The sequence below is a fragment of the Prionailurus viverrinus genome, chromosome B4, assembly GCF_022837055.1.
Source record: "Prionailurus viverrinus isolate Anna chromosome B4, UM_Priviv_1.0, whole genome shotgun sequence".
NCBI lineage: Eukaryota > Metazoa > Chordata > Mammalia > Carnivora > Felidae > Prionailurus > Prionailurus viverrinus.
Genome location: NC_062567.1, coordinates 128,798,771 through 128,861,221, shown reverse-complemented (window position 1 = coordinate 128,861,221; position 62,451 = coordinate 128,798,771). Strand labels below are relative to the sequence as shown.

Genomic DNA, 62,451 nt, shown 5'->3' with positions numbered 1-62,451 from the left:
TGCACGGGCCTGTCAGAATCTCCGGGGCCCTCAGACACCATCTCCAGTGACCCCACCGTCCCGTGCTCCTGGGCTTACCATGCACGCCCCTCCCTCGCGGGACGAGAGGTGGGCTTGCGCTGCGCCATTGGACACAATCACCCTCCTCGAAAGGGGCCACCCTTGACTTTCCCTGTGCTATGAGGACACGCAGCTTGCCCTTCAGAACACCGCCTAGGACTTCCTCCCTGTAGGTCTCTAGGCTGAAGCTTTGATGGCCTACCCTCATCAAATAAAAAAGTTTCAGCTTGTACCCACGACATACGGATACTTGCTTGGATATTAAGTGTGCAGCGTTCCCTCTTTATGATAAGTAAGCACATACGCGTACGTTTCACTTAGCAAGGCCTGATTTCTATTTCCTTATCACAGAAGAGGCAGGCAGCCTCGCAGAAGCCCAACCTGAGCAGGTCAGCTCAGCTGCTGGGACATTCTCCCTGCTACACCGGTCCTGGCTCTGTCCCCTGGGGCCCCCCAATCCGTCAGCTCTTTCTTGGCTGTGACAGCCCTCTGGCTGGGTCACCGCAGGGTTCCCGTAGGCGTACACACAACCCCGCCTCGGCGGCCCCGCTCCAGTCCCCACTCTGCCTCCTCCCTGCACCGCGGGCTTGGCGATCACCTCCTGAACCATCTCCTTGATGAGTTTGTTGGCTGCTCGGAGATCCTCGGGGTGGGAGCTCTTCAGCAAGCGGGCCAGCATCTGCAGGGACACGGGGGGCATGACAGTGACCCCAGTGCCGGGCCCGGGGTCATGTGCCGGTTCCCCACTTCCTGGCCGAGGGACACAAGGCACTTATTAAGCTCTCCATGAAACAGTGAGCCTCCACCGACACCTGATGGGGTGGCCGTCAGGACACCCGAGGCATTGCACGCGAGTGCTCCCCAAAGAAGTTCTTGATGGATGGCACCAGATGTGGGAGCACCATCGTGAGGGAATCTTTCCCAAAGGATGTGCCAGCAACTCAACAGCACAAGCCCTCTGGGGGTTGGGACTAGGTGGATAGGAGCTTTTACTTTTTATCTTACCTCCTCTGGGCTGTTTAATTTCTTGCCCGTGAGCACATGATTTCTTTAACACGAAGTTAATAAAATTATCATTGAAAAGGTCAAAGACAAAAATACACAAACTCCTGCCCAGCCTATAAAATGCCCTCAGACCAATCCCAGGGACACCAGACACGCTCTTGTGTTTATTAAATGCAGGGGCACTGGACGGGAGGTGCTCAGCACACAGAAGTGCTGGATAAACCGTGCCTGTCACCCGCTGCATGACTGTGCTCAGCACGAGCCTCTGCTTCAGGGCAGGGCCTGGAATTTGTGGCCGGGCCTGGAATTCATGGCCAAGTGGGCCTGAAGGTCCTCATCTCCCCCTCCCTGGAAGCTCACCTTAGACTTCTCCTCATCTTCAAAGATCACATTCTTGGGTCGTGGAGGAGGAAGGGGAAAGGCAGCATCATCTGGAAGCTTGGGGTCTGACTTCACGATCCCTGGAGTAGACGGTGGTGGGAAGGCCGTCAACCGTGCCCAGGGCCAGAGTGTGGAATGGAACTGGGCGGGGGGTGGGGCAGGGTAGAATGGAGGGTGGAGGACAGTCTCTCCTGCATGCTGGCTCTGGACTCCAGTGGGCCACGATCGGCTCCTGAACTACAATGTCAAACTGCGTGGTGGCATTTAGGCACCCACGTTTTGAGGCCACTCCATGGGGGCCACTCTCTGAGGGGAAGTTTGACCCACACTCACCTTCTCTCCACCCAACCTAGCTTCAGACAGAGCCATAAAAAGGCCCCATAGCTCTATGTTCTTGAGAAGTTAAAGGGCAGAGCCATGACCTTGCCGCCAGAAGCTGCCGGAGCCCCAGCTCGGGGAAGAGGGAAGGGGGCGCTGGTCACGGCCCCCCCTCTGGTGCCTCACCCTGCTTCTTCAGCATCTGGTAGGCCTCTGCAATCTTCACCTCCTCGGGCAGGCCGACTGTCCAGCTGTAAAGGAGCTCCAAGATCTTGTTCTTCACCTTCTCTGATGTCCGAGAGCCCAGGTACTTCAGAGACCGAGGGGAGGGCAGGCCTTTGCCGTCGTCCGGCCCCAATCCCTGTCGCCCCAACCCCAGCCGCAACCTGGCTGCCTCCCCAGGACTCCCTTGGGAGCCTCGGCCTGCGGGGCCCTTCCGTCCCACCCAACCAGCCTGGCGGACTGAGCTCACCTCCTAGCTCTGCCGCGCACTAGCCGGGCCAGCCCTGAGTGTCTGTTTCCCCACCTGTCAGGTGGGGATGTCGGCGGTGGCATCACGGTAAGGATGCAGGGCTGACACAGGTAAGGCGCAGAGCCCAGCGCCTGCCTCCGGCCAGTCCGCTATGGCTTAACTCTGTGACCTCAGGAAGGAGCCACCTGGCTTGGGGCTGGCCAGGGAAGGGGCAGGTGTGGAACCGAGCTCAGCCCTGGGCCCCACGCACAGTCTCTCTCAGCAGCAAACTAGGCTGAGGGAACTGGATCTCACACTAGTCGCCTCCTGGGAAGAGAATGGGGGGCCAGCTGGGACACTCAGCTGCTCTGGTCAGGAGAGGGGTGTGACAAGGAAGAGCATAGGGGGTGGGATCTCACCCAAGGGGCATCAAATATGCACATGCCCTAAGGGAGCACCCCAAACGGGCCAAGGCCATCAGCAGGCTCCGCCACTCAGATTTGGGTCCTCAGCATCCAAGGCCTCAAGGAGGCCACTCTTGAGGGGTGGGGACAGGGAGACCCTCCAGTGGAGACCCAGGTGGGGAGAGGTCACGGGCAGAGTGGCCGTGCTGGGGAAGCTGGCCCAGCAGCTGCGCGTTATGTCCTACGGTCATTACTCACTAAGCCTGAGCGGCCCCAAGAGTGGCTCCAGAGCCACCAGCCACCGGGTGGCCTGGTAGCCCTCCTTCTAGACACCCCGCTATCCCGGACTCAGCTGTGAAGGACCATGAGGAAGGGTCTGTGTTTATGCCAGGCAGAGTTCCAACTGAGCAGAAGTGGGAACCCCAGTGGGAGCCCCCAGGATGAGGGCAGTCAGTTGCCTCCCACAGGGGGTCCTCCTTCCTCAACGCGCCCCCATTGATGGCGCAGGCCTGAGCTCAGGCTGGGAGCACCCACCTTGGGAGACACGACCTTGATGAGCTCGTTGAGGAAGCGGAACTTGCCCACCTCATCGTGGAACCTCTTGCCACAGCTCTTCATGCACGTTTCTAGTACCTGGGTGGGGGGGGAACCCCAGGGAGGGTCAGAGGAGGCAGCCTCCCCCGCCCCCAAACCATGACCAGGGCATGGAAGCCCAGGGATGGGCATTCGGAGGGAGAGAATGACTCCTGAGGACACGAGGCGGGGCGGGTGCCCTCGAGGGCCGGTGACAGCAGCATCGAGGGGGCCCCTCCACAGCCTGGCCACATCTGAGCACCACTTGTGAATGATTTTCCTATTATTTTTCTTTGGTAGTTAAAAAAATTTTTTGTTTTTTAACATTAATTCATTTTTGAAAGACAGAGGGAGACAGAGCGCAAATGGGGGAGGGCTAGAGAGAGAGGGAGACACAGAACCCGAAGAAGGCTCCAGTCTCTGAGCTGTCAGTACAGAGCCCGACGCGGGGCTAGAACTCACGGACCGTGAGATCATGACCTGAGCCAAGTCAGCCGCCTGAATGACTGAGCCACCCAGGCGCCCCTTTGGTAGTTTTTTAAACTTCAACGGGCACCATTTACCTTGCCTTACAGTACATATTCGTGGAATCGTAGGACTAGCCCATAGTCGAGAAAACAAAAAACAAAAACAACAACCCTATCTTGTTAAAACAAATACATAACCACTAAGAGAAAAACGTTTACCCTCTGAGGTTGGCCTTGCTTTATGGTGAGCTGCTATGTGGCCCGTGCCTGGGGGCCACAGACAGCGCACCCTCCCCGCCCCCCGCCCCCCCCCCCCCCACTCTTCTGCTGACCTAGCTTCAAAAACTCTGGCCTGAGTCCAGCGTCAGCCCTTGAACCGCCTTTGGGGAGGACGGCACTGTCCTGGGGCTGGAGACCAGTGATGGGCTGAGTTAACTCTACAAGGCACCTGGGGAGCTTTACAGGCATGCAGATTCCTGGGTGCAGATGCCAAAGGAACTCAGATTCAGCAGGCCTGGTGGGGGGGCCCTCATTCAGTAGGTTAACTGGCCTCCCAGAGATCTGACGCAGAGCTGGAGCAGGGAACCCGTGGGCCAGATGATCCTAAGGGGCTTCTTCCCCACGCAAGGCCTAACTGTGCAGGGCTGGGGTGGGAGGCTGTGAGCCCCTAGGGGCCAGCCCAGACCCCCAATCTAGGCCATTCTGGCACCCTTCCCTTGGGCTCTAAAGAAGAGCCTGATGTGGCGGCACCTGGCTGGCTCAGTCAAGAGTGTCCAATTCTTGATTTCAGCTCAGGTCATGATCCCAGGGTTGTGGGATGGAGCCCTGCATCGGGCTCCACGCGGAGCCTGCTTAAGTGCTTAAGATTCTCTCCCTCTCTCCGCACTCTCCCCCGCCTCCCCTGCTCAAGCACTGAAGAAAACAAAACAAAACAAACAAACCAAAAACCTCAGTCTTGGCCTCCCTGGGGGGCCACCCACATGGTCTGGGGACAGCCGGCACACCCTTTCTCCCCTTCTCACCGTCAGCGCCTGGATCGCTTCCCACTCCTGCGGTGACTGGATCTTGTGAGCCAACAGCCGGGTGGCAAGCGGGGGCCTGGGCAAGAGGAACAGCACAAAGCCCAAAAGGCTAGAGCCCGAGGCAACCCTGGGGAGGGCAGCCACACCCCCCGGCTGGGAGCACAGCCCTTGGTGGCCTGGTGGGGTAGATGCAAAGGCCCTGCCCCTTCTCCGACTGGAGAGGCCCGGAGGCCGTAGCAGGACAGGGCAGGGGCAGACAGGGAGTAGGGGCCAGGGACCCTCGAAAGGTATGAGCTCGGTTCCTCTCCTGGCGTTACCGAGAACTGTGAGCTGGAGAGGGGACCACGGCCTTCTCGAGGGTCCCATGTGCCATGAAGGAAGGGCGGACACGGCTCCCTGGGAATTCGAGGGGGCACAGGACGTTCTGCTGGGAGAAATCAGAGCACCTTCGCGGTGAAGGTGGTGACATCGTCTGCTGGATCGTAAGAGGCCTGTCACCGGTGACGGCGACAACTAACACGGAGTGCTTATGATGTACGAGGTGCCTCACGTGCATCTTCGTGCCCGACCTTCATTCCGGCCCTCCAAAGCAGGCCGGACCATCGCCCCCACGTGACAGGAGAAGGGACGGAGGCTTGCCCAGCTGACCCAGCCAACGGAGGGGCGGGACTCGCACCCGGGCGGCTGCACTCTGGATCACACGTGCCGCACCGTACGCGTGGCCTCCCGGAGCGGAGCGCCCGCACTGGTGGCGGTGCGGTGGAGGGAAAGCCGCGCTCCTCAAACTTCACCAGCTGGGGAGCCTGCCAGCAAATCTACCCCAAGCCCTCTGCCGGTCTAGTCCCCCCGTCTGCGCACAGCCCCCAAAGGGGCGTTTTTGACAAGTAATTCTAACGCAGGCGGTTCTCGTTCTTCCTGGAGCAAAGGGCCTACTGGCTTCCTCCCAGCTGGGGAGCACGTCCCAACAAAGCTTTGGCCGGGGCTCAGGGAGGTGTGGGCTTAAGGCCAGGACTACCGTTTCCTTTGTGGGGAACGCGAGTCCCCTGGGCCTCAGGTTCTTCACCTGTAAAACGGGTTCGGTTAGCGGGTGGCCCACCGGCGGCACAGAAGGACCACTACCATCGTTCATTTGTGAGCACATTAGGAATGGAAGCGGAGTCTCGACCCACTGAGGTCTCTGCCCCGGGGGCCAGGGTCTGGCGTGGGCGCGGCAGGTGCGGGGCAGATTCTGTCGCGTAGGTGAGCAAAAGAGGAGGCCACCTACCCCTCAAAGTCCTCGTTGAGCTGTTCGCAGAAGCCGTTGATGCTGGCCCAATTCAGCTCCTTGTTCAGGGGGTTTGTGGCTCTGTCTGTAGGAGAGAGGACCGTCGTGGCCTGGGGGAGGCGTCCCTGCCTCTCCCACTTCCTCCTCTGGCAAGACAGTTGGTCAATAGGGAATAGAGGGGATGACCGAACAGGCAAAAAGAGTCCCCTTGACCTCCTGCTCCAATAGCTTCAAGACCTGAGGGATGGTGTTTCAGCGGCGTCAACGGACAGATGAGCTCCCGTCCACGGGCTTCTCCTTGCAGCCTCTCCCTGAATAGCCCCACTTTTAGAGATGGTGCTCAGGGGCTGTTCCCCTACTCCCTAGTGCCCCCGCCTCTGCAGCTGCACGTCTGTCTGCCTACCTGACCGCACCTCCTCTAGTTCTGCTCCTGAAAAGTATTCCCACAATTCTCAGGGAATTTACACTCAGATCCAGAGGTTAAGGGGGGGGGGGGGGAGCCACAGTTTCGCTCTCAAGGAGCCATGTGGCTGGGAAGTGAGCCAAGGGAAGCTAGGTTCGCAATACAGCGTGACAGAGGGAGGCAAAGGAGCCACGAGCAGGGGACTCGGGTTGGGCTCGGGGCCAGGGAGGCTGCCCGGAAGAGGCAACGCTCAAGCGGGAGCTAACCAGGCTGGGGGGGATGGCATGCCTCGGAATAGCACGGGGCCGTGTGTGAGGAGGAGAGACGCGGATCACTGAGCACAGGGCAGAGCGTGAAGGACCTTGGAAGGACTGCGGCTCAGGTATCACCTCCTCCACGAAGTCTTCCCTAACCCTGGCTCCTGCCCAGGGCGGCCCTGCTGGATCCGCTCTCTCTTCTTCGTCCCCAGCTCTGACCTTCATCGTGGGCCAAGCCTGCTGTCGCACCGCATCCCAGCCTCTTGTGCACACGCCCATTTCCCCTTGGCAAACAAATGAAGGAAGGAGGGCTCAGTGGCCCGCACAGGTTGTGGGGGAGTCTGAGTCCAGGGGTGGGTAGTGGCCGGGAAAGGGCAAACAGCTCGACAGGAGGGGGCGACACACAAGCCCAGTCGCCTCCCTGACACCCAATGCCGGTTAAAAACAATCAGTTAAGTTAAGTAGGTCACGTAACTTCCTGAACCTCTGTCTCCCCCTCTGTAAATCTGGAGCGAAAGGTGGACCGATTTAGATGACAAAATACTTTACGCAAGGTGAGAGCTGGATGTCCACCACCTACCTCCCCGGAGCTGGTCTCTAAGCTTCACCCTCTCTGGCCTGTTCTGCCTCAAGCTGATACTGAGCAGGGGGTGTGGTGGAAACACAGCCTAGGAGGTGGGACAGAGAAGGATCTGTGGCCAGAAGGAGGCTGGGACCCAACATGTGGTGCCTGCCCACTTGGGTCCTATGCTGTGGTGGGAGGTCGAGTTCTGGGATCCCGGCGCCTGGCAGTATTTATTCACTTCGTATTTATTCATAAATATTTTGAGTGCTGGGGCCACAGGAGTGAACAAGGCAAGATCCCTGCCCTCCTGGAGCTGGCAGCCCAGCAAGAGAAACACCAACTACTCAGATAAACAAACACATAACGCTGTATACTCTTGTGAAGTATAAAGAAACTCAAAGCAAGGAGAAGGTATAGAAAGTGTTTTGGGGGGGGGGGGCGCTTCTCTCTCTGGGAGAGCTCTCAGAGGAGGTACAGCTGAGCAGAGATGTGAATGAAGCATTTTCTCTCTGGATAGAAACCTCTGTTCCAGGAGCCTTGCAAAGCCCTCTAGTCCCTCAGAGAAAGAAAGCCCCTGTTGACCACCCAGGAATAGCCATCACCCCCCCACCAAGGGAAAGTGTGGCTGTCTACTCTGTCTCCCGCCCCCCCCCCCCCCCCCCTCCCCCCCCCCGCAACATGGCAGAGGCTGGGAATACCAGTCTGGAGTTAGAAAAATAGAATGGGGTTAGAGCTGGCCCTCTCAATGACATCTGCCTGGGGGACCCTAAAACAGAAGTCTTTTAAAAATGTCAGACACATGAGTCTGAGTGAGGACAGAGAAGCTAGTTCTAGAAACTGTCCTGAGTCAGAAGCCAGTGAGGAAAAAGCGGTAGCATCATGAGACATCAGCTTTCTCCCTTGCATCTGGCTCCGAGTAAGAGCCGCTGGGTCCAAGGAGAGCTGACCAACCTCGCTGGCCTGAGCCCCAAATCCCCAGCAGGCAGTAAGGAGAACACCCAGGGAGGGCAAGGGGGAAGTGTTTCACATAGAGCATGACTGTCCCCTGTCACTACACAGCGGTGACAATATCGTCGTTTACCTACAAGAAGCTGCTCTTTACCTCCAACCACTGCGAGGGAAGAGCTTACGATTTTGCTAGTGCAGAAAGGGGAAGAAAAAGAGAAAACAATCTTGCCTCAGTCTATTAGAGTCCAGCCCTACGGCCAAACCCAGGGGTCCTGGCTCCTGTTTCTCAGATCGGACTCTTTCTGGACTCTCGGAAAATCCCGTTCTTTGCTAAACATGAGACAGTTCTGCATCACCCTCAAGTCCTGAGATATGTCGGATCTGTCCGCCAGGGCCCTGCCCGTCCTTCCAAGTTGCTGCTGACACCTGGGCAGTTCTGGAACAGTCTCCATGGCCTCTGAGTGCCTCCTCTCCATGCCCTCCCCCTCCACTGGCCAGACGGGACTCTGAAAGACGCCTGGAAATGTTGTTGTTCTGGGGCCAACCTCAGAGTTCAGTTCTGCTCGAGACTGGCTCAAAAAGGGCTGGCCATGACCCCAAACCACCCTGTGCAGCTCCCTGGTGTGCTGGGGGCCAAGGGGCTGAGCTGAAGGCAGACCGAGGTCTCCCTGAGGCCCTGGCAGAGACGCAGCCCAAGGAGAGGAAAGACTTGGGAGGGAGCGGTCACTAGCCTAGGGAGAGAGAGTCCAGTAGGAAAGCTGTGAGAGCCGAGGAGCTCCATCAGCAGGGTGGGATAGGGAGGTCAGGTGGTTATGGAGATTCAGAAGCCTGAGTAATAGCAGCCCGCGCCTGAGAAGCCACAGAGAAAGGGGTTCAGGGGCCTCTGGAGGAAGGTCAGCAAGAGCTGGGAAGAGTCTTGGTGGAGGTACAGAATCTGAGGGGCTGGGCCGAGGCTAGTGATACAGAGCTTGATACTACTTCTGGAGTCTCAAACGGGACCCTGTCAGCCTATAGGGTTTGAAGGTTTCTCGTTGTACGGCCAGAGCTTGGAGGATCAGATGGGCCAGTGAGTCCTCCCCTCCTGGGCGAGGAAACGAGCAAATCTGAGAGGAGCTGCAGACTCAAGGAACGGCTAGGAGGGAATCACGCCCTGCAGAGCCAGAGTGGACGATCTAGGGCCCGCGGAGAGTAGGAGCCCTCCGCCCGGGTCTGAGTTGCAGCCTTGGGGGCCGCTGGCTTGCTCCCTCCTGGGCCCAAGAGAATGGGCTCGGAGGGCCCACTCTTCAGGGGAGAAGTGTGGGCCTCGGGGCTCTGGGGACTACAGTCTCCGTCCTGGGGGTTCTACGGACAGAGCCGGGCGCAGCTCACTGCTCCCCGAGGGTCCCGGCCCGAGGATCGGATAGGTGGGCGGCGCCCGCTCCCAGCGACGGTCCCCGCAGCTGCCGGGGGTCTTCCTTCGCCCCAGGGTCGGAGGGACCGGCTCGGGGCGCCGCCTCTCCTGGGCCGGAGGCGGAGCGTGGGGAGGGGGCGCCGCGTACCCCGCCCCCGCCGGGAAGGGGCCCGCCTCGTGCCCCCGGTTCCGGTTCCGGTCCGGCCCGCGCCCCTCCGGACACTCACTGATTCGCGCCTCCAGAGTCTCCGGCTCCATCGCGGGCTCCATCCGCCACAGGCCCCCAGCTCGGCACCGCCCCCCGCCCCCCCGCCGCTCTCGCGGGACCTCCTCGGCACCGCCCTCCGCCGATTAAAGGGGCAACGTCTGCCCGGACTCGCGGGAGCGGCGCTCAGGAGCGCTCGGCACCATAGAGACTCGTACGAGCTCGCCTAGAGCGTCACCTGCTCTCCCAACCCCTCCCCCCCCCGGTGGTGTCTACGTCGCGGGCGGACCCGACGCCCGCCTTCCCGTTCCCGGCGCTCAGGCGGGAGAGGAAGCGGAGAGAATGGGGGCTGAGAGCTGCACCATGGTAACCCCACGGGACGCTCTAACTCGTTCTGCGTCACGAAGATGCCCGTGACGGCTTCCGGAAGAATGCTCTGCGGCCATGTTTCTGAGGGGCTCTGAAGTCACTTCCGGAACCCTCACTGCGTACTTCCGCTTATATGGCAAGTGGGAGGGTCCCTTAAAAGGGCAACGACGGACACTGGCCGCTGGGAAAAGAAGTCAAAGTTTGTTGAGTGCTTACAATGTTCCAGGCATTTTCTAAGCACTTTTTATGCATTAATGGATTTACTCCCCCCACAACAAACCCACGAGCCAGATAGTTTGAGGTCACACTAGTGGCAGAGCCTAAACCCCGTGCTATCTCTGCTTTGATTCTGCGATCGTTTAATTAACACTACGTTTGCTTTGCTCTGTGACGGGCGCTGGAGGAGAAAGGCAAGGCCGGATATTCATTACAGTGTGGCAGGGGAAGCTTATACGGTGTGGCAACTCAGAAGGGGCCCCCGACTCCAAACTGAAGTTGAGGGGTAGAGGGGATGAGGGAAGGGCTCTTGTCTGGGAAGATGTCCCAGAGGTGACATGTAGCTGAAAGACAGACGTAGTTCTCCGTAAACCTGGTGCGAACAGTATTTCAGGTGGAGTGAACCAAAGGTTTCAGGGTTCAAAGGGTAGAGAGAATGTGATGAATTTAGAGAACTGAAAGTATTTCAGTAGGGCTCCAGGGGACGTTGGCCTGGAATTAGGCCGCGGCAAGATCATGCAGGTCTGTGTTTAGATTTTTTTTTTTTTTTCTGTAAGCTATGTTGATGTCCTTAACAGTGTTTCATGGGTGGCGACAGTCAGGCTTTTGTTTTAGAGCTGTCCAGGCGGCAACAGTGGGAATCCGAAATCAGGGAAGGCCGAATGGACCGACGTCCTAGCCTCGGTGCCTTTTCTCTTGCCGTTTCTCCCTTCATCAGAAATCTCCCTCATCTGACTTTCGCATCCGCGGCCCGGGATCGCCAGATGACGTCACTCCCAGGGGGAGTCGGTCCCCGGCTCACCTAGGTCGGTTGCAGTCTATCGCCCCCTGGCGGTCCTCTGGGGAACCAGTCTATAGCGCCCTCTGGAGCCACCAAGTGCCCCGTACTGTTAAAGCGACAAAGACAGGGGAATCTGGTGTAGCCGGTTCGGCTTGGTGATCGCCTTGGTGAACGACCTCGAGTCACCTTGCCCAACTGCAGTGACCTCATCTGGGGGGATGAGGGATTTGTGCTGAGTCAGTTTTTTCCCTAAACTCATCATTCAGCCGACTGAGATGCTTTTCTAAAATTCTGTCCCGCAGGCCATTAAAATTATACAGGAAAATGATATGTGTGTTTATTGCATTCCTCAATAAAAGCTGTAACGTAATGTGTACTTAGATCTCTTCTGTTTGTTTCTTTTATCACTGGAAGAATTGCCCCAGAAATAAAAGGCAACTGTATTTACCGCACCGATTCAGAGGCATACACATTGTCAGGAATCACTTTTTAAAGATACCATAGGTTTGACCTAGATTCAAATTCTGACTTCACTGCTTTCCAAACCGCATGACCTTGGACAAATCACCTAGCTTCTCTAGATCTCAGGCTTCTCCACTGAAATGTGGTTGTGAGAATTCAAAGAAATTGTGTCTGCCAAGTGAACCCCCCAACACATGCTCCCCACCCAACCACTTTCCTTGCTGACTGTTTCTATTATATTTTTTAGTATATATTTTCTTTTGTTTTTCAGTGTGTGTGTGTGTGTGTGTGTGTGTGTGTCTTCCCCCACCAGAATGTAAGCTCCAGGAGAGCAAGGAATTTCATCTGTTTGGTTCACCGATATATCTCCAAAGCTTAAAAGAATTGCGGCACATATCCACACAGATATGGATTGAAGAAGTGAATGAGTAGGAACTATTATTCATAAGTTTCATGGATGGGGGGAGGTGCAGGAATGTGTCCCACATTGCAAAGTCCATGTGTGGGGGGCTGGGGGGAGTCAGGCTGTGCTCTTAAGGAAAGCTCTAGGCTGTACCGCAGTGGGTCCCAAAGAATAGGGCTTGGTGAGGGAGACCCAGGAGCTGTGGCCACTGCAGGTAGGATCTGGTTGAGACTGGAGGTCACAGTAGGAAGTGCAGGAGGAAGAAAGCCCGAGGATGGTGAAAAGAAGGGGGGCCAGCACAGGAGACAGGGAATGCAGGAATTTGGCCTTTGGAGGCAGTTTCCATTTCCATGCCTTGCTCTGGGTGCCTTGGGAACCCTGGGGTCAGGGGTGGGGGAGGGGAGATGACAAGTAAAGCAGGGCTCTCCCTGAAGCACCTGTAATGAACCAACCCATGCTGACCTGCAAAGGCTTCATGCCTCATCTCCTTCCCAGGAAAACCCCTTCCAACCCTGGGAAGCCTGGTGAGGATGGGTGGGGGAGGGAAAAAAAAGAGGAAATGGGAGAGACCTTGGAGGGCACCCAATCGTTTCTTGGGGGAACCGTAGGAGGTCCAGGAACAAGCTGAGACATGGCCTTGTTTCTAGCCCTTGTGACTCCAGCCAGATCCGGGATCACATCCGTCTCCCTTCCTGGCTGACCTCTGGGGGCGGAGGCACAAAGAACCGCAGGTGTCATTGTGTCCTGTAATCCTCACACAGACCTCAGGCCTGGGGATTTTTATCCCTCTTTTACAGATGACATTTCTGAGGCCCCGTGTATGGACGTGACTGGCCAACATGCCCACACAGCCTCCATCACAAGAGCCTACGTAAGGCCAAGCCCTTGCCTTCAAAGGACAGAAAACACAAAAGCAAACAGAGTATGGTGAATTAATTATAAAAGTACTGATGAGCTGATGTGAGGATTGGAGACCGTGTATGGAGAAGCCAGGCTGACCTTTCTGATGAGTTCATGTTTTAGCTGAGAAGGACCTAGCTGTAGGAAGGGTGTCCAAGAGAACGGCAAGTGCAAAGGTCCTGAGGTCTTACAGCTAAGCACAGCAGAGTCAGAATTTGAATGGAAGCTTGAGTCTCTGCGCCCAAAGTCTGTGCTTGGCTCCAGGAATCACGATTCCAGGTTCTACTGCTGACTGAAGAGAAAGCAGGAATCAGAAAGGTGATAGGGTACATGCAACATATAGCATTCAACCTCTTATGTATGTGAAAAGGACAAGGGATAGGGGCTCATATTTCCTGAATCAGTACTAGGCCGTGTGGTATAAGGAAGATTATTGCACTGATGTATGAATTTACACCAGTGAAAAGCCTCATAAAGTATTAAAATTCAGCCCTGTTTCCCTGTACGTTTAGTAAATTATCTTTATGAAAAAGAATGACCTTTTAGCTGGAAGGAAAGATAAATTCCGTGCAAATATAAAGCCTATATTATGGAAAATGATCTAATTGGTTGTTTGCGATTAAAGCTTTCCCAGAAAATCTGGATTGCCTGAAACGATAGGTCAGTAAACAAGATGTGGTTCATGGGGGACTGGGTCATTTCTAGTGTGTAGAGGGAGAGGCCTGAGGCCACCAGGGCAAGGAACTTGTTCATTGAACTTTTCCATGTCCTGGGGGCTGGGGGGGGGGGGGTTGGCCAGCGGATGAGCATCTCCTGTGTGACAGTTTGTTTCACTGTCTTTGCTTTGATTCCATGACAAAGATAATTTGCTACTAGTTATTGACTCACCTCTTGTGTGCCCTGACTTTACATGTCTATATATCTTTGAGGTGGGGATTAGACTCCCCGTTTTACAGAGGAGGAAACTGAGGTCCAGAGAGGTTAAAGAAAATCTTGACTGAGGCCGCAAGTTAATGGGGTGCTGCCACCAACTTCTGTTTGATTCCTTTTTTTTTTTTTATGTTTATTTATTTTTGAGAGAGAGAAAGAAAGAGAGCGAGCAGGGGAGGGGCGGAGCGAGAGACATAGGCACAGAATCCAAAGCAGGCTCCAGGCTCTGAGCTGTCATCACGGAGCCCAACACGGGGCTCGAACCCACAAACCGCCAGATCATGACCTGAGCCGAAGGCGGATGCTTAACCCACTGAGCCACCCAGGCGCCTCTCTGCTGATTTTCTCTGAGGTGACTACTGTGTCAAAATCCCCCAGGGAGCTGATTAAGAACACAGGCTTCTGGACAACCTCGTATTCAGCTTGGACTCGCTGGGGGTGGGGGGTGGCCCAGGAATTTGCAGCCCATACCCTGAGCTTTACTCTGTGTACAGTCCACCCCGTGGTCCCTGAGCCCTCCTGCACCTGCTGGATCTAGATCCCCAAGGATCCCAGATCCGAGATGGTGTTACACAGACTCACCCCAAAGGTCTGACCCCACAATGTGGCCGACCTCTGCAGCATAGTAGGACCCTGGTTCCTGGCCTCCCTCTGCCCCAGCTCGTTGTAACATCAACCTTTCCCCGCTCTGGTTCTCAGATGTACCAAGTGAAGTCACCCTTTCCAGTGACTAGATTGTGTGCCAACCCCAGGGGTAGGGAGGAAGGAAAGGCTGGGGAATGAAGGGTCGTTCCCCCACCCCCACCCGCACTCTTTTCCAGTGGGTAGGAAGAGCTGGTTTACAGGAAGTGTGGCCACAGATGCCGACTCTCTGACCCTCACCCTACTGGCTGGGAGGAAACTAGAAACTACGAGATTCACCAATCGGAAGGCAATATGCAAATATAGCCCTTTGTTAATTGCTGATGGACGGATGCGTAGCGTTCATTCATGCGCCTGGTGGAATTTACATTCTACTAAACTGATAAACCCAGAAATGAACAATAGAATTTCAAGCGGGGTGAGGCCAAGAGGACAATGCACCAGGGAGCTGTGAGCCCGCACTGTCAACATCCTCTGGGGGTATATTCTAAGTGCTGCAGGGGAGGGCAAGACCAATTATCCTGGTGGTGAACTGAGGGGTGAGAGAGAGGAGGTGCCTGTGAACCGGAAACCAAAGTAGGAGCAGGAATTTCCTCCCCAAGAGAAGACTGTATGTGGGAAGTAGGACTTGGCTGGAGGGAAGGGTGTGCGGGGCAGGAGAGAGCAGAGCCGGGCAAGTCACTTCACCTCAAGTTCTGGCTGGTGGAGGATTAGAGATTACTTGTACCACACCTAGCGTACCGTAGGCACTCAATAAATGCTAAATTAAAGAAAGCTCTAAATGGTAACTATTGCTGTTATATGGGGAGAGGCTGTTATATCAGTTCTCTACGTTTAGGGTTTGGGTCCTATCCGTTTGTCCTTTCCTTCCCCCCAAAGCTTGGACCTTCAAGGTATCTGTCTTCACCTCTCCCTCCGGAGCTCTGCACACCCGTGTTTTTGTCTGCCTGCCGGAAACGGACTCCAAGTACAGCAGGAAAGACTCGGATAAGCTCCAAGACAGGACTTCCTTGTCTTTCTGTTGGAGTCGCAGCTGTTGGGAGGAGGGGGGCAGGGCACATTTCCCACAGAGAGAATTCTGGAGCTGGAAGAAGTCTCTGAGGTCATTTATCTAATCCAGGCTTTTTCTTTTTTTCTTTTCTTTTCTTTTCTTTTCTTTTCTTTTCTTTTCTTTTCTTCCTTTCTTTCTGGGACAGATACCCAAGGTAAGCAATGCATGTTACATCAGGACAGGGTGAACTCGAGTTTTATGGAGCCTGAAGTTTATGAAAATTTGGAGACCTCATTAAAATAAAAGAACATAAAATTAGGTATTCATGGAGACTGAAAAAACACATTCTTATAAATGACAAACTTTAAAAAGCTGACAAATACCATAATCGTAAAGTCAGAGCAATAAGACATTTTTTCTTAACTGCCTGACATTCCATGTAATACTTTTTTTTCTTTTTCTTTTCTACAATTTGGGCTGCATGCTCTTCAGAGAGCAGTGACTTTATTATATTTTCTATAAGGAGAAAGTAAGGTCAGGCTTCCAGCATGTTTGATCGAAAAAAAGTTTTTCATTTTATTATGTTAGAAAAGTTTTTCTCGGGGCGCCTGGGTGGCTTAGTCGGTTAAGCGTCTGACTTCCGCTTGGGCCATGATCTCACGGTTTGTGGGTCAAGCCCCGCGTCAGGCTCTGTGCTGACGGCTCAGAGCCCGGAGCCTGCTTCGGATTCTGTGTCTTCCTCTCTCTCTGCCTCTCCCCTGCTTGTGCTCTCTCTCTCTCTCTCTCAAAAATAAATAAACGTTAAAAAAATTAAAAAAAAAAAAAGACCTTCAAAAAGAAAAATAATTGTAACCCACTAAAACTCAAACTAAATGCATGTCCAAATCAGCTTCCCCTTAGTTGGACCTCAAATTAGACCTAGCCTTCAAAAAGAAAAAAGCAGGGGCACCTGGGTGGCTCAGTCAGTTAAATGTCTGACTTCAGCTCAGGTCATGATCTCAGGGTTCGTGGGTTCGAGACCTACATCGGGCTCTGTGCTGACGGCTCAGAGCCTGGAGCCTGCTTCAGATTCTGTATCTCCCTCTCTCTCTGCCCCTCCCCTGCTTGCTCTCTCTCTCTCTCTCTCTCTCTCAAAAATAAATAAACATCGAAAAAAATTAAAAAGAAAAAAGAATTTTAGTTACACGGAACAATCTCCAAGATATATTGTTAAGAGAATAAAACCAAAGTGTGGGACAGTATGTATGGCAGGCTCTCACCTGAGAGGCATGGAACATATTTCTGGAAGGAAGTAGGAGTAGGAACTCCTCTGGGTGGTTGTGGGAACTTGGGTAGGAGGAAGACTCGCTTTTCCCTGCACAACCCTCTCAAGCTCTATGAAGTATTTTATTTATTTATTTTTATTTTTGAGAGAGAGAGAAAATGCACGAGTCGGGGGAGGGACAGAGGGGAAGGGAGACAGAGACTCTTAAGCGGGTTTCATCCTGAGCACAGACCCTAACTCGGGGCTCAATGTCAAGACCGAAATCAAGAGTCAGATGCTTAAGGGACCGAGCTACCTGGGTGCCCCTATGAAGTGTTTTTTCAATCACATGTATGTCTTCATTTTTCATTTTTCTGAGATAATGCTTAACAACTGACAAGCTATTTTTCTTGGTAATTAAAAAAAATTTTTTTTAATGTTAACTTTTTTTTAATTAATTTATTTTTTTAACGTTTATTTATTTTTGAGACAGAGAGAGACAGAGCATGAACGGGGGAGGGGCAGAGAGAGAGGGAGACACAGAATCGGAAACAGGCTCCAGGCTCTGAGCCATCAGCCCAGAGCCCGACGAGGGGCTCGAACTCACGGACCGTGAGATCGTGACCTGGCTGAAGTCGGACGCTTAACCGACTGCGCCACCCAGGCGCCCCTTAATGTTTATTTTTGAAAGAGAGAGAGAGCATGAATGGGGAAGGAAGGGGTGGGGGGCGGGACACAAAATCCGAAGCAGGCTCCAGGCTCTGAGCTGTCATCGTAGAGCCCGACATGGGGCTTAAACCCACAAACTGCGAGATCGTGACCTGAGTCGAAGTTGGACATTCAACTGACTGAGCCACCCAGGCGCCCCTCTTGCTAATTTAGAGTGTTCCTTTAGTGGCCAGCAGGAGGAGGCAAATTCTTTCTCTCCTGGAGAGAGGTTACCCCCTTCCACAACCTCCTAAAAACACAGTGGCTGTGCCCTGTGGCTGGAGCTCAGACTCCAGGTGGGGCCTTAGGAGGAAAATAAATTAAATAAGTTGCCATTATGAAGTCCAGGGAAGCTCTGATTTTAAAATAACTCAATTGTGGGGCACTCTGCTGGCTCGGTTCGTGGAGCATGTGACTCTTGATCTCCGGGTCGTGAGTTTGAGCCCCACGTTGGATGTAGAGGTTACTTAAAAATAAAATCTTAAAAAAAATAGCTCTATCGATACATAATTCACATACCCTATGACTCAGCCATTTAAAATGTACAGGGGCACCTGGGTGGCGCAGTCGGTTAAGCGTCCGACTTCAGCCAGGTCACAATCTCGCGGTCCATGAGTTCGAGCCCCGCGTCGGGCTCTGGGCTGATGGCTCAGAGCCTGGAGCCTGTTTCCGATTCTGTGTCTCCCTCTCTCTCTGCCCCTCCCTCGTTCATGCTCTGTCTCTCTCTGTCCCAAAAATAAATAAACATTGAAAAAAAAATTAAAAAAAATAAATAAATAAAATGTACAGTTCAAGGGGGGCCTGGGTGGCTCAGTTGGTTGAGTGTCCCATTCTCTTTTAAAAAAAAATTTTTTTTTAACGTTTATTTATTTTTGAGATAGAGAGAGAGAGCATGAACGGAGGAGGGGCAGAAGGAGAGGGAGACACAGAATCCGAAGCAGGCTCCAGGGCTCTGAGCCGTCAGCCCAGAGCCCGACGCGGGGCTCGAACTCACAGACCTCGAGATCGTGACCTGAGCTGAAGTCAGACCTCAACCCACTGAGCCACCTAGGCGCCCCGAGTGTCCCAGTCTTGATGTCAGCTCAGGTCACGATCCCAGGGTTGTGGGATCGAGCTCGGTGTTGGGCCCCGTGCTGCATGTGGGGCCTGCTTAAGATTCTCTCTCTCCCTCTCTCCTTCTGTCCTTCTCCCCCACTCTCATGCTCTGTCTCTAAGATTAAAAAAAAGTGTACGGTTCAATGTTTTTTGGCATATTGTTAATTTTTAAAAATTGTAGCAGCTCATGTATAACATAAAATTTCCATTGTAGCCATTTAAACATTTTTTTAAGTTTAGTTATTTATTTTGAGAGAGAGCAAGCATGAACGGGTGAGGGGCAGACAGAGAGGGAGAGAGAGAATCCCAAGCAGGCTCTGCACTGTCAGCATGAGCCTGACGGGGGGGGGGGGGGGGGGTGCTCACATTCACAAACCGTGAGATCACGACCTGAGCCCAAATCGAGAGTCAGACGCTTAACCGACTGAGCCACCCAGGCACCCCAAAATCTGGATATTGAAAACCAATGGGTTGATTGTCTGCCGCTTGCCAGGAAATGGACAGACTCTCGTGAACAATCCCTTATCCTCTTTGCAAATCAACTCCTGGGGCTGGGCTGAACGTGACCTGGGGCCTGAAGGCTGGGGAGAGCGGGGCTGGGGGGGCTTTAGATATCTGCAGGGGAGAATGGCATGTGAGTCCACTGGCAGGCCCCTGGAACCTCCAGCTGACAGGTGGGTGGCCAGGGCAGGGAGGAGCAGCAGAGGGAGAAACCAAGACCCAGAGATCTCTGGACATTGAGCTGGAAGGCCATCACTCCCAGCCCCTCCTGCCGCAGCTGGGGACACCGAGGTTGGGGGCTGTCCTGTGCTCACTGGAGAGGAGGGTTGTCTGCGGAGCTTCTGCCCTGTGAAGGCCCCTGAACACCTCACAGTGAATCTAATGATGTAGGTGAGGGGCCTCGCGATGACCCGAAGCATGGAGAACACTCAGTGAAATGCCAGCCATTAGCTATTAATTACAGAATCATAATAGCCGAGCTCCTCTGATGTGCCAGAGTCTGTATGTGAAGCCCACCCCATATGTCCTCTCGTTTAGCCCCGTGGCAATCCTGTGAGGTAGAAATCTTTAAAACGACTTCTTAGGAGCGCCCGGGAGACTCAGTTGGTCCGAGTCCGGCTCTTGGTTCCGGCTCAGGCCATCATCTCACGATTCGCGGGGTCGAGCCCCGTGTTGGGTTCCGCACTGACAGCACGGAGCCAGATTGGGATTCTCTCTCTCCCTCTCTCTCTCTCTCTTTGCCCCTTGCCTGCTCATGCTCTCTCTCTTTCTCTCAAAATAAATAGATAAACTTAAAAAAAAAACACAAACTTTCTAGGTGAAGAAGCCGAGGCCACCTGGCCAGCCCAAGATCACACCGTAAGAGGCAGGGTCAGGACTGGAGGGTGATGTCATCCCACTGAGGCCCCAGGGCAGGGCAGCTGTTCTGGACTTGGGGCCACCGTCCCCGCCGGTGTCCTCAAGTGGTCTCCTCTAGCACCGTGCTGGCAGCTAGTGGTCCCCTGAGAGGCCTCTGGGAGTTGCACGAGGGCCCACGACTGCTCTGGGTGGTGCCTCTCTGAATTGTGAAGTTGACCGTAGAAGTAGAATGGGGCCCAGGTTCTATACTCCTTCTGTCCCCCTGGGAGGCAGAGCATAGTGCCCGGGTGCCCAAGGGTCCTGGAAGGACGGGCATTGTTAGGGTGGTTGAGCAGGTGTTCCGCATGGCCCGGGGCAGATCCGGGGCCAGCTGGGCATGGGGAGGAGGGGGAGGAGATTGTCCCCGGGGAAGATGTTGACTCCACAGGAGGGAGGTCTGTCTAGTGGCTTCGTGGGTTCAAGGTGGACTGCAGGCCTTGGGAGGGGGTGAGCTTGCTCCAGTGAGGGGGTTCCTCTGCCATTTACCACATCAGGGCAGATAAATGCCTATCCCCCTTCCCTTACAGACACAAAGACTGCCCATCTGCCCCGAGGCAGATATCGTCCTGCCCTAGAGTTTGCCAGCAGCTCTGGAGCAGGCTGGGAATGCCAGGTTGGGGGTTATGATCCAGATGTTTCTGTCCCCCAGGGATCTGCCCCATCAGCTGTGACCAGGAATCAGAGCGGACCAGACTCCATTGTCCACAGGAAGATTGAGTGGCCCCGGGGAAGAGGGGGGATGGGGCACAGGGCTGGGGTCTCCTCTCCCCTAGGAAGAGCCCTGCAGGGCCACCCCAGGAACAGAAACAGTTTGATTTACTTGTTTAATTTCTAGAGAGACGTTCTGTATGGAAAATGTCCCTCTTGCTGCTTATATGAAGCCAAACACAGAACATGATGGCCTCTTCTGTAAAGCCTTCCAGCCCCATGTGTGCATAGGTGGGTGTGAGCCTGAGAAGGAGCCTCCCTGGTCCAAAGGGCCTGGATAGTATTCTGGGTGTGTGTTGTGGGGGGAGGGGAGGGAGGAGGTGATGGGGCCGTGCGCCACGAGATTGGAGCCCTTGCAAATACCCATCTGCTGATGATTCGCCATCCAGCCACCCATCCACCCGGCACCCCCGTCCCCACCTTTGAGCTGAGATGGACGCGTTAAGGCCCATCCAAAAACTGGGGAGGAGTTCTAGGTGGAGGAGAAAGGCAAGGACAAACGCTTGAGGCTGGAATGAGCTTGGTGAATTCAACGGTCAGCCTGGCCAGGGGACGTGGGGGGTGACTCAAGGCAGCAAGGTGGACAGGACCAGGTCAGGTGGGCCTCATCGGCCAAGAGGCGAATTTGGATTTTGTTCTAAACGCCGGAAGAAGCCGCTGGAGGGTTTAGAGCAGGAGAGTGGGGGTGTTTTCACTTCCATTTGTAAAGATCGCAGGGGACGGGGAAAGGGTTGTGGGGCAGGAGTGGAGGAGGGAGGGGCCGCGTGTAGCACTTTGCGTACATTCTCCCTTAAGGTTCACGAATGCCCCGTGAGGTGTGACAGTTCCCATGCTATGGATGGACAAACGGAAGCCCAGAGAGGTTACGGGACTTGCCCAAGGTCACACAGCTCGAGAAAAGCTTCCCTGTGCCTGAGGCTAACACATCTGAAGGAAGACTGATGGGGCACCCGGGTGGCTCCGTTGGTTGAGTGTCTGACTTCGGCTCAGGTCATGATCTCACGGTTCGTGGGTTCGAGCCCCGCGTCGGGCTCTGTGCGGACCGCCTGGAGCCTGCTTCGGATTCTGTGTCTCCGTCTCTCTCTGTCCCTCCCCCACTCACACTTTGTCTGTCTCTCTCTCACAAATAAATAAAAATTAAAAAAAAAAAGAAAGAAAGAAAGACTGAGGCTAGGAGGGCTTTGATCTATATGGAGACCAGAAAGCATACATCATGAGCCCCCAGCGCCGTCCGGGAGATGGAACCCCTAACCTGGTGCCGTGAGCTCCTGGCCACCTGGTGGTGGTACATCTGGCTGTCACCAGCATCTTTCCCCTCACCCGCCACTTGTTCCTGTCCAAGCTTCCCAGGCTCTGGGAGAAGGGACATGGCTTCCCAGAGGGCTGTCCTCCCAAGGGGGCACAGGAGGGAGTACGCTCAGCAGCCACAATCCATGTTGTTCGGTGCTGCTCACTGCAAATTCACCCAAGCCTCTTCTCTGTCCTCTCTCCTCCTGGACACTGGGGTCGGCAGCACAGGTGGAACTGTCACCCATTTAGGAAGTCTCCCAAGGGAAGGAAGACATCTGTTTATTTATCTTCTTAGCATCTATTATATGCCCACATGCTACATAGGTTAAGGCTTTAAAACAATTTTTAATGTTTATTTTTGAGAGACAGAGCACGAGCGGGGCAGGGGAAGAGAGAGAGAGAGAGAGAGAGAGACAGAATCTGAAGCAGGCTCCAGGCTCCGAGCTGTCAGCACAGAGCCCGACGCGGGGCTCCAACCCACGAACCGTGAGATCATGACCTGAGCCGAGGTCGGACGCTCAACCGACTGAGCCACCCGGGCGCCCCAGCATAGGATAAGTGTTTCAATTAAATTAAAACACTTTCACGGTCACCCTGAGAAGAAGGTGCTATCGGCTCCCTTTCACAGATTAAGAAACTGCAGCTCAGAGTCATTTGCCATGGCGACTCAGCTTGTAGGTGACACAGCCAGGACACTTACCCGTCTGATACCGGTGCCTCTGTGCCCCCGCCCTGTTCCCTCTGCCATCCGAAGGAGGATGTTGGGGAGGGGGTGAGCAGGGAGGGAAGCAGGATGTGTTGGGCTGTTTGTTCTTTAGGGGGAGAAGGACAAGACAGGAGATAGACAGGGATCGCACAGGCCTCGGGATCAAAGTCTCCCAACAGCAGAAGGGCCAGGGGGCAACAGTCACCAGAAACCGGGGGCTGACTCCCCACCAGGCACCCAACGCACTCCAGAGGCTCACCGAAAGGTTTTGATTTCTTATAAAATCGGAAGAAAATGAACTTTCGGGTAGAAAAAAGTGTGGGGTTTTTTGCTCTTGTGTTTGATTGAGGTATAATGGACGTGTCATATCATGTTAGTTTCAGGCATGCAACGTAACGATTTGATACTTGCGTATGTTGGGAAATGCCCACCATGGTTAAGTCCGGTGACCATCCAGCGCTGTGCAGAGTCGCGCAATTTGTTTTTCTTTCTCTTTTCTTGCATGAGGACTTTAAAGATCTACTCTGTTAGCAGCTCTCAAATATGCAAGAGTATTATTAAATATAGTTACCATGCTGTACCTCCCATAATTTATTTATTTTATAAGTGAAAGTTCATACCTTTTTTTTAATTAAAAAAACTTTTTTAATGTTTATTTTTGAGACACAGAGAGAGAGACAGAATGTGAACAGGGGAGGAGCAGGGAGACAGGGAGGCACAGAGTCAGAAGCAGGCTCCAGGCTCCAAGCCATCAGCACAGAGCCTGACGAAGGGCTCCAACTCACAAACTGTGAGATCATGACCTGAGCTGAAGTCCGACGCTCAACTGACTGAGCCACCCAGGCGCCCCTGAAAGTTCATACCTTTTGACCCCTTCACCCAACTCACCCACCCCTGAGAAAAAATGTTTAATATATAACATTTTTTAAAAGTTCCATTAATAGGGGCGCCTGGGTGGCTCAGTCGGTTAAGCGGCCGACTTCAGCTCAGGTCATGATCTCGTGGTCCGTGAGTTCGAGCCCCGCGTCGGGCTCTGTGCTGACAGCTCAGAGCCTGGAGCCTGTTTCAGATTCTGTGTCTCCCTCTCTCTGACCCTCCCCCGTTCATGCTCTGTCTCTGTCTGTCTCAAAAATAAATAAACATTAAAAAAAAATTAAAAAAAAAAGTTCCATTATAGCTAACATACAGTGTTATGGTAGTTTCAGGTATATTAATATGTAACATATAATTTATTATATAGGTGATATATAATATATAATATATTATACCTATATAATATATAATTTAACTATAATAATTATAATATAATTTACATATTATTATAAATTAAATACAATATATTACATATTACACATTATATATAGGTATAATATATTATATATTATATATAGGTACATTGATAGATTCATTCAGTGCAGTTGTAAAATATAATTATATATATGTGTATATAAAAATATATGTGCATATATATATATTTATATATTAATGTAACAAGGGGCCCATGAAGGCAGAAGTGCCTTGAACCCGCAAAAGTCATAATGGGGCCCTGGGGGGTTGCCAGAACATTCCCACAGGCCTGGGGGCTCAGATGCACCTGCTGGGTAGGGGCGAGCCACCTTCCTCACAGCCAACACAGGTGGGGCACTGGGCTCCTGGTCATAATAATAAATAATATCTGTTAACTATTAACAAAGCTCCAGGCTCCATCTCCCTTAATCCTTATAACACGTATGGTCTCCTTTTACAGAGGAAGAGATCGACCTGAGAGGTTAAATAACTGCTCCCGAGGTCACATAGCTGGGAAGTGATGGCACCCAGATTCCAGTTCCAAATAATATCCGAGGACCTCTTCCTGCCCCAGGATCCTGGAACTTTCTGCAGCCTTTCATTGGTGGGGGTGAGGGGGGGTTTGTAATTAATCGTGTTTTGGTTGTTTCCCGTGCTCAAGCTCGTCTCCCCTCTTAGGCTTGGTCTCTTTAAGGCCCTGGCTGCGTTTCTACTTTTCTTCTTGGAAGCTCTCAATCCCGTGCATTGAACAAAGTCCTATGTACCCTGTGTGGCCAGCTCGGCGATGTCCTTCTTGGCACCTTGGAGGGGCGCACGCTGGCAGTTTTGCTGTGGCTGCTCCTCGCTGCTGCCTCTCAGGGCAGCCTGATGGCCTCCTGCACAATTCAGGGAGGGCAGCTCTGTAAGGCCCATCGCGTAGCCTGGGAACCTGCTTCCGTCCCCACTTTCTTCACTTAGCGCTGTACCACGAGCAAGTAACCGTGGCCATGGAGGGTCTCCAAAAAGTGTGATTAGGAACAATTTTTTTAAGTGCATTTATTTATATTGAGAGACACAGAGAGAGCACGTGAGCAGGGGAGGGGCAGAGAGAGACAGAGAGCGAAGGAGAGAGAGAGAATCCTGAGCAGCCTCCATGCTGTTAGCGCAGAGCCCGGTGTGGGGCTTGAACTCACAAACTGTGAGATCATGACCTGAGCAGAAATCAAGAGTCAGACGCGTCACTGACTGAGCCACCCAGGCACCCCCAAAAATGTGATTAAAAATTAAAAAAAAGGTTTTTTTTAATGTTTATTTATTTTTGAGACAGAGGGAGACAGAGCATGAATGGGGGAGGGTTAGAGAAAGGGAGACACAGAATCTGAAGAAGGCTCCAGGGTCTGAGCTGTCAGCACAGAGCCCGATGCGGGGCTCAAACCCACAAACTGTGAGATCATGACCTGAGCCGAAGTCAGATGCTTAACTGACTGAGCCACCCAGGCGCCCCCAAAATGCGATTTTTTTTAACTTTCTTTATTTTCAGAGAGAGAGACAGAGCACAAGTGGGGGAGAGTCAGAGGGAGAGGGAGACACAGAATCCAAAGCAGGCTCCAGGCTCTGAGCTGTCAGCACGGAGCCCGATGTGGGGCTCGAACTCACAAACCGTGAGATCATAACCTGAGCCAAAGTGGGACGCTGAACTGCCTAAGCCACCCAGGTGCCCTGGAAGGTAAGCAATTTTATTTTTTTAACGTTTATTGATTTTTGAGAGACAGAGAGAGACAGAGAACGAGCAGGGGAGGAACAGAGAGAGAGGGAGACACAGAATTTGAGGCAGGCTCCACGCTCCGAGCTGTCAGCACGGAGACCAACGCGGGGCTCGACCCCACAAACTGTGAGATCATGACTTGAGCCAAAGTCAGTTGCTTAACCGACTGAGTTACCCAGGCGCCCCAGGAAGGTAAGCGTTTTTAAGAGAACCGGGCTGGAGATACAAATGTGGGTGATTTTGATTTTTTGTTTCTTTTCTTTCTTTCCTTCTTTCCTCCCTCCCTTCCTTCCTTCCTCCCCGCCCCCCCCCCCCTTACTTTCCTTCTTTCTTTCTTTTAAATTTTTTTTTTTCTCAACGTTTATTTATTTTTGGGACAGAGAGAGACAGAGCATGAACGGGGGAGGGGCAGAGAGAGAGGGAGACACAGAATCGGAAACAGGCTCCAGGCTCCGAGCCATCAGCCCAGAGCCCGACGCGGGGCTCGAACTCCCGGACCGCGAGATGGTGGCCTGGCCGAAGTCGGACGCTTAACCGACGCGGGGCTCGAACTCCCGGACCGCGAGATGGTGGCCTGGCCGAAGTCGGACGCTTAACCGACTGCGCCACCCAGGCGCCCCTCCTTCTTTCTTTCTTTTAAAATATCTTTCACTCATATCACACACATACGCAGAAAAGCGTCCGATTCAGAATGTGGTCGTGTTCCCCCGCCTTTAAACATTCTCCCCAAACAAGTGAACGTGTCCGTTCTTTCTACTTTGTGCATTCTCTGAAACCTTCCACAGTGAGCCAGGATGACTATTATAATCAGAAAAGTACCACCTTTACAAGGGGTAGTTTATGTTGATTAGGGAGTTTCCGTTTCCAAAGCACTTGGAGACTCCTTATCTCGCTTGGGCTTTTTACCGCAGCCCCGGGAGAAAAGCCGAGAAGGGATTGATTTCCCTGTGGCTTACGAGGAGGAAATCACCCTCCTCCGGGGGCGGGCAGGGGCCTGGAGGTGGTGTCCCGTGTAAGCACTGGGCAGCAAGCCACCCATCAGCTCCTGGCACCAGAGGGTTCTGAGCAGGGCTCGCCTCCCCCCCACCCCTTCCAGAGTGGCCATTGCCAGCTCTGATGGAAACCGCTCTGGCTTGGCCAAACCAGGGCTCTAGAAAAATCCCGCTTCTGGGAGTCCACCCTCAGTAAGTTGTCAGGAGGCAGTCAGATTTTATACGCAAATAGATTTAATGCAGCAGGACTTTTAATGGCATCCGTTGAGAATTAATGTAAGTGTTCAGCGGGAGGAAATTGGGCCAGTAAATTGAGTCATTGAAAAGTGGCATATTTCACTGCTATTAAAATCTACTTCTGAAATATAGATTTGTGGGTTTAATGTTTCCTGAATGCAGCAGAATAAACAAGTGCACAGACAGAGGGATAAAAATCCACAGAAAACCATGAGGAGTGAAGTGTGCCATAGACAGAACAGGTGCCCTCCGGGCGGTAAGGTTATGAATGTTTGCTTCTTTTTTTTTTTTTTTTTAATTTTTAAAATGTTTTTTTTTTATTTATTTTTGACAGAGAGAGACAGAGCATGAGTGGGGGAGGGGCAAAGAAGAGGGAGACACAGAATCGGAAGCAGGCGTCGCCGGCTCCAGGCTCCGAGCTGTCGGCACAGAGCCCGACGCGGGGCTTGAACCCACAGACCGTGAGATCATGACCTGAGCTGAAGTCAGACGCTCAAGCGACTAAGCCACCCAGGTGCTCTTAAAATAAATTTTTTTAATGCCTATTTAATCTTGAGAAAGAGAGACAGAGTGCAATCGGGGGAGGGGCAGAGAGAGACAGAGACACAGAATCCGAAGCAGGCTCCAGGCTCCGAGCTGTCAGCACAGAGCCCGACGCGGGGCTCGAACTCACAAACTGTGAGAACGTGACCCGAGCTGAAGTTGGACGCTTAACCGACTGAGCCACCCAGGCACCCTTATTTTATTTTATTTTTAAAATATTTTTATTTATTTTTGAGACAGAGAGAGACAGAGCAAGAGCAGGGGAGGAGCAGAGAGAGAGGGAGACACAGACTCCCGAAGCAGGCTCCTGGCTCTGAGCTGTCAGCACAGAGCCCAACGTGGGGCTTGAACTCATGGACCCAGCCGTGAGATCATGACCTGAGCCGAAGTCGGACGCCCAACCGACTGAGCCCCCCAGGCGCCCCAACTGTGTATCATTTTTAAGACTTACACGTACAATCAGAAAAACCATCGAGTGACGGGAGATGACAAAACAGAAGTCTCTCAAAACGAATCTCGACATCGCAGAGAACGAGAAGCTTCGAGCTTTTTTAAAAAAATTTTTAATTATTGTTATTATTTTAAAATTTATTTTATTTATTACTTATTATTATTTATTTATTTATTTTTAAGATTTTATTTTTTTAAAAGCTTTGAGCTTTTTTAAATTTTTAATTATTATTGTTATTTTAAAATTTATTTTATTTATTACTTATTATTATTTAATTAATTTATTTTTAAGATTTTTCTTTTTTAACGTTTATTTATTAAAAAAATTTTTTTTCCAACGTTTATTTATTTTGGGGACAGAGAGAGACAGAGCATGAACGGGGGAGGGGCAGAGAGAGAGAGGGAGACACAGAATCGGAAACAGGCTCCAGGCTCTGAGCCATCAGCCCAGAGCCTGACGCGGGGCTCGAACTCCCGGACCGCGAGATCGTGACCTGGCTGAAGTCGGACGCTTAACCGACTGCGCCACCCAGGCGCCCCTAACGTTTATTTATTTTTGAGACAGAGAGAGACAGAGCATGAACGGGGGAGGAGCAGAGAGAGAGGGAGACACAGAACCGGAAGCAGGCTCCAGGCTCTGAGCCATCAGCCCAGAGCGCGATGCGGGGCTCGAACTCACGGACCGCGAGATCGTGACCTGAGCTGAAGTCAGACGCTTAACCGCCTGAGCCACCCAGGCACCCCCAAATTTTATTTTTTTAAAAGCTTTGAGCTTTTGTAAAATTTTTAAATATTATCATTTTAAAATTTATTTTATTTAGTTATTACTTTATTTTATTTATTTATTTATTTATTTTTAAGATTTTATTTTTTTTAAAGCTTCGAGCTTTTAAAAAAATTTTTAATTATTGTTATTTTAACATTTATTTTATTTATTACTTATTATTTTATTTATTTATTTGTTTGTTTGTTTGTTTTTAAGATTTTATTTTTTTAAAAAGCTTCGAGCTTTTCGCACAGCAAGTCTCCCTGTTCGAGGATGAGGAAGTGGGGCTCAGGACCTTGGGTGGCTTGCCAAGCTCACCTGCTGGGTGTGCTGGCTTCCGATGCCCGGCTGGGCGCTGGTCCTGTGCTGGGCCGGGCACGGGGCAGGTGGCTCCGGGCTGGGCTGGGTGTGCCCGGATGAGGAGCCTCTCATCCGTCCTGGGAGATGTGAGGGGGACAGACACCCCGGGCAGGAGGGACCAAAGTCCTCATGTACGGCCTTGGGGGAGTTAATGTGTAATATTCTAGAATATAAACTGGGCTGTGAGGCGTGATCTTGAGTCCAGACCTCCAGGAGTCACCGGGAGCCGCACCGGGAGCTGCCACCATGTCGGTGAGGATGCCGGCTTGCCCACTGCCCACCTCCTCTGTTTCCCGCATCTGTGCTTCAGTGGGGCAGCGGGTGGGGGGCGGGGGGAGCGCAGCTGGAGGAAAGCCACTGCCCCTCTCCGGGCCTCGGTTTCCCTGTCCGTAGACTGACCAAGTCGGACAGATGGCGTCCACAGCCCTCTAGGGTAGATGTTCTCCGCTCCCTCCACCACCACCCTGCAGGGGGAGCTGAAACCTACCTCTTCCCCTCTCTAGACTCCGTTTCTCATCCGTAATAACTGCCAACATCTACTGGGCTTTAACTTTTTTTTTTTTAAAACGTTTATTTGTTTTTGGGAGACAGAGAATGAACAGGAGAGGGCCAGAGAGAGAGGGAGACACAGAATCTGAAGGAAGCTCCAGGCTCTGAGCTGTCAGCACAAAGCCCGACGCGGGGCTTGAACTCACGGACCGTGAGATCATGACCGGAGCCGAAGTCGGATGCTTACCCGACCGAGCCACCCAGGCGCCCCTACTGCGCTTTATAAAGATGAAGAAACCGAGGCTCAGAGGTTAAACCACCCAACATTACGACCTGTACGTTGCAGGCGTTTGAGTGGATCCTCTTCGCAATCTTTGATTCCAAACCTGGCGCTATCATAGCTTGCTGTGTGGCTTCAGATAAGTCACTCTCCCTCTCTGAGCCTCAATCTCCCGCATTTGTGGAATTGGATCACAATTCTTCTGAGAATTAGACGGTGTCTTGCTTTCCGGTGGCTGCTGTAACAATATTCCCTTACAGTTTTGGGGGGTGGAGGCCTGAAATCAAGTGGTTGGCAGGGCATGCTTGCTCTGAAGGCTCCAGGGGAGGATTCTCTCTTGTCTCTTCCAGCTTCTGGTGGCTGCCGGGAGTCTGTGGCATTCCTTGGCTGTAGCTGCACGACTCCGATCTCTGCCTCTGTCTTCACATGGCCTCTTCTTCTGTGTGTCTGTGCTTCTGGGTCCACGTTTCCCTTTTCTTCTTTTTCTTTTTTTTTTTTTTGAGTGTATTTATTTTGAGAGAGCGCGCGCGCACAAGCGGCTCTGCGCTGTCGGCTCAGGCCCCGATGAGGGGCCCGAACCCGCGAACTGTGAGATCATGACCGGAGCCGAAGTCAAGAGTTGGACGCTCAACGGACTGAGCCACCCAGGGGCCCCTCTCTTCCCTTTTCTTATAAGGACACCAGTCACATTGGATTGAAGGCCCACCCTAAACAAATCTTAAGTTGATTACGTCTGCAAAGACCCTGTTTCCAGATAGGTCGCGTCCGTAAGTTTCAGGTGGACGTGACTTTTCGGGAGACGCTGTTCAAGCCAGTCGGGGGGGCAACTGGGGGGAGACGAGAAGACTCAGCCCCCTCACGATGTCTGGTTGTAGCCATGCATGCATCTCAGAGCGCCCATCTCTGACAGCTTGCTTTGCGGCAGGACATCTATGTTTCTGGTAACGTGTGAACATCTTTGGGAGGGACCGGATAACCTTGTCTCTGAGCGGCAAACTTGTCTACCTGTGAGACGCTGGAGGAGAATTTTAACCCGGCCTGTCTGGTTCTCAAGACGGCAATCCAGCTGTCACACCAAGCGTCCCTCGGACGGGTGAGGCTCTCCTGCCTCTAACCCCCGTTTTCTCAAGGGCGGGGAGATTTTTCCCACCAGGGGGCATTTGGCCACATCTGGGGACATTAGCGCTTGTCACAACTGGCGGGGAGGGTGCTACTGGCATCTGGTGGATACAGACTGCCAGTTCCATACCCTCGGATGCATGGGCCATCCCCACGACAAAGAGTCATCCCGCCTCACCGGTGTGGGGGCTGCTGGCTCCACTCTCCCGGGCTGCGCACAGCCTCTTTTCAGACCTGCCTTTTGAAATGTCCCGTCCCTGGGACAGCCGGGCAAGCCCGCCGTGTGTGTGTGTGTGTGTGTGTGTGCACACTGGATCGCCTTCCCCCTTGGTAAAAAGAAGACAGCTGCCGGGGGGGGGGGGGGGGGGGGATGCATTGACTATCCTCCCAAGGACGCTGCCCTTGGCTGTCAGCAAAGCGCCCCAGGCCTGTGAGTTTCAGGCGTGCGGGCTCCAGGAAAAAAACCAAAAATCTGTGAACAGAAATTGCACAACGTAAACGCGTTCTCCCACGAGAAGTTTGAGATCTTCGGTACCTGCTGCGTGTGTCCTCTCCCCCCCACCCCCACCCCCCACCACACGCCTTCCGAGCATGGACGTGGCAAAAGGGACATTTTGTAAGTGTTGGGTAATGAGCTTGAAAATAGCTTCAAGGGGCGCCTGGGTGGCTCCGTCGGTTGGGTGTCTGACTCCCGCTCAGGTCGAGATCTCACGGTCTGTGGGTCTGAGCAAACCCACCCCGCCCCCCTCCCCGGGCTCTGCGCTGACAGCTCAGAGCCTGGAGCCTGCTTCGGGTTCTGTGTCTCCCTCTCTGTCTCTGTCTCTGTCTCTCTCAAAAATAAATAAATAAGCATTAAAAAAATAGCCATCCTCCCTCCCCATTAAAAAAAAAGAGAGAGAGAGATAGCTTCAAGACCCTTCCTTTAACCACGGAGCAGCTGCGGGAAACTTGTGCTATATAGAAATCTAGGTGCTGTTAAGGTCCTATGGAAAAAGGAGTGAGTGAATCATAACAGCAAGTGATCATAATGGTATCCGTCCCTCGATTTGCCTGTAGTTCATGCCAGCCTCTATGTCTGGGGCTCTGCAAACGTGACCTTGCCCCTCCCAACGGCCTGAAGGTGGGTGCTATTAACCTCCGGGCCCCCGGCAGTGTCTGTCACAGAGGGGGCGGCTTAGCACTGGCTGTGAATGGATAAATCAAATGAGCCCATTTTATAGATGAGGAAAGTAAGGTCTGGAGAGGGACTTTGATAGGACATGTCAAGACATGTGACTTACAGAGCTTTATAGTTCCTGGTTTTGGATGGGCCAAGCCCTGCACGCCTCTGATACACTTTCTGTTAGTATAATGGCTCCAAGGTTTTGCGGAAGCTGAACACATCCTCATTTGGGGGGTTCTGCTAAGGGTGCCTTCATCACCTGAACCTATTTGGGAACTGTAAGGTCAGCACGGACCACAGTACCCACTTCACAGATGGGCATACTGAGGATCCCCCAGCTGGGCCCCATGTGTCCACATTCAGCTGTTCTCATCAGGCTGGGTGGATGAGAGAGAAGCAAAGCAGGGAAGAGGGAGTTCTAGAAGGCTCTGACCAGCGCACTCTAGCTTTTTCCCTTCCCAGCTCAGTGCCCTCGAGGGTGCAGAGGGTGAACGAGACCTGAGGCCCCGTGAGAAGGTGCCGGTGAATGGGGGCCACCAGCAGAAGGGCTCTGGGCATGTGCGTGACGTGCTTCTCCGTTGGCACAGGGAAATTTTGAGATCGTGAACATGGACATGAAGTTGGGCTCAACCCTGAAGATCAAGGGCAAGATCGCCAGTGACGCCGTTGGGTGAGCAAGGGGAGAGGCCGGGTGGGCCCGACCCGGGGAGGGGGGCTGTCCACAGGCCTGGAAGGTGGGGGCAGGCAGGGCAGCCTTGTGAGATGGTCACAGGGGAGAGCGACCTCAGGGGCCTTTTTTTTTTTTTTTTTAAATCTTTTGCTTGTGCTCACATCCCTGCCATGCCCCCGGCTGGCTCCCCTCCTGTTAGGGGCCTGCCTTGACCTCTGAGGCTAGGTTTGGGGACCCCCAGAATTTCACAACTCGTGCTATTTGCTCAACTCCGTGGCCCCCAAAGACACTGAAGGGGGTAGGTAGGGAAGCCCCTAGAGATCTGCCCAGCCCCCTGTGGGTCAGGTGTCTCTAGGGAAAGCACAATTCCCCGCCCCCCCCCCCCAGCTGAATGGGCAGAGGCCAGCCTTTCACACACGTTACACCAGAGAGAGCCACCAGGGGGCGCCAAGTGGTCTCTTTTGTATCCTCTCCCTTAGAACTAGCCGCACTTCTAATTCCGTTGTTAACAGCTCGGCACTCGGGCTCTCCCGTGGGCAGAACACGGTTACAGAATTTCTTGGGACTGATCCGCAACCGCTTTTGGTTGAGGAGAGGCGGGCAGAGGCGTAGGGTAGGAGCCAAGAGGAAAATCACTCCTTTCTCCTACTTGGGTTCCCTAAGTATACGGTCATGGTCTGAGCCCTCCCAGTGAAGGCACCCTATTCATGACTCAGAATGTTCTACCTTGGCGGTCTGACCCAGGCTGTAGGGATCCTGCCAACAGGTCACACGGCCCCTGATTGAATACCTGGAATGACAGGGAGCTCGCCACTTGAGGTTAGCCGTTCATGGCCAAACTCAGCGGATCTTCAGATCCCTAAGGACAATTCTCTCCCCCAAGGACAGGTGCCCCGAACTCCTGAGATTGTCACTATCAGTCACCCTCCTGTCGAGAGCCTTAGTCCCTGTGCCAAATGGAATGACGCTCCAGTGCTGAGTCCGGGCAGGTTGTCGCCTCCTTTGTTTTAAGGCACAGGCCTCTGTTAACACTTTTCTTTTGTGATTTCTTCCAGCTTGTGGTCAACCAAGACCCCGCGACCCGAGCAGCTTTACCCAGGGCTGGCCCCTAATCCTTGTTACCCCCTTTCCCTGCAGATTTGCCCTTAATCTGGGCCAGGGGTCATCTAAAGTGGACCTGCATTTCAACCCACGCTTCCGTGAATCTGTCATCGTCTGTAACTCACTGGATGGCACCTGGGGGGAGGAGCAGAAGGATGGTCACATGTGCTTCGGCCCAGGGTCAGAGGTCAAGGTGAGGTCAGAGGGGAGAGGCGCCAGAGGAGGATGTCAAAGAGAGAGCCAAGGTTGGGGGGGGGGGCACCCTGGCCTAGACATGGGGTTTGGCACTGTTGAGGCCAACCCCGGGGCTGCCATGGCCCATTTTCCAGGGCCTCCGGCCTCCCTGACACCCTCCCTCCTGCCGCAGCTCACCGTGACCTTTGACAATGACGGATTCAAAGTGAAGTTGTCAGACGGGCACCAGTTGACCTTTCCCAACAGAATGGGCCACAGCCACCTGAGCTACCTGAGCATACAGGGTGGGTTGAGCATCACCTCCTTCAAGATCGACTGAGCGGAGAGCACCTCACCGGAGTCAAAGAGCCCACTGCGGATTCCCGATCCTGAGCTCCCGCTCCGTCACAGATCAGCGGCCCGCTGAGTCCCCGCTCCTGATCAGCAGTTCCTGCCCCTGGGACCCTACTTCCCTCCCCTGAGGCTAAGACCAGACAAAAGAAGCCACTTTTACCTAGTCTTCCTGTGTCAGTGCTTGTGGTGATTTCCATAGTGCTCCCAGCAGCCTCATGCGACAGGGAAGGAAACTGAGGCATAAGGTCGGAGGGCTGCGAGGTGGGGGTTGGGACATGCTCCCAAACACCTCTAAGCACCCGCTGCAGCCTCTCGGTCCCCAGTTATCACCGGGACAAGTGATTCATGATTACGGAGGGGGGATTACGGAGCAGGCCCCCCGTTCCAGGCACCTGGGCCAGGGGCTGTTCCAGGAACTGTAGATAAGGGCTTCCACCTGGGCCTCTTATCGCTGGAACATTCATTCCAGCCTGGTTACTCATTACCCCCTGCTTTGGCCCCTCCCCTCGCTGGGGGCCCTGGGGGTGTGGGTTGTGGGGGGGGGGGGGAGAGATTCTTTGGTTTTCCAAACCCGATACTGAAAGTATTTTAAGCAGGTGGAGCTGACTTTGTTCTCCCAAGTCCCCAAGCATCTTGCAGGACGCCTTTTATCAAAAAGCCTTTTTTAATCAGGACCCAGAAGCAGGTCTGGGGTGCACAGGAAGGTGGGATTCCTCCCCTGTGAGGTCGCACCTGACTTTTCTCTGGGGTTGGAATGTTGGGGAAGCAGCCTTAGCAAGGGCTGGGGCTCTGAGGGGTGCAGGAGGGACCCTGGCGGGGGCAGCTCTGGAATGAGCTGGGGCAGGACGTCCCTTAGGGAGAGGAGACAAAGGCCCTGTGTGGTATGCTCCCTGCCCCCCCCCCCCCCCCCCCCCAGCAAGGACAGCTTTTCCAGCACAAAGGCTATACTGTGAGGTTGGGCTCTCCAGCCAGTGGGGTTGGCAGAGGGTGGGGGGTGAGCCTAAGGAACGGCCCTGGGTCCAGAGGGGCAAAGGGCTAGGTAATGCAGCCCAGCAGGGCCCACGGGAACACCCAGGTCCCAGAACAAGCCTGGTCTCCTCCGGCCTCCCTCCCATGTCTGTCCTGCAGAGGCGTAGAGGGGCTTGGGGGCAACTGGGTTCTCCCATCTATCGTGGGCAGGACCTAGCTATTCGGTGCTGGCTCTGCACTGTTCATGGGCAGTGCCCTGAGCCCTGGCAGGGTCCTGAGCCCACGGCCAGCTGGTCACACCTTGACTTCATCGTCCTCCTCAGCATCAGCAAACTCAAAGGTGTTTGCTTGCACCGTGCTGGGCACGGGGGCCCTGCTGCCCGCCTGGGGTGCCCCCCACTCTTCGTCCAGGCTCTCCCAAGAAGCCCGAGCCTGGGGCAGGACCCCCGCTAGCTCTCGCCGGGCATCGATCTCAGTATAGCGGTGGCTACCCTGGCCGCCCCCCCAGCCTGCTCCCCAGTACCTGCTAGGGGCCGTGTCAGCAGGTATACGGGGACACTCTCCCACCACACTGGCCCTCACCTCAGCCAGAGGGCTCAATCCAGCAGTCACCCCATTGGGGCAGTGTCCATGTGGTTGGGGGTTTGAGGCAGGGGCTGGGGGTCTTGCGGCAGGGGCTGGGGAACTTGAAGCAGGGGCTGGTGAACTTGAAGCAGGGGCTGGGGTCGTCTCAGCTGCAGAGGCTTCTGAAAGGCTCATGACCCCCAGCAGCTCGCTGAGGAGAGATGGCCCCAGGTCGAGGTCCAGGCGGAAGGACAGGAGGGAGTCAGAGCGGCGAAGCTCGGGCTCGGAGGGGAAGGCACTATCACGTTCTCGGTCACGAGGCTTTTCCGGGCGAGGCAGGCGGGAGATAGTGCAGAACCCGGAGTCCGGGCCTAGAAGAATGGGGAGAAGGGTCATAGCTGGGGTCCCTAGCCAGGAATTGGGGCGGGGAGGGCCAGGACCGACCCTAGCTTGCTGTGTGGCCTCTAACACGTCACTCTCTCATCCGGCCTCAGATTCTCCCATCTTTCCAATATAGCGAACCCTGAAGTTTCTCACGGGATCTTTCTATCAACCCAGAAGTTGAAAATGGACACAATTCTCATTCCCTCTTTGCAGACGTAGAAAGGGAAGGCTCAGTCTGGGACAAGGGGAGAGGCTTGCCCAGGGTCAGAGGGTCTGAAGGGGGCAGAGGCAAGCCTGGAGCTCAAAACGTCCTGACTCGCAGTCCCAACTGATGGCCACGGTCCTCTTGCATGACAGCGGCCGATGGCTGCAGGCGAACCCATAGCACGTGGACGGGTTTGTGGGCACGGGGACAGAACTAGCAAGCTGGGGTCTGACTGCACAGAAATCACAGACTCAAAGGACAGGCGGATGCCCTGCCAAGGACCTCTGGTCCAGCCTCTGGCTCCAAAACTACCATGCCTGAGGCACAGTGTGGTCACTGTGGACCAGCCCTCGGCGGAGTTTTGAGCTGCGTTGCTGGGGGCGGAGCACCCGAGGAAGCCCCTGGCAGTGGGGCAAAGCCACAGGGCAGAGAACGGCCACCAGGTGGCAGCAGGGGCCCTGCTTCCCAAGGCGAGCTGTCCAGCGGAGCTAAGGTTGCATCTGCCAGTCCCCCACCACGGCCGGGAGGGCCCCCTGGCTTCTGTCCACGTGAGTGGTTTTTCCAAATTTGTCAGGTTCTGTCCAAATAACAAAAACACAGCAACAGCCCCGATGTCCTGTCGCTGAGTCTTAGCAATGACCCTAACGGACCCATTACACATACAGGCCAGGATTGAGCCTGCAGAGGTCAGCCGGCGTGCTGGAAACCGGGTAGAACCAGGATTCGAATCCAGAGCCCAGACTCTCAGTCTCGCCACCGTGTCATTCTGACACGAGGGGGCTGCTTCCGTGGAAGGGGACGGGCTGGTTCAGCCATGGGCCCGGACACAGGGAGGCGAGTTAGAGTTGGGGAGAGCTGGACCGCCCTCCCCTCCCCTCTCAACCTCAGCGCGCTTTGTGGAGTGAGCTGGTTTGCGACCCTTGTCCCTGCCCCACCCCCCCCAACCCCTTCCACGGTCTGGGGTTCGGGCCTGACCTCCACGGTGGGACCAAACCAACGCGGGGCAAAGAGCTCACTTGGTGGCTCGGCCGTCCCACCGAACACCCTGGGCCTCAGCACCTGACAAACGAGTGGCCAGCCCGGGCCCTCACCGTAACCGGAGTGGCCGTCTGTGGAGCTGGCAGGGTTGCGGTCGAAGGTGAGTTTGCCGACCACAAGGCTGTCGTAGGCGGCCTGGTTGAGCTGGGGCAGGGAGATGGCGTTCTTGATGATGGGGGACACCGCGGGCGGAGCAGGCGAGGGTGCGGGCGGGGAAGCCATCCGCCGGGGCGGTGCCCCTACCCTCCGCACCTGCTGTAGCTTCTTGGCCAGGAAGCTGCGGGGTGAGCGGTGGGTGCTCCCCGAGCTGCCACCGTGGTTGCTGAGGAAGGACGTGTCGCCGAAGACGTCCCCGCCGCGGCCCACGTGCATGGTGTGGCGGAAGTCGCCGAGTGGGGGGCTGATCATATCTGCCGTCAGCCGCCTCTTCCCCTGCGAGCCGGACACCCAGCCAACCGGCGAGAGCTTGCCCAAGCTCATGGCAGGGGCTCCTCCGGCCCCCTGGGGGCCTGGCATCAGCTCCCGCTCTTCACGGTGGATGGTCCGGGCCCCCCCCTCCCCGGGGCCGGGGCTCACGATCCACTTCTCAGATCCTTCCTTCCCAGAGGAAGGGAGGTGGACGGAGGCTGCTCCTGTGCGCTCCTGAGGTGCTGCCCCCTCGCCTGTCCCTGAGGCCTGGCTCCCGGCCTCGTGGAAACCGCTACGGATGCCTGTCCCAACACAGAGAAGGTACCAGATGCACCCTCAAGCGCCAGCTGCCCCTCTCTGCCCGGCGGTGGAGACCTGAAAGAAAGACAATGATGGTAGGCCCCGATGGGGATCCTGGGTCACACAGCGAAAGGGAACAAGTGACTATACCCACCAACCCCGATGGGGGATACCGCCCACGTGCTGAGCGGGCGCGCAGACGACAGGCCGGACAATTCCGGGAGGAGGACGACGCTTAGGACCAGGCAAAGCAAACAATAGTGACACAGTAGGAATTGTGGCTGTTGCCTGTGAACAGGTATGGACCGGAGCGGGGCACGAAACAGTTCATCGGGCTGCCCGCTTGAGACGTCTCTCTGTAAAAAGCAAGAATGGTCCTTCTATGGAGGCCGTTTATGAAGCACCTACTAAGTGCCAAGAAGTGACCTGTTACTCGTGTCATTCACACGATACCCCGGAGGGAGGCGCTATTTTATTTTGTATTCTTTTATTTTATTTTTTAAAGTTAACTTATTTTGAGAGCGAGCGAGCAGCGAGGAACAGAGAGAGAGAGAGAGAGAGAGAGAGAGAGAGAGAGAGAGAGGGAATCCCAAGCAGGCTCCATGCCATCAGTGCAGAGCCCGATGCGGGGATCAAACTCACAAACCGCGAGATCGTGACCGGAGCCGGCGTCGGGGGCGCTTAACCGACTGAGCTACCCAGCCGCCCCGGGAGGCACTATTTTAGGGAGGAGAAACTGAGGCACAGAGAAGTGAAGTGACTTGCTTGAGGCTGCATAGTAAAAATGGTGAGGCAGAGCCCTCCCGACCCTGAGCCCTTGAGCCCCAAGCTACATTCTCTTCTGCGGGCACGTTGAGCAAATCACCTCCCTTCTCTGTGGGTGAAATTGTCTTTCACTCGGAGAGGCCAGGAGGGAGGAGGTGCCTTGCCACAGGCTTTGTGCACTGCTGTGTAAACAGCCTGTGCAGTGGTTCCTTAGAACCCTCCGCCTTCAAGGTGCTTCCTGGAAAAAGGATCCTGTGGTCAAAAGTGGCTTTTTCCAGCTGCCTACTGCATGCCTGAGCAGATTCAAGGCTCTGAGAAGGCCCGCAGGAAAGACCTTTACCATAATTTTTCAAATTGACGTAGGAGCCTTGTTGTCAGGGAACAAGTTTTAGAAAGAGCTCAGCAGGTGCCAAAAGCGATTCCTTCCCCACTCCGTCCCCTCCTGATCTCCCCCACCTCCTCCCCAGCCCCAACCTTCTCTAAGCTTCTTCTGGTCTGACCCCATCCCTTCTAGCATCATAGAAAGTGCAGTCTGGAGGACACCTATGAGCCTACGGTCTGACCTCTGGTTTTCCTGTGGCCCACAGAGGGTCCAAGTTTGCTCCAGGTCCCAGCAAGAGAGCTAGTTGAGACTTGAACTCAGAGCCTCTGACTCATGGCCCTTTGATCGGCTCCTGGAGCCCCGTCTTGTCTCCCTAGATTGGCAACACATTCTTTTAAAATTTTTTTTTTTTTCTCCATTGGCAACACATTCTGAAGGTGGGGCGGCTGTCTGGATTTTCCTGCCTTCCCCCCTCCCAGCACCCAGCCTGGGCTCCGCACCGGCCAGGTGCCAAATCAACAGGGGTTCAATCACAGGGGATCTTAGTGATGACCTTCATACCAAAGGATCACCCTTTGCCACCTTCCCAGTGAGGGTAGGTGGGGGATTCAAAGGCCTCGCAGGGTGACCTTGAGCAAGTCACTTACCTCCACAGGTGTGGGGCCTCAGCTGATAAAAGCTGATAAGACCTAGATGTGTGCCTCAACTTTTTTTTTTTCCCCGCTTGTTTTTAAATACCGCTGCCACCTCCAACATACAAAATCTCAATACTGCCCTTTGAATGTTATTTGAAATTCAAAATCGGTTAAATAACAAGATAAAAAACAAAGAAAGCAATAAAACAAAGCTAGCTTTGTTCTCGGACTGCATTCTCCTCCCTTCCCACCATCTGATCCACCCCCCAGCCCTAACTCCTCCCCCTTGGGGGGGGTGTCTGAATCATCCCTTTCCCTGGCACCCCCAGCACCAAGAAGTCCTCGTGGAATGTTTGCTGAAGTTAGGAAGCACTCTGCAGTTGGCCACCCATTACATGATGTCATCCGACTCCAAAGGCCCCGCAGTTGAGGTCATGAGGGTGAGCCCATTTTTACAAGCAGAGCCGAGGTTCCGAGGGAAGGGACTTGGCCAAGGTCACCTGGCAGGTGCATGGCATGGGCCAGGTTTCCTAGCTCTGCAGAGACGACGGATGAATCTCTGGGCGGGAAAGGAACGGGCCGGGGGTGGGGGCGTCACTCCGAATGCCACGTGAGGGGTCACTGTGTCTGCTATGTGGCTACACCCACCTCTCTCCCAGCGTCCACCTTGAAGGAGCCACTCTCCTCTCCACCGAGAGGACTCTGGCCCCCACCTAATCCCCACGGCCACCTTAACTCTCGAGACCAGCTTCTGCTCCAATCTTGCAACGCTCCCACCTCCCCAGTGCCCCTGGGCACCTCTGAAAGGTCTCTCCTTACCTCTCCACCTTGCCCTGCGACAGAGAGACACTGCCGGGTGGTGGGGCCAAGGACAGGGCAGTGCTACTGGGGACCCGTTTTCCCACGTGGGGAACAATAACAGCATCGAAATCTGTTTTTTTCCCAAAGGAGCGGGAAGAGCGGAAGGTGCTGTAATGAAACCCCCAGGTCCCGGAGTCAGGCGGCCCCGGTTCAAATCCAACATATGAACAGGAGCATCTCTGACTCTGGGCGTCCTTGGTGGGAGCTATTTGGCACCTGACACTGACTTCAGGGTATCGCTGGCAATCGGGTGTGTCCCATCTGGCCCTGGAGGAAGAAGGGCTCCAGGCGTCCTGGTGCAAAGCCTACCTCCCCTTACCAGCCCAGCATTACTGCCTGTTGGTGCTCATGATACCTACCCATTTTACAGGTGAAAACGATGAGGCGTAGAAAAGGGGACCGACTTGCCCCGAGTCACAGAGCAAGGAAAAAAAAAAAAAAAGTGGTGTGGCTGGCAGCCTCCCCAGGATTCTGTCACCATCACTAGTAAATGCCAGGGGAGGGATGGGACCACAGCGGCGGGGCGAGGGGCGGGGGAACAGCTGTGGGGGGAGGCAATGCCCAGCTGCCGAGCTCCAGAAGGGCAGGCCTGGGAAGCAGGAGACTGAGCTGTGCGGATTCGGTGCCCGTGACCAGGCAAGAGTGGTCACCAAGCGGCCTGGGTGTCCTAGCAGTCCTCATATTTACCCTACAGAAGACAGTCAGGCGGGGGCACTTGGTAAGAGGTTACTCAATGGTGATAATGACGCTAGGACAGGGTTTGAGGCCGAGGGCAGGGACCACGCGTTAGGAGAGGCCAACAGGGGCCGCTGTGGAGGCACCTGTGGTTCAGAGGAGGCTGGGGGCTGTCTGACATGGGGGAGGGGGCAGAGGCTGGGGCGGCTGCACCCCTGCGCTCACCTGGGGGTCACCCGCAGGTACTGGTGCCTGCCGGCTCACCACCTGTCATCCAGGAGGCCACTCACACGCACACAGCCCCTTCCCCACCCGTGTCCAGCTGGTTAACATCCCAGACCGCTGGACAGCGTGACGGTGCCTGGATGAGGGCTGCTATGGCCCTGGAATAAAACGTCAAGTCCCTGGGGCCTCTCATACCCCTGGAAGGCACACCCCATCCATCCCCCAACCCGGTCAAGGTGGAGACATGAGCAAAGTGAGGCCAGGAAGGGGCAGCAAGCGGTTTGCAGGGGCAGCGCGGACCGTGGGACAGGACTCTGAGGGGTTAGATGGGAGCACCGGGGGCCATGGGGGAGGAAGAGGAAAGCAGGTTAGAGCCCAAGCCCTCCACTCGGTGAGGCGGGCGGGCCGTGGCCCAAGTGCACAGGCCTGGGTTCCAGCCCCCCCAACGCGTTTGCTGCGGCCTCGGGGGGGGGGGGGGTGTGGGGGGGTGGGTAGTCCTGCCGCCTCTCTAGGCCTCAGTTTCCCGGGCTAGCAAATGGGCTTCAAGCTGGGCGGACCTTGCGTGGTCGAGGCAAGAACAGAACAATGTCGACGCCGGTCGAGATTGGAAGTCCGGGAAAGACTTTGGCCAGAAAACGTTCCCTCCGGGAGGCAAGGAGTTCGGATGGGGAGGGTCGCTCCACGGGGGGAGGGGAGAAGGGACAGCCGGCTGTCGTGGCCCGAGGGGAACCGGACGGGATGACCTCATCCCTGCTCGGCCTGGAATGCGGCGGTTGGGGAGGGGGCAGGGTGCCTGGTCCATCTCCCCTGCGGTCCCTCCCGCCCCCCACTTCCCGCTCTCCGCGCCGGCCTCGCCAAGGGGCCCGACATTCCGGCACTTTCGCCCCCTCCCCGTTCCTTCCCTTCCTTTCCCAGGGCAGGAAGGAGCGTAGACGGCCCTCCGCGCGCCCCCTCCTCCCGCAGCCGGCTTTACCGCTCGCCCGCTCCAGTGCTCTGCGCCCCTCCGCTCGCCCGGGACCTTGCAAAACCACCCCCGAACTCGGAGGGTCCCCGCGCCCTGCGCGACGGGCCTTCCTGTTGGCACCCGGGGCGCCTTGGGCAGGCTGGCCTCCTCCCTCCCTCCCTCCCCCCCACTCCCCGCCCCGGTCCCCGGGAGCCTAAGAGGGTGCCGGGTCCCCCCCCCCCCACCGTCCCGCCGGCGTCCACGCCCACCCGGGGGAGGGGGGCGCTGTTACCTTCGCTCCGCGAGCCCCGGGGGCCCGGGGCCGGGGGCCGAGGGGCGGGCGCGTCGGCCCGGGCGGCGGCGGCGGCGCGTCCCGGCGCGCAGCCCGGGCGAGTGGCTGGGCCGGTCTGCGCCGCCCTGGCCGCGGGCTCCGCGGGCTGGCTCCGGGGGCGGGGGCGGGGTGTGGGCGCGCTCCCTCCCCGCGCCTCGCCCCTCCCGCCTGCGGGCGGGGCCGGGCCCCCTCCGGGGCACCGATCGGGCCGCCCCGAGTGGCGGCGGGAGCTGGAGGGGGGCGGCGGGGGCGCCGGGCTGGCGGGGCGGGGAGCCGCGGAACGTGCGGGGAAGCCCCGGCGAGGCGACTCGGGTCGTGTGCGGCCACCCCTCCCCCACCGGCGCCCCGCGTGGCCTTGGGGCTCCGGGACCTGACAACTCCGGCTCCTGCGCTCTCCAGCCGCTCCCTGTGGGAGTTTGGGAGAACCCAGAAGCCCGCCGGGGGCCTTGAATGCCGGAAAGACTCGCCTGGACCCTGAGCTCTCCACGCTGGGATGCCCGCTGTCTTTCTCCCGGTCCACCTGGCTCTCAATCCTCTACAGGCCACAGGGGTGTCGGGGGCGCAGACCACAGCAGGCTACTTGCGGAGTGGTGGGTGGTGTGGTGGTCAAGGACGGGAGCCCTAGAACCCCACAGCCTGGTTTCCCAGCCTGCCCTAGCCCCTGCTTAGCCTTGCCGTGCCTCGGTTTCCCATCCGAAAAATAAGATAATAACAGTAGGCATCGGATGTCTCGTTCTTAAGTGCTCTCTGCTCTGTCAGCACCTAGGAGGCTTGCGGAACAGGTAGATGAGACCACACCTCAGATGGATGGGTTTAGAAAGCATTATTGAGCACCCCCCCTCCCCGAAACCCCACCCAGGAGGGGCAGGGGACAGCTATGCACAGGCACCTGTGTCACCCTCAAGGAGGGGAGACAGGGCTCTGATCCCTGCCTCAGGTTTTTTTTTTTGCCCTCCTCGGATACTCCCCTCAGACTGTGAGCTCCCTGGGGACAGGCAGAAAATCCTGGGGGCTGTCCTTGCCCGGAGACACCCCTAACAGCCTGCAGGGGAGTGGAGGGGCCCGATAAGTTTTCCCAGAGAAGGTGATACCTGACTTAAGCTGTAAAGGACACATAGGCAGGGGGAGGGCCTTAGGAGTGCACATGCCTGTGTCGTGTGGGGAGCCAACCCAAGCAAAGACTCAGAGCTAAGGATCCACATGGAGGAGGCAGGCGCCGCTGGCGGAAAGCCTCTGAATGCTGTCCTGGCTGGAGACGAGGGCCATATTGACACACAGGGGGAGGAGACAAGGTTTGGCTGCTCACGGAGCACTGGGCCTCTTTCAGTGGTTCCCTGAATGCGCATGCCACCCAGGGACGGGGTTATTTCCCCAGCTAGAGAGATGGACAGATGGGGAAACTGAGGCACAAAGAATTCCGGCACTTGTTCAAGTGGCACAGCTGTGGGACTGAGACGCCCGTCGGTCAGAGCTCAGGCTTGGAGGGGCTTTGTCTGGAGAGAATCGGGGATGGTCTCAGGGGTGCTGCAGAGCACGGGTGAGGAAGAAGGGCAGGGACTGTGGGGAGCACAGTCAAGGGCTAGGAGAGAACTGGGCCAGGTGTTGGGGGCTTAACCTTGGGCCAGGTGTTCAGCCTCGCCCCGGCCGGGATGGGGAAGCCAGCAGGCGGCATGAGTCAGATGCGTATTTGTTTTTTGTTTTTTAACATTTATTTTTGAAAGACAGAGAGAGACAGAGCAGAAGCAGGGGTGGGGCGGAGAGAGAGGGAGGGGACACAGAATCCGAAGCAGGCTCCAGGCTCCGAGCTGCCGGCACAGAGCCCGCCGCGGGGCTCGAACTCACAGACCGCGAGATCGTGACCCGAGCCGAAGTCGGTCGCTTAACCGACTGAGCCACCCAGCGGCCCCTCAGGTGTGTACTTGGAAGGTCTTACTCTTAGCCAAGAATGGACTGGAAGGGCAGTGATGGAGGCAGAGACCAGTGGCCACTGTCACTAACAGCATTAGCAATAACCTGCCTTTACTGAACATCGAACGAACCCCGGGCCTTCCAGTCTCTTACCGGCACTGTGACATTTAGTCATCGTGAGAGCCCCATAGGGACAATCCCGCCCTCGTGTCTGCTTTGCAGAGAAGTGTAATGACTTGCCCAAAGCCTCCTGCTGTGGCAGGATGGCCACACTTCCCTGTTTGCCCAGGTCGGTCCCGGCATGATTATTAACAAGTCTTTCACTCTCGAAGGTGACCTGGTTAGACGATACATTACTTGGTGGTTCTAGTCAGAGGGTCCCCAGAACAGCTGGCCTTCAAGGAAGCAGTTTAGTGCCGTGCCAAAGGCCCTGACCTCAGATCTTGGCCCGGCGGCTTCCCGGGCATCGTGTGACCGTGGGCAAGTCACTTGGCCTCTCTGAGCCTCAGGTTTCTTCTGTCTATAAAATGGGTATAATGCCAGTGCGGGCATCTGCTAGTTGTTGCCAGCCCGGAGATGGCTGAGAAAGCAGTCTGAGTGGAAAGGGTTACCACCCACCGCACGCCCGCTCCGTCCTCTCCAACTTCCAGCCGGGGGCAGGGGACCAGTGCCTGAGAACCTTCCTACAAGGTGCCAGGCACTCTGTCCCCACTAACTCACGGTGGAGCAATCCATGAGTCACGAATTCTTTGCCCCATTTTACAGACGGGTAAACTGACGCTATGAGCAGCTCGAGCAGCTCTCTCCCTTCATTCAAAGCCTCTCTCCAGACTGAAATACCCTCTCCACGGAGACTGATCCAGCTCAGTGTGTCCCTCTGGAAAATGGGAGGAGTGGAGGGGTCTTGGCACCCTTGTGAAGGCTGCAGGGGTGGGCAGTCCCCCATTTCCCGTGCTTTGGTCCTCCACTGATTTCTCGTGGTTCCTTTCCCTTCCCTGTGGAGGGGCGGTGGCCAGGAGCGCAGGGGTTAACCCTGGAGAGCCATAATAACCGTGTAAAATGCAGAACAAATGTCTCCCAGCTAGTTACTGGGAGCCCCTAGCTCCTCCTCTGTCCTAGAGGAACCGGGCCCCTTCGGCCTAATCACAGAGCTCAGCTGCCCCCTCCACTCACCCCTGCAGACCGGGTGGGCTGAGGCTTAGGGCTTATGGGAAGGAGGCAGTTTCTGGGCAGGGAGACCTCTGTGGACTAGAGCAGGACACAGCTAGAGCGGGGCACTTCCCCCTTGGGGACTCAAGAATGCTACCGGCTGTCCCCCCGGCTCCAGGGAGGTCTGGAGTGGGATCCTTGAGCTGAGTGAGTTGGCTTGGCCGTATCTGTCAGCCCTCATCCCGGCCTCTCCCTGGGGAGCGGAGCGGGTACCCTTTCCCTCCCGACGTCTGGGTGGGGGTCTGGGCAGTTTGAGCAGATGCTCACTGGCCCATTGATTGGTCTTCCCCGTCTTCTCTCTCCTGAGTGTTCAGGGGTCCGTCCACCCATGGATGCAATTACCAACCCATCTTTCCTCCGATGAAGCGCTGGCCTTGACTCCCACCTGGCCTCTGTTGACCTTCACGGGTCTCTGGGCACGTCTTCCTTTCTCTCGCACTTACAGACCTCACTCACCTTCTTCAGTGGGTCACCCTTGGGCAAAACGTCCTTAAAGGCTCCTTTGAAGTGTCCCCTCCTCCTGGAGATCCTCCTTCAGAGCGAGCCTCTCCTCTACACCTGCTCCAGCCTCCATATTGGTATCTGTGAATCCTCCCACGAGATGGTGATGTCTGTCCTCCTGGCGCGTTTGGGGAACGAATGGTCACGGCGTAGGAGAGGAGTCCTTGTCTAGGATTGCCGCCACCATCAGGGCAGGTGCCCTCCTCCTGGGACCACTCTAGGGAGAGTCCCTGTGGGCTAGACCCCTGGCAGGGGCTCGGACACACACAGGCATTGCAGGGGAAGGGGACAGCATTGGGTTCTCGAGGGAGTTTGTGAGGCAGATTGGTTTGTCAGCTAGGGTAGACCAGCAATGGGGCCAAGGAGACTCTCGCCCACGCGATACCGGTACGACCCAGCGTGTATTTGCAAGTCACACAAACTGAGTCCAAACCCCGGCTTTGCCTCTCCCTAGCAGAGTGACCTTGGACAGGCCACTTTGCCTGGGCCTCATCTGTGTCGTCTCTGATAAGCCATAAGTCTCACTGCCTGGCCTGTAACTAATGGTCAAGAAAGGGTAGCGAGATCACTATTGTTAACCATTCTCCTTTCCCCTGGAGGTGATTTCATTGAACACATATTAAGTAAATTCCCTCTGTGGGTCAGGCCCTAGGTTGAGGTACCTTGTGAGGAGGCAGCAGGGAGTAAGGAGTGTAGTTCCTACTCTCCAGAGACTTCTGGTCTGGGAGGGAAGATATAGGCCAGGATCCTGGTGGGGATGAAGGGCCAAAACAGTGGTAGAAGGGGCCAGGGAGCCAGAGGACTAATGGAGGAGGTCTAGGGAGGCTTCCTGGAGGAGGTGCTATTTGAGCTGGGCTTTGTATCTTGGGGTAAGATTGCCCGCAGGTGAGCTGGGGAGAGGACAGGGCTCAGGAGGGTAGGAGATGAGCTGGGAAGGGTCTAGTATGGAGGATGGGAGAGAGGCCTTGAACGCCGGGCCCTCTGTAGTGTGGCCTGGGCTAGCCCGGGCCACTGCTCTGCCCCCCCCCACCCCGTGATGGCTGCCCTCAGGAGTGGGGTGCCTTGGGATCCCTGTTGGGGTTTCCTCATTAACAGACTAGATTGCAAGCTAGCCCCAAGTTTTTCTCCCCTGGTTGACCTTGAGGACAGGAATGTGGTCTGAGGGAGCCAGGGGATGGAGACCCTTCTGGAAGGAAACTGCAGCCCTCCCATTCCTTCCTCTTTACAGCAGAGCCCCAAGAGTCAACACTGGTTGTGGAGTGTCAGGGCCTCAGAGGGGCTGTGGAGACACTGAGGCCCAGAGAGGGCAGGCCTTGTCACCGGGCTGCACAGCCGGTCTGCCGGAGAGCGGGCAGTCCCCGCAGCCACCCACCCCGTGGCCACCTTCAGTGTGGGTGAGCATCTGTGGAGTACCTACTGTGTGCCAGCTCCCAGCCCGATATGATGAAACAGACAGGCTCACAGACAGACAAGGCTCAGACAGAGCACAGACCTGGCAGGGCTTCCAGGAAGGCTCCCTGGAAGAGGCGGGCGGACGCGTGGAGCTGTGCGAACCCGAAGGCAGGAGAGCCAGGCTGGGTGCACCAAGTGTGTGTGCCCCACGGGGAGTCAGCTGGAGTGACAGCTGAGTAATGAGGGGAATTGGGGCCCGGCCCGGGGCTGGCGTGGGGCCGGAGGACAAGGTGATGGCCGCCCGGCCCCGGCTGTTTTCTGGAGGTGATGCCTGGGTGTGAGTGGGTTGTTGGGAGCAGTGGGGTCAGGATGGCAGTTAATCCCAAGGGTATTTTGGAGGGCGTGGCCGTGAGGCCCAGAGGGACAGCGTGGCTCCCGGAGGCAGGCAGCTGTCAGGGCCGGAAACGCCTCTGGGGACGGGGCTGGCCGTATGGAACAGTTTTCTCAGCGGGACCCTTCCAGGCCAACTCAGCTCTGATTCCTTGTTCACTGCAGGGAAATGGGGGCGGGGAAGGGCCTCCCCCCCCGCCCCCCCCCAGCCCCCCGCCCCCAGGCACAAGGCTCCCTTTCTCTGGGAGAACAGGACAAGAAGTTGCTTCGGGGACCAGGAAGGATGTAGGGTCAGTTCCTCCAGCCCCACCCCTGAGGAGGACAGTCAGGTGGATGGATGGAGGCGAGGGTGGGGGGGGGTCTGAGGCGTCTGTCGTTGCAGGAGGCGGGGAGGGACAGGGTCAGGGCCAGGTGACCCTGTCGTCCCAGGGGTGATGGAGCCAGGTTCTCCAGAGCTGGGCCAGGCGTCCAGGAGCCTGGATGGAAAGGCAGTGAGGAGGGGTCCTCCCGGAGACCTTTGTTCTCGATGTTGGGGGCTGGGTGTGGAGAGAGGAGGGGCCAGGGGGACAGGAAAAGTATTTGAGGAGCAGAGACAATAGCCCATTCTCTGCCGTCCAGCCTGGCCCGAGAGATAGGCCCGTGGGCTGGAGGCCAGTGCTGCCTTGGCCTGACCATCTCCAGCATCCCCCCACCCCCGGCCTAGCCCGGCCCTTGGGGCTTCGTGTGGCCCTGTCTGGATGGGGCTGGGGGCTCCTTCCTCACCCTAGAGGCTCATTCCTGGGTGCGTGGGTCCATCTATTTTCTTCTAGCAAAAGCTGGCCGCCTTTGGTTGATGAAGGGCGTTCACATCCGTGGTCTACAGAGGAGAGACAGGCAACTCGTTCGTGGCACCTGCCTGTTCCCCTGGAGCTGGGAATCGAACCCGGCGGTCCTGGCTCTGAGTCTTGGGTTCACCCAATGATTCTCCTCCCTGCTGCTGCTTCATAGCTCCTGGTTTCTTCCTGCCTCTCCGGGATGGATGGCCAGAGGGCGATCATCAGAAGCCAGGGGAATATTAATTAAGCACCTCCTAAATGTCAGACTCGAGTTGGAGCTCCGGGCCTGGTGCTTGTGTTTGCTGTGGTCCGCGCAGCACCATTCCGCAGGCGAGGGAACAGGCCGAGGAGGTAAAGTTACTTCCTCAACCTCTCACAGCTTGGAAGTGTTCCCATTGGATTCGAGCCCATGCCTGCAGTGTCCCCAGTGCCCTGCTGCCTCGAGGGCAAAGGCTCTGAGCCCCCCAAGAGACCCTGTTCCGTCCGTCTCAGTATGTGGGAAGGAACCTCACGTGCCACACGCACATCCTCGTGGGGCCGGACATGCTCAGAAGCATCCCTGACTGATGGGTCGTACCCACTACTTTTCTGGTCCCTGGGAGCTCAGCCCCAAGAGGACAGCTCTGCCGGTCAAGAGCTTCTCTCTGAAACGGAACAGAAATCAGCTCTCTGTAACCCCCGCTCACTGTTCCTCCTTCCACCTCCTGGTGCTATACCCAGATGCCCCCAGAGGTTCCCCCTTTCCAAGGCCTGGTTCCAATTAGTCCCAAGCTGCGGATCTTGGGCCAGTTCCTTGGCTTCCCCAGGCCTCAGTTTTCTCATCTGTGAAATGGGAATAATAATGCCCGTGATCAAAGAAGATGCCTGGGGAAGGAGCTTTGCAAACACAAGACAGGGTGGGGGGGGGGGTGTGTCATGACGATCACAGATGTTTAGGCTTCTCGTACTTTCCTGAGTCATTCCAGGGACTCAATGGTCACATCACAGCAAGTACTCATTAAGCACCTGCTTGTTGGCCCTGGCAATGGGGCGCCACTCTCGCCTTTGAACCCAGGAATCCCTCCTCCAGCTCGCAGAGGAGAGACACAGTGGCTGGTACACTTTTATGTGCAGAATGACCTTTATTCATTCATAAAGATTCCAACAACATCCTCAGGGGTAAGGAGAGGATCTCACGGGTGAGGCCACTGGCCCAGAGAGGTGGAGTGACCTACCTGAGGTCCCACAGCGCCTCCCTGCAGGGTGATCGATCAGTTGATTCTTTTTAAGCTTTTTTTTTTTTTAATGTTTATTTAGTTTTGAGCCAGAGGGAGACAGAGCGCGAGTGGGGGAGGGGCAGGGAGAGAGGGAGACGCAGAATCGGAAGCAGGCTCCAGGCTCCGAGCGGTCAGCACAGAGCCCGACGCGGGGCTCGAACCCTCACACCGTGAGATCGTGACCTGAGCCGAAGTCAGAGGCTTCACCGACTGAGCCACCCAGGCGCCCCGATCGATTGTTACCACCAGGCCGTTCCCCTGTCAGGCCCGCAGGGGTTAACTGGGCTGGCTGGTGCCCAGACCAGGAGCAGGGCGGGTGGCATGGAGAGCGAGGGATGGGGTATGGGGTATGGGTATGTAGGTCTCTGACTCCACCTCGGTGGGCAGCTTGAGCCCCTGCCAACCTCTTGTTGACTCAGCCCGCCTCTCCTCTGCCAAGGCCTCTGGCCAGAGCTCCCACGGGGAGGGTCAGGCTGCATTCTTCTCTGGCTAGAGCCTGGGGGTTGGGGGCGGGGGGGGGGGGAGGCTGGTACCTCCTGGTGGAATCTGTGTGCTGCTCTGTGGGTGCCGGAATAGATGCTGGGGGGGGGGAGGTAGGGAGATGGGGGAGGTGGTCAAGGTGGGGGACCCCAGGAGCCACTGCGGGGTGAATGGACTAGCCTGGGGACCAGGCTACTTGGGCGCATGGCTCGGTTTTGCCGTGAATGAGCTAGGTGATCTCAGCAAGCCACTACCACCGTCCTGGGCCCACCCCCTGACTCAATTTCCCCATCCATCAAATGGATACAGGGATAATAAACCCTGCCTGCCCTACCTCATAGCTGTTGGGAGGCTCAAAGGGGAAAACGAGTTGGGCCAGAGTGAACGCCCTTTGTAGTCCAAGGGCCCACGCACATCGGCCGGCCAGCCTGCCATTCTCTAGGTGGAGGAAGCCAAGGGGAAGGGATTCAGGGACAGCTATCAGCCTTGGCCTGAGTCTGCCTGACATTCCTGTCTCCTCCCCATACTTGACATAATGACAATAACAATACCACTCGGAAGGCCAAGTGCACAGCCCTCGAGAGTCTGCAAAGTCCTCCCCTACCCATTATGTCAGGTCATTCCCACCCCAGGGCCTTTGCACCGCTATTCCTTCGGCCCGGAACCCTCTTCCCCAAGAGGAGTGAAAATTTGCCTTCTTCTCAGCCCCCAGTCACCTCTTCCAAAGCCTACAAGACCGCTCCTCTAAATTCACTTCTGCCCCCGCCCCTGATCCCACCAGCACCCTCCTTTCTGTGCCTCTGCGTCGCGTCTTGAGTGACTGCCGTGACCTTGTTCATACAGGGGCCCCCCTCCCCCTCCTCTCCCCCCCCCCCCCGCCCCAGGACATTAAGCTCCATGAGGACAGGTCCCATGACTGTCTTGTTCGCTGCCGTGTGCGTGCGATGGCCCACAGCCTTTTGTGGTATCTATCATTGTCCCATCTTACGGGGGAGGAGCCTGATCTCAGAGAGGCTGAATAACTTGCCCAAAGCCACACAGCCTGGAGGGAGCTGGGGACTTCTTTCACAACTGCTTCACAACTGGCCCACCTGTCGCCCCCACAAGGTCGAGCCTGTGCCTCCTTCCTGACGCACAGTAGGTGCGGCACACACACGCGTTCGTTTTTGGTGGAATGTGGGGAGACAAGATACGCTGTCTAGAAGAACATGCCCCTGGGCTTAACACACAGATCTGGTGGCTGCCCTAGGGGGCCTCTGGGCTGACACCTTGGGCCCAGGGTGGGGGCATCCCAGGGGCCTCCTTACTCTGCCCGGCAGGCTGGCTGGCCTAGAAGTCCTCCCGGAATTGCCTCGGCAGCTGCGGGGTGGCCGGATGCCCCACCCCCAGCGCCTCTGGGCCCTGAGCCCAGGCCGCAGGCGGATCTGTGGCTGGCACGGCTCCTTCGGTTTGGGGTGGGAACACCACAGGGATTTTAAAAATAAAGGGCCTTGAGACAGTGGCCTGGCCCAGCCAGCGATGGGGTGGGGTGGGGGCCAGACAGGGACAATGGGATGCTGAGTCTTGGGGGCTGTCCACCCACAGGGCGCAGCCGGGCCGGGGGAGCCCCTTTGTCCCCTTCCCCCAGTAGTGCTGTCCCCCAAGAGCACCCCCTCCCTGCCTATCCGAAACGCAGGTGTCACATACTTTCTGTGCGCCTACTACGTGCTAGGCTTCAGTGAGGGCCGGGGTGGGAAGGTCCCGCCTCTCTCTAACTGTGCTGTTTTCCCCGGGGGCGGGGGGTCCCTCTCCTCCCTATCCAACCGCAGCCTAGGGCATGTTACTTCTCGAGTGCCTACTATGTGCTCTCACCCTTCAGCCTCACTGTGCTCCTCTCTGCTCTCACACTCCCTCAGGCCTCTCCCCATCTCAGGCCATTTCTGTCTTGCTCTCTCTCCTCTGGCCCAGCTAACAGGAAGCAGCCGGAGAGGTCAAGGGCCGCTGGGCCCTCAGCGCCCGGCCACGGTACACACAGGGGCCTGTCTGCGAGGGTGGGGGGGGGGGGACTTCCTGTTTATGAGAATCACAAGGACCCCTGGGGCGGTGCCTGGGACAGGACTCCGGGGCAGCAGCCCCTCTAGCCCAGACCTCAGTCCCTCCCCCGAGAGGCCCCACGCTGCTAGCTCAGACCCAGGCCACTGCCCTCCCCCTACACTGGGGAAGGCGAGAAGGGAGGAGGAGTGAGGAGTCTTTGGAATGGCCAGGAATGTGGGAGTCCAACGTCCCGAACGTCCGCAGGAAGCATCCGTGGCTCCAGGGCACAGCCCCCTCCAAGTCTGGACGACACGCCCCATTCTCTTTCCCCAACCGTAGGGCCCTCCCTTTGCTTGGATAGGGGAGGGCTGTGGGAGCCGGGAGGGAGGAGGCCAGACCCCATCCTGCCCCGCGGGGGCCACAAGACTTCAGCTCTGGCTTGACCAGCCTCTGGCAGCCACAGTCTCTCATCTGTGGGCAAGGGCCACGGGCCAGCAACCCCGTCAGCCTTCTTTTTCCTTCACCGTCTCCGGAGGGTGGGGCGGGGGCTGCCTGGAGGCTCAGGACCACTGGAGAGACCTCAGACCAAGTCAAGTCTTCAACACCTCACAGAATCCCTCCATGTTCCAAGTCCCAGGTCCCAGCCGAGGACAGGTGCCGCCGGGGGTCAGGTGGAGGGGAGGAGCTGGCCAAAGTTGCCCCTCAGGAAGCAAACAGCCCTGCCCTCCTCCCCCACCAGTCAGCCTCTCCCAATCTGTCCTTTGGTTGCCCAACAGGTATTGACCCAGGGCCTGGAGGTCACGGCCAGGGGAAGATTGCCCTCCCTCCCTAACCCAGAAGGAGGTGAGCGACACCTGTCCTCTGTCTCTGCCAGATGCCCCCTTCCCGGCCAGCTTAGAGTACCTGGAGATATGGATCCTTCAGCCACAAGGTCATGACTATTTGAGGCAGTCATCCTCTAGACAGTGGTGGGGGCACGGAGAAGCCAGCTAACCCAGAGCCGGCAGTCAGGAAGGGCTTCCTGGAGGAGGCCGCCTCTCAACATGGAAGTCTACCATCAGGCAGGAAACGGTGTGCCTGACCCAGGAACCAGCCTGGTCAAAGGCACTGTCCTTCTAGAGAGGTGCTAGCGACATGATGGGGCTGGAGAAAGGAGCAGGTGAGGGATTGAGGGGAGATCGTGTGGGGTGGGGGGTGCCTCAAAGCCTGGACTTTCCTTGGCTCTGGAGCACCCGCTTTTGCCCTCGTCCAGGAGGCGGAGGGGAGTCCGGTAAAGGAACCAGCGGGATTCGGTGTGGGTACGTGGCCATGGTGAAGAGAAGGTCCTGGAGACTGGGACTGAGACCTTGGCCTCTAGCTCTGTGCAGCCGCCCAGGGAGGCCGCAGGCTCCCGAGAGGCTCGCCCCGGGGCATCTAGCCACCTTCTCAGAGGACCTGGGGCTATCGGCACGGGTCACACTGTGGCGGCGAATAGAGCCCTGGCTCTTCCAAGTTCCAGCTCTATGACCTTGGGACCCAGGTCTCTGGCCTCAGTGTCCGCCTCTGTAAAATGGGGCTAAAGAGAGAACCGGCCTCAGAAGGCCGTTGGTGGGTAGAATTAATTGAGCAAAGCACCTGGCACGAGGGAGGGCTTAGACCAGTTTACGAATAGTGGTATTACTAATTGGGAACAAGAGAAAGTTGGTTTTCCCCCAAGGACAGGGTGACAGGTGGGAGGAAGTGACTTGACTTCCCAACTCTTTTGGGATTCCAGACTTGGCTGATTCAAGGAACCCCTGGGGCCCTTATTAAAGATATCAGCTTCCCACCCCCGGACTCTGACCTGGCAGATCTGGGGGATGGGGTGGGGTGGGGACAAGTCTCAGGATTTATAAGGAGGCCCCAGGCCTGAGCTTCTCCCAGACAGGTGTGGGGAGCATTCCTCTCTGATGACAAGGATTCATTCCACATGCTTCATTCTTGGGAAGGGAGTCCTTCAAAAGACCCTTTAAAGGGGCGCCTGGGTGGCTTGGTCGGTTAAGCGTCGACTTCGGCTCAGGTCATGATCTCACGGTCCTTGAGTTCGAGCCCCGCGTCAGGCTCTGGGCTGACAGCTCAGAGCCCGGAGCCTGTTTCGGATTCTGTGTCTTCCTCTCTCTCTGCCCCTCCCCTGTTCATGCTCTGTCTCTCTCTGTCTCTGTCTCAAAAATAAATAAACGTTTAAAAAAAAAAAAGACCCTTTAAAAAACAGCTACAGTTTGGAGAGTATCGCATCACCGGCTCTAAACCCTTTCTATGTTATTCATAGGAGTCTCACAACAATCCTGTGAGGTGTAGGTACTTAGAATCACTCTCATCTTATTGACCTGCCTCGAGCCCCTGGAACACTTGACAAGCGGCTTCTAGACTCTTGGGGTAGGAGCTGGGAACCCCTCCTTTGTCCTTTTAAGAGTAGGACCTTTGAATCAAGAAATGGCTGGTCTTGCTTTAAACCCCTCTGGCAGGCGGAGAGCTGGAATGCAGCTTCCCGTGTCCTCCTTACCTCCTATGGGTGCTCCGTAGTTCCTTCTCCCTGAGGTGGGTTCCCTACCTCTCAAATGGGGGTGCTGCACCTCCCTGGGTGTCATCAGTGAGTCGCCAGCCCCGGGATGGGAAACGGGTTTGCAAGCGTTCTGGTGGTAGGTTCATTGGAACCTGGGAGTGGCCGAGTGGGGGTGAGGAGCGGGGACAGTCTAGGAACTGCTCAAAGTCACCTGCATCCAGGGCTAGGCCCTTTCCACCTAGCGTCGCCCAGGCTACAGAGGCTCAGGAGGTCACTCGCACAGTGATGACGGGGCTGGGGGTGGCAGGGGCAGGATTAGGGGAGGTGGATGGGGCACCTGGTTTCTCCCTTCCTGCCCGACACCCCAACAGGCCCTGGCTGGTGACTGTTAGTGATTCACCAGCTTTAAGCTCTAGTTTCGTCTGTGATCAGGAAACGGGCCACTAGAGAGCCTGGGGCGTTTTCTGGAGAGCCCAGTGCCCTCCCAGAAACCAGGGGAGGGGGGTTGGAGGAGGGAGAGTGGGAGGGAGAAGGCAAAAGTTCTGGCTCCAGAGATTTGCATAATTTATTCTTGTCTTTGAGGAGGGCGAAAACTTCCCAGGACCTGGAAACCATTCAGTGGTTCACTCCTCCCTTCTGGTTTATTGAAGCCCTTACCCCGCACCGGTTACCGTGGGCCTAGGGAAGCAAAGAAGGTTTTTGGGTGCTTCCTGGTGGGGTGACCACCGCGTCATCGGGTCCCTCCCGCTCAGTGCCGTGAGGGGTGTGCGCGCAAAGTCCAGAAGCCACGGAGGGGACAGCGATTAATCTGGGGTGGGGGGCCGCGGGGTGAATCAGGGGAGGCTTCAACAGTGTGTTCAACAGCTCTGAGGCCCCCACCAGGAGAGGGAGCGCAGACCTCTGCCATTTCTGATCTCTTCTTCTGTCTGGGCCTCAGTTTTCCCACCTGTGATGTGGACACAGTAATGGTGCTTTTTCTCCCGGGGTTGTTATGAGAACTCCAAGGGTCCACACGCAGAAAGCACTTCGATGGGCACCTGGTGGGTGGTCAGTCCGAAGATGTTTTAGCTGTCGTCGCTGCAGACTGGTGGGTATTGCAGAGAACGTGGGTCAGAGCATGCCTGTTATACAGGGAGGGGGCCTCCCAGGGCACTGCTTTTGCCAAGGCGCAGAGGCATGTGGCACAAGGGCATGTTAGACATCGCCGGGGTGGGGTGCGAGGTGGGGAGAGGCATGTGAAGTACCTTTTTCCCTTTGGGCATCATCCTTAGGGCAGCGGGGAGCTGTGGAAGGCTTTTGAGCAGCGGAGTGACAAGATAGGTCGAAGCACCAAGAGCGTTGATAGACTGGAGGACCCGCTTGGGGCAGGAAGACCAGCGAGGAGGTGGCACAAGGGTCTGGTAAGAGATGGGGAGGCCTGAGCTAGGGCAGTAGGTGGGAGGGGGGAGAAGGCAGGAGATGAAGGTGGGGGACCCATAGCCGAGCTGGCTGTGATGATACGCGGGTGAGTAGGCACAGTGGCTGAGGGGAATGGACGGGAGCCCAGCTGTGCTGGGAGTCAGGATACACGAATATACTTAGGAGAGGATGTTTGGGGAGGGCTTTGAAGGGTGTATAGGAGTTCTACAGGGGACCCAGAGGGAAGGGCACCCTAGACAGAGCACCAGCGAAAGCAAAAGTGTAGAGGTATGAAAGAGCCCATGTTTGGAAAGCAGTGGGTAGGCTGGAGTTGGGATCTGGGGAGCAAATAGTGGGGTCAGGAGTTGGGGGGGGCTCGGGTACCATCCTGTAGGCTACTGGGGGTGGGATCCGCAGGCCGAGCAGCAGGGGGAGATTTTAAACATCCGTGTTGGGGCGCCTGGGTGGCTCAGTCGGTTGGGCGTCCGACTTCGGCTCAGGTCATGATCTCACGGTTCGTGAGTTCGAGCCCCGCGTCGGGCTCTGGGCTGATGGCTCAGAGCCTGGAGCCTGTTTCGGATTCTGTGTCTCCCTCTCTCTCTGCCCCTCCTCAGCTCATGCTCTGTCTCTCTCTGTCTCAAAAATAAATAAACATTAAACAAAAATTTAAAAAAAAAAACCATCCGTGTTAATTTCCTGGGGCTGTTATAACAAATGGCCACAAACGAGGGTGGCTTGAAACAGAATTGAACCCTCTCACAGTTCTGGAGGCCAGAAGTCTAAAATCAAGATGCCGGCCGGGCTGTGCTCCCTCCGAAGGCGCCAGGGGAGAATCCTTCCTTGCTTCTTCCAGCTCTGGCGGCCTCCTTGGCTAGTGGCCGCACCCCTCCAATCTCTGTTCCCACACCGTCGGTGTCTGCTCTCACAAGGACGCTTGTCATTGGTTTTGGACAATCCAAGATAATCTCATCTCTAGATCCTTATCTTGATGACATCTGCCAAGATTCTTCCTCTAAATGAGGTCACAGTCACAGGTTCCAGGCGGGACCTATCTTTTCGGGGGCCACCAGTCAACCCTCGGGCAAAACCCTAAACAAGATCCAGATGGATCCTGTTTCCCCTTCTCCCTCCTTCCGGGGAGGCCAAGCCCTCCCGCCCTGCCTCCTTGAGCAGAGACACCCTCCGTCGCTCCCCCCTTCCACCCCCAGGGCCCAGAAGTGCGCGATCGCGTGAGTCCACGCGGATTCCCCCCACCCCTCCCCCCCACCCCCCCTGCTCTCCGTCCCTGCAGGAGCCAACGCCCTGGAGGCTGGGACCTCGCGGGACGCGCGGGGGCAGGGCGCCACCTTGCGCCCCTTTCGGAGCAGTGCGGACGGAGGCTCCGGCCGGGTCCCCGCCCCGCCGTCGGCTAGTGGCGGCCACTTACAGAGCTCCTGCTGTCCGCGGCCGCTCCGCCCATCGGTTCTGCCCGCATCAGTAGGAAGTGGGGGTTGTTAGCGCCACTTTTCAGGCTAGCGGACCCCGGCCCAGAGGTCACACCACCTTCCACCCCCGTCTGACTCCAAAGCCGCAGCCGCTATCCACAAGCGGAAGCTAAACCTGAGCTCGGGACGGGGGCGGACGGGGCCGAGCTGGGCTGCCGCCTTCTCCTTGGGTCTCTGTTTCTCCATCGGCAAAGGGGGTCCGGGTGCACGTGGGAGCACCCCCCCCCCCGGCCCGGGGCTCAGGCGGCCCCCTGCAGTTCTCTGATCCCGACCGAATCCCCCCCCAAAAACTCAGAGCTCAGCCTTTCCCTGAGGTACCCTGTTGGGCTTTTCAACATTTTTTTTTTTTTTTTTTAGGTGTCCATTGTTTTTTTTCTGTAAATACTTCCAAGTGTGTGCGGACTAGCTTACTGGTTTTGAAAATATACTTGAGCAAACTTCACGCAGGCCTCCAGCTCCCCTCCCCCCCCCTCCCCCTCCCCCCACCCCCCACGGAAAGGCAATCAGCCGACCACAGCTTCTTCCACTCTCTTCGGGGGATTACGGAAGTGCACGTAGACACGCCCACGCGCGTAGCTTCGCCGCTGCCCCTCCTGCTCTAAACGCATGGTGGCCACGCAATATACCTTGTGCATTTACTTTTGTCCCTTAATTACGTGTCTGCATTTGATCCATACTACTACATAAAGTCTGCTGTTTGGGGTACAGTTTCCTTTTTTTTGTTTGTTTTTTGTTTTTTGCTTTTAAGTTTATTTATTTTGAGAGAGAGAGAGAGCTGGCGAGCAAGGGAGGGGCAGAGAGAGAGAGGAAGAGAGAATCCCAAGCAGGCTCTGCGCTGTGGGCAGGGAGCCCGAGGTGGGGCTCGATCCCACAAACCGTGAGATCAGGACCTGAGCTGAAGTCCGACGCTTAGCCGACTGAGCCACCCAGGCGCCCCACAAGTACAAACTTTTTACTGTATATGTGTATTGCAAATACCCTCTCCCACTTTGTGGGTTGTCTTTTAACTCTTCTAAAGTATATATTTTTTATTGAACATATTTCTTCACTTCAATATAGTCTATATATCTATATTTAAATTTTTTTGTTTTTTTAATGTTTTTTTTTTTTTAATTTATTTTTGAGCGAGAGAGACAGAATACGAGCGGGGGAGGGGCAGAGAGGAGACACAGAATCCATGAAGCAAGCTCCCGGCTCTGAGCTGTCAGCACAGAGCCTGACGTGGAGCTCGAACCCATGAACCACGAGATCGTGACCTGAGCCAAAGTCGGATACTAAACTGACTGAGCCACCCAGGTGCCCCTATATATATGTATATATTTTAATGGTTTGTGCTTTTGTTTTCGGTTTAAGAAACCTTTGCCTGTTCTAAGATCGTGAAGATGTTCTCTTGTATTTTCTTCTAAGGCTTTATTGTTTGAATCTTTCTCACTTAGGTGTAGAGTTTATTTCTGTTTATGGTGTGAGGTAGGGGTTGTGGTAGGCTTAAAAGTGGGCTCCCAAAGACGTGCACATCCTAACCCCTGCAACCTATTACCTTATATGACAAAGTGTTTGCAGATACGATGAAGTTAAGGATTTTGAGATAGGGAGATTATCCTGGATTATGTAGTTGGGCCCTAAATACAACCACATGTATCCTTCTAAGAGGAGGGCAGAGGGAGATTTCACACACACACACACACACACACACACACACACACACAGTCACGTTTTCCCCAATTCTGTCCAGTTGACCCAGCACTGTTTACTGAAAAGATCATCTTTCTGCACTGCAGTGACATTTTGTCATAGATCAAGTGTGTGTTGTTTCTGGACTCTGTTCTGTTCCATTAGTCTGTTTGTTTGTTCTTGTACCAACACCACACGGCCTGAGTTTCTATACTTAAAATAGTTCTTGTTATCTGGTATAGTAAGTTCTCCAGTTTTGTCCTTTCTTTTTTTTTTTCTTTTTTAGAGAGAGAGCAACAGGGGAGAAGGGCAGAGGGAGAGAGAGAGAGAGAGAGAGAGAGAGAGAGGGAGAGAGAGAATCTCAAGCAGGCTCCTTGCTCAGCATGGAGCCCACTGTGGGGCTCGATCCCATGACCGCAACATCATGACCTGAGCCAAAGTCAGATGCTTAACCAACTGAGCCACCCGGGCGCCCCTATTTAGGTCTTATTTAATTCCGGTTTGTTTAGATCTTATTGTAACGACACAAAATTGTTCTTTAAAAATGAGAAATTGAGATACAATTCACATACCGTAAAACTCACCATTTTAAAGTGTACAATTTAGTGGCTTTTTAGTACATTTACGAAGTTATAAAGTCATCACCACCAATTCTCGAATATTACTAACATTCCCCGGAGAAACTCCATACCCAGTAACGGTCATTCCTTATTGTCCCCATCCCCCACATTTGACAACCACTGGAACCTTCTGTCTCTATGGCTTTGCTTCTTCTGGCCGTTTTGTATACATGGAATCAAACAACGAATGACCTTTTGCGTCTGGTTTCTTTCACTTAGCATCACGTCTTCAAGGTTCATTCACGTTGTAGCCTGTGTCAGGACTTCATTCCTTTTGGTGGCTGAATAATATTTAATTGTACGAATATACACATTTTGTTCATCCGCGAATCAGTTGATGGACATTTAGGTTGTTTCCACTTTGGGGCGATTATAAATAGCGCTGCGGTGAACATCACGTGTAAATCTGTGTGTGGGCAGATCTTTTCAATTCTCCTGGGTATTTGATACCTGGGAGTGAAAATTGTTGGGTCACATGGTAACTCTACCTTTAAATTGTTGAGAACCTGCTAAACTCTTTTCCAACGTGGCTGCCCCTTTTTGCCTTCAGCAGCGTGAGAGAGGGGGTTCTAATTTCTCCGCATCCTGGCCAACCCTTAGTACTGTTTGTCATTTTGATTACCGCTATCCTAGTGGCCGTGAAATGGAATCTCACTGTGGTTTTTTTAGCATTCCGCGGTGGTTTTTCAAGGGGCCGTCACAGAGGCCGCACGCTCCCTAGGCAGCAAGAGGGGCCCCGCCAAGCTCCTGCCCCGAGAACCCCACTCAGCCTCAAGCCGCCGTAGCTTTGAACTGTGTCTGCGAATCGACGCTTTGTCTGGATTTCTTTGGTGCGTCTATTAGCAAGATGTGTCCTAAGGTATCAGCAAAGCCTAAGAGAGGTTGTTTTTTGGGCCTGGGAATGCTAAAAAATGTTTCCGTATAAACGAAGGGTAATTGTTCGCTTTATAGCATTTCAGCTTACAAAAGTTTCATAGGAACACTTGCGGATAGCAGGAACCTGTATTTCTAGGAAGTTGATGTTTTTGACGCTCCCATAGATGGTTTGGTTTAATTCTCTAACATAGATTTTATTTTCTGTAGAGCGGTTTTAGGCTCACAGCAAAACTGAGTGGAAAGTTCAGAGAGTTTCCACGTGTGTCTTACATGCAGAGCTGCCCCCACTGTCAACATCCTGGTTTATCGAGCAAGGAAACTATGTTGACACATTGTTACCAAATGTGTTACCAAAGTCCGCGGTTTACATTAGGGTTTGCTCATGGTGTTGAACGTTCTATGGGCTTGGACGAATGTGAGATGATATGTGTCCGCTATCACGTACCCCACAGAACAGTCCTCTCACTGTCCTAAAAATCCTCTGTGCTCGTCTATTCATCCCTCCTTCCCCTGCCCCCATCCCAGGAAACCACGGATCTTTTTGCTGTCCCCACAGTTTTGTTTTTTTCCAGAGTGCCGTAGACTTAGAATCCTATAGTACGTAGTCTTTGGCTTCTTTCATCTAGTAATATGCATTTGTGTTTTTCATGGTTCGATGGCTCGTTTGTGTTTGGCATTGAACAATATTCCATTGTGTGGCTATGCCACGGTTTATTTACTCATTGACTTACCGAAGGGCATTTTGGTTGCTTCCAAGTTTTGGCAATGGTGAATGGAGCTGCGCAGACGTCCGTGCTCAGGTTTTCGTGTGGACTCACATTTTCAACTCCTCTCGGTAAATACCAAGGAGTGCGCCCGCTGGGTCTGATGGTAAAATTGTGTTTCATTTTCTTAGAAATGGCCAAACTGTGTTCCCAAGTAGCTGTAGCGTTTCGCGTTCCCACCAACCGCGAAAGAGCGTTCCTGTTGCTCTACGTTCTCATCAACGTTTGGTGTTGTCAGTGTTTTG

At 55.3% G+C, this 62,451-nt stretch overlaps 3 protein-coding genes and 1 long non-coding RNA gene across 8 annotated transcripts in view; 1 reads left to right on the top strand and 3 right to left on the bottom strand.

The window, feature by feature from the left end:
* GGA1 (golgi associated, gamma adaptin ear containing, ARF binding protein 1) overlaps positions 1–10,143 on the bottom strand; it is a 19,412-nt gene extending 9,269 nt beyond the window's left edge. The window contains exons 1-8 of one of the 4 annotated variants that reach the window (XM_047866950.1): positions 9,736–9,775; positions 6,825–6,889; positions 5,946–6,030; positions 4,682–4,757; positions 3,154–3,252; positions 1,951–2,074; positions 1,426–1,526; positions 659–739 (exon numbers count right to left, since the gene is read on the bottom strand). In XM_047866950.1, the coding sequence (XP_047722906.1) occupies positions 659–739; positions 1,426–1,526; positions 1,951–2,074; positions 3,154–3,237 (390 nt within the window). In that variant the 5' untranslated portion in view covers positions 3,238–3,252; positions 4,682–4,757; positions 5,946–6,030; positions 6,825–6,889; positions 9,736–9,775. Of the gene's footprint in view, positions 1–658; positions 740–1,425; positions 1,527–1,950; positions 2,075–3,153; positions 3,253–4,681; positions 4,758–5,945; positions 6,031–6,709; positions 6,729–6,824; positions 6,890–7,185; positions 7,274–9,735 lie in introns of those variants that run through there. The other 3 variants (XM_047866949.1, XM_047866951.1, XM_047866948.1) reach the window with 3 other exon arrangements.
* A 22,433-nt stretch (positions 10,144–32,576) lies between these two features.
* Positions 32,577–34,449, top strand: LGALS2 (galectin 2). Its single transcript, XM_047867888.1, has 3 exons — positions 32,577–32,654; positions 33,792–33,948; positions 34,123–34,449. The coding sequence occupies exons 1-3, from the start codon at positions 32,593–32,595 to the stop codon at positions 34,267–34,269; spliced, it is 366 nt and encodes a 121-aa protein (XP_047723844.1). The 5' UTR covers positions 32,577–32,592; the 3' UTR covers positions 34,270–34,449.
* A 479-nt stretch (positions 34,450–34,928) lies between these two features.
* Positions 34,929–42,945, bottom strand: CDC42EP1 (CDC42 effector protein 1). 2 transcript variants are annotated; one of them, XM_047868482.1, is made up of 3 exons: positions 42,870–42,945; positions 37,497–38,226; positions 34,929–36,187 (listed from the first exon to the last, which is right to left on the bottom strand). In XM_047868482.1, the coding sequence occupies exons 2-3, from the start codon at positions 37,957–37,959 to the stop codon at positions 35,547–35,549; spliced, it is 1,104 nt and encodes a 367-aa protein (XP_047724438.1). In that variant the 5' UTR covers positions 37,960–38,226; positions 42,870–42,945; the 3' UTR covers positions 34,929–35,546. The 2 variants fall into 2 exon arrangements, with proteins under 2 accessions (XP_047724438.1, XP_047724439.1); XM_047868483.1 differs by lacking the exon at positions 42,870–42,945 and having other exon boundaries at positions 34,929–35,621; positions 35,717–36,187.
* On the bottom strand, positions 34,929–51,442 carry LOC125171244 (uncharacterized). Its single transcript, XR_007154227.1, has 3 exons — positions 51,432–51,442; positions 40,554–40,559; positions 34,929–35,173 (listed from the first exon to the last, which is right to left on the bottom strand). It is a non-coding gene; the product is annotated as an uncharacterized LOC125171244 (long non-coding RNA).
* Positions 51,443–62,451: the final 11,009 nt, after the last annotated feature.

Bases quoted from the DNA above. Each gene is read 5' to 3' on its own strand.
- LGALS2 (XM_047867888.1), top strand. From the start codon at position 32,593: ATGGACATGAAGTTGGGCTCAACCCTGAAGATCAAGGGCAAGATCGCC. The intron at 32,655-33,791 runs GTGAGCAAGGGG...CTTTCCCTGCAG, and splicing joins ATCGCCAGTGACGCCGTTGG to ATTTGCCCTTAATCTGGGCC. The intron at 33,949-34,122 runs GTGAGGTCAGAG...CTCCTGCCGCAG, and splicing joins GCCCAGGGTCAGAGGTCAAG to CTCACCGTGACCTTTGACAA.
- CDC42EP1 (XM_047868482.1), bottom strand. From the start codon at position 37,959: ATGCCAGGCCCCCAGGGGGCCGGAGGAGCCCCTGCCATGAGCTTGGGC. The intron at 36,188-37,496 runs GTGAGGGCCCGG...CCATTCTTCTAG, and splicing joins AGACGGCCACTCCGGTTACG to GCCCGGACTCCGGGTTCTGC.